Consider the following 71,000-nt stretch of genomic DNA (forward strand, 5'->3'; position numbering starts at 1 on the left):
CTTGTTCATCTTCTTGTTTGCACAGATTGGTGGTGGTGGTGCTCATGTATGGAGGTCAGAGGGCACAGAGCGGGGGAAGTTCTCATGTATGGAGGTCAGAGTGCAACTTGCAGGAGTCAGCTCTCTCCTGGGGACTGAACTCAGGTTGGTGGCAAGTGCTTTATTTAGTTTACTGAGCCTTCTTGCTGGCCCCATTTGTTTATTCCCTCAGCTTCACTTGCCAACATAGAAAGAATTACCTTCTCTTGGTGACTTTCCGTTTTAATACATTTTAAAGAGGTCAAACTTGTCCAGTTTCAAATGTTTCCTTCTCAGAGAGAGGCCATATCCTGGGCCTGTACCTGTGAAGCCAGCCACAGAGGTTCTTAGAGCAGCTACTCACCTCAGGCCCCCTCAGGAAGTTGCTGGCTGTTTATAGAGCCTGGTAGGGGGCCAGGGAGCTTTAGGGATCTCAGCTGTCTCTTGGCAGGAGACCCGGCTGAGAGCTCCAGGCTCCAGAGGAGGCTGGCAGTCTGGTCCCTTTTAGGACAACTGGCTTCTCACCAGGCAAAGGTGGAGCTGCCCACTGAGGCAGATTCGTCTTCCTCCACTACTGAGTGGCTGAGAGAGCGGCCCCAGTGTCCTCAGAAGAAGCTACTATTTTAAAAACATGGTTTAATCTTAACCTCTTAACTTAAAATCTTTGTCTGGGGATAGTTCAGAATGTGCATAGCACAGTAAGTCACAGGGTAGACATGTGATTTATAAATATATAAACAGTGTGTGTGTGTGTGTGTGTGTGTGTGTGTGTGTGTGTGTGTGTGTGTGTGTAATGTACATGCGTAGTTCACAGGGTTGGGAATTGAACTTAGGGCCTCAAACATGCCAGGCAAGACCTCTACAAACTCATCTGTATTCTCAGTCCAAAAAGAAAAATGTTTTCTTTTAGAAATTTTTTATTAACCATTTGTATCCTACTGGTCTACGAGCTGACCATCTAGAAAGCACCTGTATGTCCTTCTCCACAAAAGAACTTTTAAAAGCTTCTTTGGGGAAAACCTAATTTGAAACAGCTTCAAGCAGCCAAAAACTTGCTCATTGGTACAACTAATTAAACCTCTATCAGATAAAAATACACTGACTGCTCTTCCAGAGGTCCTGAGTTCAATTCCCCAGCAACCACACATTGGCTCGCAACCATCTATAACAGGATCCAGCCCACTCTCCCGGTACGTGCCTGAAGACAGCTGCAGTGTACTCAATGAATAAATTTTTTTAAAGTGTATAATGAAATTTTGAAAATAAATCAGTTTGTCGTCTTTGGAGTATGTCAGTGAACCGACTATTTAATCTGAAAATGAGGCTTCTTGGTGTGCAGTGCTGAGGACACTACTGTGGTTTGCATGCGTGTCCTGTACTGGAAATACAATCGTCAAATGTATGTGCTGATGGCACTGGAAGATGAGGAGCCTCTGAGCGGTAACTGGGTCTGATGAGCTCTTAAAGAAGCTAGAGGCCTCAGTAAGATGTCCCTCACTCTGTCTATGTGATGTTCCCTGTGGCAGATGACACAGCCAGCTCCTTGATATCATTCTGCCCCTAGAAGGATGGAGAAGCTTAAAGCAGTAAAGTTGATGCTACGAAGGATTTACTTCTACACAAAGTGGAATGTGGCTCAAGGAGCACCGCCTCGTTGTGACTGGTGACTGCAGTGTGCTGCCCAGGCTTGTTAGAAACCCTGTAACAAAAGGAAGTTCTGCAATAATTGAAGTTTAGGGTTCATGGGAAAGTTCCTCTAATATTTACTCTCCTGGATTGACCTACAATTAGTCTCTGTTCCCGTAACAAAGCGACACAACCCTGACTTTACAGCCAGCTACCAGGGCCATCTCCACATCAGAGAGCATGTCTCCAAGCAGTAGCTCAAGCGCCATTAACTCCTCCCCGGCCGTCAGTCAGGTGGTCGGGGTAAGCCAGTGAAACGCCGCTGGAGCACTTCAGAAATAATTCTGTCAATACCACGTCTGTGTCCATCTCCCATCGGCCCAAGTGGCCAGACTTGTGGTCTCCAGTCTCTGTTTCAAGTGTTCAAAGCGTGACCTAAAAGAGATTTAAGGGTTAGAGCGGGTACGTGGAACACACAAGCTTAAAGTGAATCTACATTCCCGAGATCTTCCACTCAAGGCCAGCTCTTCTGGCATTAGCCAGAGCCAGACATACACTATATTAAAGACATTAGGGAAACTTTGTCACAGCAGCAGAAGGGGATGGGGACAGCTATGAATCCCCACTCCGAAGGGAAATCCCGGAGAGGGTCTCTCTCCCGCACCCCCCCCCCCCGCCCCTGCACACGTGAAACACCAGTCTCTCAAATGAAGTATGACTTCAACATGCAAACCCGAATCAGGTCAAGCACAGAACTCTATCAGCCAGGTTTGGGAAAATGTAAAGGCCTGTGGAATGTGTTCAGAGCACCATGAGGATGCCACAAGTAAAAGCCAACTTTAGAAGACTCGATGGGGAAAATGATGATCTGTTTTCTTAACTGCATTTCAAGGAAAAAGAGGAGGAAGAAAAAAAACCCAACACTTTAAAAGAAACCTAGGAAACATAATCCAAAAGCAAATTACAGACATTTTTTTTAATTCTCATCCAAACAAACCCACTTTATTAAAAACAATGTGAGGAGGTGAGGAGCTGGAGAGATGGCCCAGTGGTTAAGAGCAATGGCTTGCCTCGCAAGGGACTCTAGTTTCCAGCGTCCACTCTGGGTTCACAACCACCTGTAACTCCAACTCTGAGGATACAGCGCCCTCCTCTGGTGGCTGGCACCCCTTCCCCCAACAAACTCTCTGTACAGTCACAAAGCCATACACATAAATACAAATAAAATAAATCTTTAAAAAATTAAGATAAAATAAAAGCTGTGGTCTGAAGCTGAGTAGGCGTTACGAGGACTTTAGGTTGGCATGGCTTTGCGACAGTGTGAGGCTTTTTGTATATGAATATCACACTTATAAGACACTCCCAGGTATCTGCATGGAATGTTACCTTGGCTGGCATTCGCTTCTAGATAATCCATGGGGTAAGGAGACAGAGTCAGATTCATAAAAGAGACACGAGTGTGCCTGAGCTTGTGATTGGTGTAGCAGTGTAATTTTTACATTCTACTTCATGGTTATAATTTGTCTCCTTTAATATGTGTTTGAAATTATCCATAATTGGAGTTTTCAGCAAGAAATAAAAAAAATCAATAAATGGACTAATGCAATTAGCAGACAGTTCTCGTAGGATGAGATACAAATCGCCAAAAATGTTCAACTCCGATAGCCTTCAGAGAAACGCAAGCAAAATCTACTCTGAGATTCCACCTCGCCCCAATCAGGGTAGCAGTCACCGAGAGAATGACAGCCAGTGCTGTCAGGGAGGCTGACGGAAAGGAACCCTAGGTGCTGCGGATGGGGACGTGAACTCGCCTGGCAACCGCAGACTTCAGCACGGAGGTTTCTCTAGAATTAGACCTGCCATGTGACACAGTGACACAGGTGGGCATGTGCCTGAAGGACCGCACGTCGACACACCAGGCACACGGACATCAGCCTTCAGTGTAGCCCTCCCCACAATAACGCAGTTATGGAACTAGCCCGAGAGCCTAGCGACAGAGAAATAGATAAGGATTTGGTATGTATACACCTCAGAATTTTTTCCAGCCATAATGCAGAATAAGTTATGTCACTGGTAGGAAAGTAATACAACTGGAGAGAATAGTGTTAATTAAATGAAGCCAGTCTCAAAAGGACAAATAGTAGCATGTTTTTATCTCCTTTGTGATTCTCGGAGTTTACATAGCTACAGGAAATCACATCAACATATATGACAAGAAAGAAGAAAACAGATCAGTGGGAGGGGGCAGGCGGGAGGGGAGGATCTATGAAAGGGACATGATCAATGTACAGCACATGTGCATTCATATGATGATGTCCTGTGTAACCCAGTGTCATGAACAGTGAACAAATGCAATAGAAAAAAACCCAGCTCTTAAAAACATATAATGGCTAATACACAGTAACTAGCTTCCTAAACCACACGCCAGGAAATACATTCCTCAGAAACAGCAAATTGGAGACTCTGGCGGAATCCAGCACAAAACTAGATTGAACCTCATAGAAACTCTGAGCCTCTGCTGTGGTCTCAGATTTGAGGAAACGTCAAGAGAAGAAAGATGACTCAGCAGGTAAGGCGCTTCCAGAACCCACAGTGGCAGGGAGAACTGATCCCTGAGAGGTGTCCTCTAACCTCCACATGTGCACTATGACATGCACAACCATACTTACACATAAACATGTGAGCACAAGCACACACACACAGAGGCACACACACACAGAGACACACACAGAGACACACACAGAGACACACACAGACACACAGACACAGACACACAGACACATACAGACACACAGATACACAGACATAGACACACAGACACACACACATACAGACACACACAGAGAGACACACACAGACACAGACACACAGACACACACACAGACACACACACACACACACACTAAATAAGAGAGAGGAGGAGCAATAGTCTAGGTCACTGCCTTGTCCAGGACATTTATTTTAGAAAGGAAAATTGGACAGTACTGAGTGCTTTTGGTTAAATACTGTACCGGAATGGCAAACTGCTATGTGCACGACCACCTGACACTTGGTGAGGTCCACTCTCTTTCCACTTCATTTTACTTCTGCAGGACTGGCCAAGGCATCGGTGCTGGAGAACATTTCACTAGGTTCTATCATTTAAAAATGTGTGTGTGTGTGTGTGTGTGTGTGTGTGTGTGTGTGTGTGTGTGTGTACCTGCACAAAGGTAGTAGCTGGCTTCTTTAATAAATGTAGTGTATCGGTGTACTGACCTGGACTCGTGTGCAAACCCGAGGTTGCCTTTAGAAGTCGTCTGTGGCCTTCTACCTGATTGTTAAGACACCATCTCTCACCGAATGGAATTCACCCTTTGGGCTAGACTGGAGGTCAGCGAGCCCCTGAGATCTGCGAGCAGTCCTGGGTTACAGGAACTGCCGCCACACTTTTACACAGGTCCTCAGGATTGCACAGCATCCGTCATGTTACAACTGAGCAATCCTCGTGAGCACATACACCTGAGGACAGTTTGAACCCAGTTTTGTGTAGAAGACACAGGTTCTTGTGCTCACAGACAAGCACTAGGGAATGTGGGAGTGTTAAACACACAGGCTGATTCTTCAAAGAGAGAGATAGCCTATTGTTTCAGCTAGGGTTTCTGTCTTAGTTAGGGTTTCTAATGTTGTGACAAGACACCATGACCATGGCAACTCTTATGAAGAAAAACATTTCATTGGGGCTGGCTCACAGGTTCAGTGGTTTAGTCTATTAACATTATAGCCAGAACATGGCACCATGCAGGCAGACATGGTGCTGGAGAAGGAGCCAAGGGTTCTACATCTGGACTGACAGGCAGAAGGAAAAGAGATGCTGGGCTTGGATAGAGCATTTGAAACTTCAAACCCACCACCAATGACACACTTCCTCAAAGAAGGCTACATCTACTCCAACAAGGTCACCCCTTCTAATAGTGCCACTCCATGGTGACAAGCATTCAAATTATGAGCCTATGGAGACCATTCTTTTATTTTTTTTTTTTAAGGTTTATTTACTTATTTTAGTAAGTACACTGTAGCTATCTTCAGACACACCAGCAGAGGGCATCAGACCCCAGTGCAGATAGTTGTGAGCCACCATGTGGTTGCTGGGATTTGAACTCAGGACCTCTGGAAGACCAGTCAGTGCTCTTAACCACTGAGCCACCTCTCCAGCACCTATGGGGACCATTCTTTTTTTTTTTTTTTTTTTTTTTTTTGGAATAAAGCCAGAATGTTGCAAACTCCAATCTGTTTGTTCCAGTTTTTTTTTTTTTTTTTTTTTATTAACTTGAGTATTTCTTATGTACATTTCGAGTGTTACTCCCTTTCCCGGTTTCCGGGCAAACATCCCCTTCCCTCCCCCCCTTCCTTATGGGTGTCCCCCTCCCCACCCTCCCCCCATTGCCGCCCTCCCTCCAACAGTCTAGTTCACTGGGGTTCAGTCTTAGCAGGACCCAGGGCTTCCCCTTCCACTGGTGCTCTTACTAGGATATTCATTGCTACCTATGAGGTCAGAGTCCAGGGTCAGTCCATGTATAGTCTTTAGGTAGTGGCTTAGTCCCTGGAAGCTCTGGTTGCTTGGCATTGTTGTACATATGTGGTCTCAAGCCCCTTCAAGCTCTTCCAGTTCTTTCTCTGATTCCTTCAACGGGGGTCCCGTTCTCAGTTCAGTGGTTTGCTGCTGGCATTCGCCTCTGTATTTGCTGTATTCTGGCTATGTCTCTCAGGAGCGATCTATATCCGGCTCCTGTCGGTCTGCACTTCTTTGCTTCATCCATCTTGTCTAATTGGGTGGCTGTATATGTATGGGCCACATGTGGGGCAGGCTCTGAATGGGTGTTCCTTCAGTCTCTGTTTTAATCTTTGCCTATCTCTTCCCTGCCAAGGGTATTCTTGTTCCCCTTTTAAAGAAGGAGTGAAGCCTTCACATTTTGATCATCCGTCTTGAGTTTCATTTGTTCTAGGCATCTAGGGTAATTCAAGCATTTGGGCTAATAGCCACTTATCAGTGAGTGCATACCATGTATGTCTTTCTGTGATTGGGTTAGCTCACTCAGGATGATATTTTCCAGTTCCAACCATTTGCCTATTTAATTTCATAAAGTCGTTGTTTTTTGATAGCTGAGTAATATTCCATTGTGTAGATGTACCACATTTTCTGTATCCATTCCTCTGTTGAAGGGCATCTGGGTTCTTTCCAGCTTCTGGCTATTATAAATAAGGCTGGCGATGAACATAGTGGAGCACGTGTTTTTTTATATGTTGGGGCATCTTTTGGGTATATGCCCAAGAGAGGTATAGCTGGATCCTCAGGCGGTTCAATGTTATGGGGACCATTCTTATTCATATCACTACACCTGTTTTCAGGATGGCTGGGAACAGCTGTAGTTAGTAGCCTGTGACCCCTGTGCTATCTGTATGGCCAAGTCACATCTGGATTCCCCAAAGTCCTAATGTTTACCTCAGTCATCTCCATACCCTTATTCTTGAGCACTGTTTCTTAGTGAACCTAGAGAAACCATCTTTATGCAAAAGGTCACATGTACTTTACAAAGAGTTTCAATGCTTAAGCTTTGTTGTACACAGGGGACTGAGTTAATTATCACCGGGCAACTTTTTTTTCCAGATCGTGCTGTGCTTAAATATGAAGTAAATAAACTACCTGGGCTAAAGTCTAAACCAACACAGGCCACTAAGTTGTGTTGAGCTGGATTTCCTCCTCGCCTCACACATGTGGACCCCCTGCAGGCTGTGGTGTTTGTGGAGATTCCCAAAGCTTTATATATTGTTTCCCTTTAATCCTAAACGTTACTGGCTTATGGTAGCTGCTTGTGCTTGTTCAATGAATATTTGTGCTTATATTTTCCTAGGATTTGGTGGGGAAGGACACCACAGCCAGAGCATAGATCAGACACTGAACATCCATGTCAAAGGCCTCATCATGGTCATGGGAGCTGTCATCCCTTTGGTATATTAATATTGTCAATAAAGCATTCCAGTACCTCATGCTGTGAGGACTTTTGGCTACTGTTACAAAGTATCCTAAATCAGTGGCTTATAAAATGAGGGCTTACTGTGTTCTGTTCTAGAAGCTTACAGTTCATACTCAGGGCTGGTTCCCTCTGTGGCCTGTGAAGGAAGGAAATTTGCTCTGTGGGACTGTAGCTGGTCGAGGTTGACTAGCAGTCTTCTGTGTTCCTTGGTGTATGGGAATGTCCTTTCTTCAGAGTCAGGTGGCAAGCTCTCTTGTATGCATCTGTCTCCAAACTTCTTTTTGATAGACACCAGTTATAACTACCCAGTCTAATAACTTTATAGTCCAAGTTTAATTTTTAGTGTTGTGATGAGTTCCCCTGGCAAATGGCAACTTGGGGAGGGGGGAGGTTTTGTTTGTCTCACAATTCCAGGTTTCAATCTGTCACCGAGGGGAAGTCAAGGCAGCAGGAACACGAAGCATCTAGTCACATCACATCCACAGCCAGAAGAAAGAGAATGAATGCACACACACGTCCTTGCTTGTGCTCAGCTCAGCTTCTCTGGCCTTATACTTTAGAAACCCCACTAAAAAGAAACGATATATAAAACTTCGGGGTACCTCCAGAAACACCATAGACAGCAGAGGCTCCACTCTCATGAGGCAAGAAGGAAGTCCACTTCAACACCACTCAGTAGCCAGTAAGTTATTTCAGACATATTTAAACATGGTCTTTTATAGTTCTAGGGAATGGTGTTACCCACAGTGGGCTAGGTTGTTCCACATCAATTAACTTTAGTTAAGATAACTCCCCACAGACATGCCCACAGGACAATCCAATGTAGACAAGACCTCTCTGGGACTCTCCTCCCAGGCGACACTAAGTTGGGTCAAGAAGACAAAACTAAACATCACAATACTCTTAACTGCATTGTGTGTATCAACACGCTGCCTCCCAACACACACGAAGTGGCACACTTAGCCACATGCTAAGACACTGGGTGTTAGGATTTCAGCACACAGATCGGGGAGGGACATGGTTCAGCCACAACACTGATCTCCCTGTCCCTACATAGGGCAGTTACACTAGCTTGGACTCCCAGCTTTCCAGACAGGTTCCTGGGTTACAAGGTCTCAAATCTCCTCGTTTGCCAGTGGCCTCCAAAATAACCCATCCCCCCTTGCTCCTGGCGCTTTCTCAGCACTACTGGGATTAATGACACCTGTTCTGGCTTTAGGTGGCCTAGTTTTGTGGCTGTCACCCTCATATCACTGTGACTGTGCTCTCAGATCTCTCTTCCCTCAAAGCATACTCCTAAAAGCCAAAGGCATTCTCCATGCAAGCATATAAAGTCTTTTGACCAAGTCTTACAGGCTAATTTGTTCCCTGGTGGCTCGCTCCTCTCAGGAATTTCCAGGTTTCCAAAGCCTACAGAGGTAGAAGGTGATGAGGATTCATCCTGCATTGCCCTCCAACTCCTCTCTTAGCACTGGTTAAGTTTTCCTTCTCTCCTTCAAGGCACATTATAATTCTTATTTCAAAATAAACAAGCACCTCAAACTAGTCCTGCGTTTAACACATTTTTCTCTGGGAGTCTTCATCTTGACATTTGAAGAACTTGTAGTTACTGCTGTTTATTGTCCTGTTTTTCTGGGGAGCTGGGGGTGGGGTGGGGTGGGTATACTTCTCAAATGGGAGCTCTGATAGCCTCAGTAGTAGTTAGGATTTCCCACAATTCACATGTAAGGTGTTCAGTGGACCTCAGTTACGTGGGACTTGTGCTCACATCTTCATCATCTCTGCATTTTCAAGTCTGAGACTAAGCCAAGCAAAGACCTTGCTGTACCCGTCCAGATGCGTAAAGCAGACTTCTGACTGGTTTGGTATGGGGTAAATTAGACTAGGCAGCCAACAAATACAAGCTATTATCATTACTATTGTTATATTAAATCCAAGCAGTCCTCTTTCTGTTGAAGGAACAGGGATAACTCCTTTGATCTTATCTGTCTTTTGTTCATGAGCAAAGAGTTTCCTCTTTTCAAACTCATACTGACACGTTCAGGTCAACATCATTATATGGAAAAACTGCGGGTGCTTCACCCAAAGGCTAGAACAGGTCAGCGGAGTATCTTCAGCATTTAGGAGATAAAGGCGTATCATTCAGTTATTACATTTCCTAGTTACTCTCTCTTCAACCTTCGACTGTTCGACATAATACTAGTAGCCCAACAATGTCAACAAATGCAGCTAAGCCTCCATACTAGAACTACCTGTCAGAAACTGCGGCTGGAAGGACGGAGGATTCTTCCTTTGATGGAGGGCCATGTCTTGGAAAGCCTCAGACAGTACCGAGGGCCTCAACTGTAGCAAGGCTGGAGTCCTTGCTGCATGGTAGAAACTACCGCCATTGTTTCTGAGACAGGTTGTGGTGGTTAATCTTTATTGTCAACGAGACTGGGTTCAGAATCACCACGGAAACACATCTTTGTGTGTGTGTCTACAAGGTGTAACTGAAGAGGGAAGGTGGGTGGAGGGGTCCTTGCAAGAGTCATGGCTGGCAGCAAAATGATCTGCTTAGAGGCAAGAAGGAAAACTCAGTTCATCTCAACTTACCCAGGCTGGATCGAACTTCTGGAGTCTGATACCTGGCAGTTATTTTAGACATAGTTGATTTTGGAAAAAAAAGTCTCCTGGTAACAACCATCCGAGTTCCAAGTGCACAATACAGCTTAAGGAGTGACTACATTGAAACTCGTTTCCAAGGCGCATGTGATGTCTACAATGAGCATGGGTTTTATAGCATAAGGTCCTAGGATCTCTGAATGAGACAACATAGAGCTCACAGGTTATAAAGTACATGTGACATTTCCCCAAAGATGGGTTCCATTGACTGAGTCTAGGATAAATGTTCTGGTGGATTCAGGTGAGTTCTGGCTCCTAATATAGCAGAAGTCACCAGGTCCTTAACAGCATCCACTCCCAGCCTGCTGGGTGGAAAGCAGGTATTGGTTTCCTCCACTGAGGAGACAACCCTGCATAATAACATCCCTTTCTCCAGTGCGTAGCAATCAGCGCCCATGCATTCTGCAAGGGAAGACCTACTTAAATACGGGTGGCCCCACTTCATGGGTTCAAATCTTAGACTGCTTACAAAGGAGCATTTCTCTCCCTGGGGTTCCATGGCTACAACATGACCAATCCTATCACACTCTGCTGCCCCGCTATCCCCACCATGAGGGGGGCATTTTCTAAAGCCATGAGTCAAAATAAATCTCCCCTCCCTGAAGATGCTTTCCTGGGTGTTTTTCTCACAGGAGTAAGGTAAGTAAGTAACCAAAATACAGGAGTAGAGGCAAAAATGGGAAACATAAAATCCCCCCCTTCGCGGCTCTTCGGAAGGGCAACAAGGTATAAACAGGAAGGGTGTGGGGTTCTAACAACATGAAAAACTCAAAACAAAACTCTCATTTTCCAAAAGAAAGAAAAAAAATCTTGGGGAAATCACCGCCCCTGACCTCAAGCAGTATTACAGAGCAATAGTGATAAAAAACTGCATAGTATTGGTACAGAGACAGACAGATAGACCAGTGGAACAGAATTGAAGACTCAGAAATGAACCCACACACCTATGGTCACTTGATCTTTGACAAAGGAGCTAAAACTATCGAGTGGAAAGAAGATAGCATTTTCAACAAATGTTGCTGGTTCAAATGGCGGTCAGCATGTAGAAATAAGCAAATTGATCCATTCTGATCGCCCTGTACAAAGCTCAAGTCCAAGTGGATCAAGGACCTCCACATAAAACCAGGTACACTCAAACTAATAGAAGAGAAAGTGGGGAAGAGTCTTGACCACATGGGTACTGGGGAAATTTTCCTGAACAAAACACCAATGGCTTATGCTTTAAGATGAAGAATCAACAAATGGGATCTCATAAAACTGCAAAGCTTCTGTAAGGCACAGGACTCTGTCATTAGGACAAAATGGCAACCAATAGATTGGGAAAAGATCTTTACCAATCCTACATCTGATAGAGAGCTAATATCCAATATATACAAGGAACTCAAGAAGTTAGACTCCAGAGAATAAAATAATCCTAATAAAAATTGAGGTACAAAGCTAAACAAAGAATTCTCAACTGAGGAATATCGAATGGCTGAGAAGCATCTAAAGAAACATTCAACATCCTTAGTCATCAAGGAAATGCAAATCAAAACAACCCTGAGATTCCACCTCACACCAGTCAGAATGACTAAGATAAAAAAACTCAGATGACAACAGATGCTGGCGAGGATGTGGAGAAAGAGAACCAATCCTCCATTGTTGATAGGATTGCAAACTGGTACAACCACTCTGGAAATCAGTCTGGAGGTTCCTCAGAAAATTGGACACAGTACTACCTGAGGACCCAGCTATACCACTCCTGGGCAGGGCATGTATCCAAAAGATGCTCCAACATACAACAATGACACATGCTCCACTATGTTCTCATCAGCCTTATTTATAATAGCCAGAAGCTGGAAACAACCCAAATGTCCCTCAATAGAGGAATGCATACAGAAAATGTAGTACATTTACACAATGGAGTACTACTCAGCTATTAAAAACAATGACTTCATGAAATTCTTAGGCAAATGGATGGAACTAGAAAAAAATCATCCTGAGTAAGGTAACTCAACCACAAAAAAAAAACACATATGGTATGCACTATTGATAAGTGGATATTAGCCCAAAAGATAGGAATAACCAAGATACAATGCACAGACCACACGAAGCTCAAGAAGAAAGACGACCAAAGTGTGGATGCTTCAGTCCTTCTTAGAAGGGGAAACAAAAATATTCACAGGAGGAAATATAGAGACAAAATGTGGAGCAGAGACTGAGGAAAGGCCATCTAGAGACTGCTCCACCTGGGGATCCAGCCCATATACATACAGCCACCAAACTCAGAAAATAGTGCTGATGCCAAGAAGTACATGCTGACAGGAGAATGATATAGCTGTCTCCTGAGAGGCTCTGCCAAAGCATGACAAATACAGAAGGGGATGCTAGCAGCCAACCACTGAACTGAAAACAGGATCCCCATTGGAGGAGTTAGAGAAAGATTGAAGGAGCTGAAGGGGCTTGCAACCCCATAAGAACAGTAATACCAACCAGAGCTCCCAGAGACTAAGTCACCATCCAAAGACTACACATGGACAGACCCATGGCTCCAGCTGCATATGTAGCAGAGGATGGCCCTGTTGGGCTCCAATGGGAGGAGAAACCCTTGGCAAGACCAAGGCTCGACCTCCCATTGTAGTGGAATGTCAGGGCAGGGAGGTGAGAAGGGAGAGAGGTTAAGGAGGGGGAACCCTCATAGAAGAACAGGGAGTGGGATAGGGGGTTTATGGATGGGAAACCGGGAAAGGGGATAACTTTTGAAATGTAAATAAAAAAATATCCAATAAAAAAAGAAAAAGAAATCACACATTTTTTCTACTATGCATAAAGAACGTATAATTCATGCAAAACATTCACGGACATACTGGCAGTTGTTTGTGGTTTGATGTACTGGTTTCAACTCAAACACTGGAGGCTGGATTACCCAGGAGCCTCCTTGAGGCTTTGGAGAACTGCAGGAAGTCGCACCGCTCTGTTAATCATTGCAGCTGAAGCTTGTTTTCCCCGCTGGAGAGCATTTCTTTGTCCAACCGAGTGAGCCTGGGTTTATGACCACAGGGTGTGGCAAGAAGCATGTGACTTTGATCAATTTGTCCCTTTTGAATGAAGGGAGGTTTTGTTTAGTTAAAAGCTGGGAATACTTTATTACTTTTTGTGAATCCTGGCTGCATTTTTTTTTTCTTAAAAGGGGAGGGAACACAAAGAAAAGATTTGTATGAAACAGTGACTGAAACGTTTGTTCGTGAGCTGGAGGAACTGGACAGGGAAGGCTGGAGCACTTTGCAGGCACTGTCTCAAACACTTGGTCTCTTGTCATTTCCCTAGTTTTGACTCAACATTACAGAGCATAAACTCTAAAACCTCCCCTCTAAAAATAAGGCCTCTTTCTGCTTTTTGTTTTTTTATTTTTTCAGAAAAATACGTCCATTTTATTTTTTCGGAAAACAATATTACGTTTTCGAATGTGTGTGTGTGTGTTCTTTTGTGTGTTTGCACATGTATAGAGGTCAAAGGACTGCTGTGTTGGTAGGAGTCAGTTCTCTTCTTCTATCACATCCACTGAGCCCTCCTGCCAGGCTCTGGACATAACGCTGACAGGAAGTGTCTACTGGACATAACGCTGACAGGAAGTGGACTAGGTAACAGTAGACAACACATGGCTCAGCTCCCTGAAGGCTCAACTCCAGTTCCTGGGATTAAATGAAAAAAAAAAAAACAAAACTAATTTCTTTGGTCATCCAGATAATATCTTGATCACTGTCTTTAAAACTACTATGTATGGCACATGTAAGCGAGCTCTCCGGTTCTTTGCCGGACAGTTTTATTGTGTAGTTATCTCAGCATCCATGTTGCCACCATTGCTGTGTAACTTTAAGGTGTTTGGTTCCCAGACCGCCACTCGTAGGTTCAAGACAGCACTGATGCTGTTTCCATGAGCGTGAATGCACTTCAGGCACGAAGACTGGTTATCTGGACAACAAAAACCATTGTAGTAGAGCAAGCGAGCAGCAAGATGAAAACACAGGATTTCAGGCTGGGCTTCGTCCCGCAGCGGTGTCTCACAGAGGTGAGACGCCAAACTCCAGTTCTCACTACAAACTGGCAGCACCTGTTTAACTTCCTGAAGAGGAATTTGGGGAGGAGGAGAGGATGTAACTTGCATACATGCTTAAACGTTCTCTTTGACAGCATTGTGAGGGAGGGCATTGCAGACGCTGTCTGTGACTGTATTGTGGAGAAGGGCCTTGCAGATGCTGGCTGTGACTGTATTGTGGAGAAGGGCATCGCAGACGCTGTCTGTGACTGTATTGTGGAGGAGGGCATTGCAGATGCTGTCTGTGACTGTATTGTGGAGAAGGGTATTGCAGACGCTGTCTGTGACTGTATTGTGGAGAAAGGCATCATAGATGCTGCCTGTGACTGTATTGTGGAGAAGGGCATTGCAGATGCTGTCTGTTACTGTATTGTGGAGAAAGGCCTCGCAGATGCTGTCTGTGACTGTATTGTGGAGAAAGGCATCATAGATGCTGCCTGTGACTGTATTGTGGAGAAGGGTATTGCAGATGCTGTCTGTTACTGTATTATGCTGCATTCATGCTCTACCACCCATTTGTCCAAACATACAGACTGTGTGTCCAAGAGTGGACATAACATGAACCCTGGACTTTGGGGGAGACTGCTGTGTGAACATAGGCTCATCACTGCATAGGTAGCAAGGTACCACTCTGGTAGGGATGTTAGTGGCAGGGATAGTTAAGTGGGAGGTAGGCAGAAATACTGGGAAGATTTATTTCCCTTCTTATTTTTCTGTGACCCTAAAACATTAGGCTATCAGTAGCAATTCCTTGTTTGAGATTCAAGTAACATAGCAGCAGGCCGTTTACTAGTGCAAGACTTCAAGCGTCTTCAAGCCTGTTCGTAACAGCATGCTATGTGTTCTTGAAACAAATTCGAATAAAATCACAACTAATATCCAACCAGAGCCTGCCCACATGGTTCAGCGAAATGTACCAGCTGAACAATATGAATACACACAGTAAATACCACACCCATTGTGGAATCGTTCTTGACCCCAAAGTCGTTCTAGTGTTTTGCACCCAAAAGTTACTGTGGTATTTAGTGGTTAGTCACATATGTCTGTAAACATTGTGAGTTGGGAGACACAAGAAAATGAGGCGTGGGCAGATACCAGGCTGCGTGGGCGACTCTCGTTAGTCCGATAGACCAGTGCTATCTACTATGCACCCCTCAGGTTGTTGGTGGAGTGATTCTTTTGTGTCCAATGTTACATCTTGCCAGCATATCTCAAGGAAGAGCTGTTTCACCCTGGTGGCATGTCCAGATGAGGCCAGCCCTCTGCTGTCAGCTTACCCAGTTCTGGGGGTTCGCCATGTAGGTATGACTTTTGCACAGACCAGCTGACCCTGTCACACAGGTCTCCAGTGCCAACCAAAGTGTCCCTTCCTCTTCCATATCTACTGACACCTGGAGCAACACACTTTGAAGCAGGAAGCTGGAAGTAGGTTTTCTTCCCAACGTATTTTCTTTTTGAATTGGTGGCATGGTTACGGAAAGGATAAAATGTGTGTCTACTTGTGGTGGTTTGAATACGCTTGGCCCATGGGAAGTGGCACTATTAGGAGGTGTGGCCTTGTTGGAGTAGGTGTGGCCTTGTTGGAGGAAGTGTCACTGTGTAGGTGGGCTTTGAGAACTCTTGGTACTCAACCTCCTCCCAGTATGGAAGAAAATCTCTTCCTGACTGCTTTTGGATGAAGATGCAGAACTCTCAGCTCCTCCAGCACCATGTCTGCCTGCACACCACCATGCTTCCGCCATGATGGACTGAACCTCTGAAACTGTAAGCCAGCCCCAACTAAATGTTTTCTTTCTAAGACTTTCCTAGGTCATAGTGTCCCTTCACAGCAATGAAACCCAAACTAAGACACTAGTAGAATACAATTTTCATACCAAGGGCTCAATTTATTAACTTACAATTTTTGACTTTTGAATAACATTCAACTTTCATTTTTTAAAAAATGTTATTGATTCTTTGTGAGTTTTACATCATGTACCTCAGTCCCTCTCATTTCCCCATCCCCTCATATTTATGCTTTGGTCTTGCAACCTTTCCCACTAAAATTAAAAACACATACAAACAAATGAAACAAAGAAACAAAAACATGGGACACATCTCCTCATGGAAGCTGAAGTACATCACAGTGTGGCCCACCATACATCCCTCTGCCACACTGGAAAAAAATGAGTGTGTACGAATGAAAAGACAGTTGGGCCCTTTATTTAAACCATATAGAATTAACTCAAAATGAATCATGGATATAAATATGAGCTAAGACTATAATGTTACTAGAAGAAGACATGGGTGGTTTATGACATTAGATTTGGAAAGCATTTCTTAGGCGACTTCAAAAACAAAGACAAACAATAAAGCAAATTGGATTACATTAAAATTAAATCTTCTGTGTATCAAAGGACACAGTCAGCAGCATGAGAGGATCTTCCGTGGGATGGCAGAAAATATTTGAAAATTGTGTCTCTCTCAAGGGGTTAATATCCAGCTTCCAAATCCACAACCAGAGTCAAGCAACCTGAGCCAGAGCTAAGCAAGAGAATTGAAAGAAATGTTTCTAGAGGAACTGTAGAAATCAGCAGCAAGCCACTGAGTATTTACTTCACAGGGGAATGCAAATCGAGGGCCTAAGGAAATACCATCTCACACATGGAAGAATCTCCGTTATGGAGGAAATCACATGCCCTGGCAGGGAGGCGGGGAAACTGAAGCCTGTGCGCCTGGCTGTCGGGGATATAAAGGGAACACAGCTGCCGTGAAAAGCAGTGTGGCAGCTCCTCAAAAATTAAAAATAGAGTTCTCATATTCCACTCCTGAGGGCACATCCAAGAGGACTGACCGTGGGGAGTCAAAAAAAAAAAATGCATGCCTCCGTGTTCATGCTATGTTAACAACCATTTAGAGACAAACAAACAAACAAAGACACAAGGAAGAGTGAATGAGAAAATAGGACATATGTACATAATGGAATTCAGCCTTTAAAGGGAAGAAAATCGGACGTGTGGCCCAGTACGGATGAACCTTGAGGACTTTACGCTGGATGCAATAAGCAACCACAGGGGGAACAACGCTGCGCTGTTATGTTCGTATCTGCTGCCTGGATTAGTCGGATTTCTAGAGACAGAAGCAGAACCTCGGTTGCTCGGAACAGGAGAGAGTTTGCCGGACTTGGGGTTTCAGTTTTGTAAGATTAAGATAAAGGGCCAGCTATCTACAACAGTGTAAAAGGACTTGCTCCTGAGCCGCACGCTTAAAACTGGGTGCTCCAGCAAACGTCCTGCTATTCCACTGCCCGCATCATGGTGGCCTGCCATCTAGTATTGGCATCTGAGGTTGGCTTGAAACAGGATACAGCCAGAGAGGTCACAGGAGGAGCAGAGATCCTAGGGACCATCTGAGGCCTCTTCAGCGACCCACCATGCAGGAAATATGACCACTGCACTGTTTAAGGACCTGGTCTGGAGCTGTAGCTACTTCATAAAAGACACTGGGTGCCATGCATGCAAACAGGATAATATTCATACACTGCGGAAGCTCTGTACCACGGAGAAGATGTTAAGTAAAGGGAAAACAAAAAATAAACAAAAACAAACAAACAAACAAACAAAAAACCCCACTGCCTTTCACCTTGTTACGATACTTCTGTAAACATAGTCTGATCACCAGAAAGAACTTGATCTATTTAGCTGGTTAGTGTCTATTAATGATAGGCCTTTTGTCTCAGTAAATACTACCCAGTTTCCAGAAACCAATCCTTAAAAGTTTGCTTTGTACAACTGTTGAAGTCTGTCATTACACGGATTTATTTTGGGCACTGGATCCTGGAGCTCCTGCTAATAGCAGTCAACTAAGGTAATTCCAGCTTAATTTGGCCAGTGTTCTAATGGCAGTAAAACTATGTAGCTCGTGAGTCACAGTGACACTGCAGCAGCCACAGTCTCCACGTTTCCTAATCTGCTGAAAATGCTCTTTATTACTTAGAGAAACTAAAGGGATTTGTTTTCAAAATAAATTCTGTAACAGTTAATATCCACACAACAAAATGTGTTTGTTCAGTTCTGGAAACCGGGATTCAATCCTGCTGGGAGGTATTTTATGCTGTGAGTTTGTTTCATGAGTAAATCAGCTTTACTACATATCATTTTGTATTCACAGAGTGCCTTAATCACAGAGAATCTTTAATATTTGGGGGATCTTCTGTCCCATTGACCGCCACAGCAAACCTGTGAATTCACTGGAGCTCACCTCCCCCACTGAAGCTCACCCCCATCCAAAACACCTCATGAGAGAAGAGTCAGTGAAAACTCTCTCTAAAGAAACTTTCAAAGGAGCTGGTGCTAAACCTCAGTGGTTGAAAGCGGGTTTAACACATCTTATGAGACCCTGTGTTGAATCCCCAACACCGTACCAATGATGATGATGGTGGTGGTGGTGATGGTGATGGTGGTGGTGGTGGTGGTGGTGATGGTGGTGGTGGTGGTGGTGGTGGTGGTGGTGGTGGTGGTGGTGGTGGTGGTGGTAGCAGGGTGGTAGTAGGTGGTGATGGTGGTGGTGGTGATGGTGGTGGTGGTGATGGTGGTGGTGGTGGTGGTAGTGGTGGTGGTGGTGGTGGTGGTGGTGGTGATGGGGATGGTGGTGGTGGTGGTGTGTGGTGGTGGTGGTGGTGGTGGTGGTGGTGGTGGTGGTGGTGGTGGTGGTGTGGTGGCAGCATAAGACCCGATAGCTACTGACATAGAAAAATTGACCTGGAATTGACCTGGAAACGTCCTCCCTGCTGGCTAGACTCCACAGTGCCAGAACACACACAGGCTGCCTGGGGACAGACGTCATCGATGGTCTTATTCAGCTGTGAACCCTGTAAGCTACAATGCCCACCTGCCAGGCACCGTGTGCCCTCTGGTACGGTAGTGTCATGAAGATGTGGGGTAAATCGCCTTCTATGGCACCACTGCAGGGAAGCATACCTGGCGCTGTACACTTTATCAAAAGTCGGTGGCTGGGGAGGGCCTCGCTCACAGGAGTCTCCTATCATTTTTTCTTAAATGAGCATGGTGTCCATCTACCTCCTGAATATTATACCCATACATAGTTAAGGGCTATCCCCAGCCTGGGCCAGGACTTTGTTCTGCAATGGGTTATGGCTAATTTAAAGGCTCATGACTGGTCAGAATGCCGAGACCACGGGACTTGAGTGTCGAGCCCTAGGAACATCTACATCATCTTCTCCAAGGCTCAAGGGACACCGTGAAAGAGGGGGGAGAAACCATGTCAGGCTAGAATATAAGGTGGAAGGGCTCTGGGACACCTGTCTTCTGGACACGACATGGCTGTCTTTCCCACGTACTCATGGCAGCCATGGCTACCTGCACAAGATGGAGCCCATCAACATCTCATCATGGGAGAGACATTGATGAGGCCATGCCCCTGCCTGAATTGGAGCCAGCCTGGGCTACAATGGTAAGACTGTCTTTTTTGGGTTTTTAAGCACTATTTTAGAATTAATTACTATTCTAAGGACCTTGTTGTATGTAAATAGTTTGAGGTAATTTTTGTATGATTTTTATTACTCTAAGCCACAGTTTTCTCAGTGATCATTTTTAATGGGGCGATTAAGAAAAGAAAAACAGGGGTTGGGGATTTGGCTCAGTGGTAGAGCGAGTGCAAGGCCCTGGGTTGGGTCCCCAGCTCCAAAAAAAAAAAAAAAAAAAAAAAAAGAAAAAAAAAAAAAAAAACAATTTAAAACTAAGGAGGTTAAAGAAAAGATAATGAAGAACTCGATGTTTAGTGTCATTTTTACTTTACAATTTCCAAATTGTTCAGTTTGTCAGAGCAAAGATTAAAATCAAGATCTGAAGGATAGTTCAGCAGTAGACTGCTTGCCCCCCTACACACAGACACACACACACACAATACAGAGACACACACAGACACACAGGCACACATACACATACACAGACACACACACACACACAGACACACACACACACACAATACACAGACACACAGGCACACACACACATACACAGACACACAGGCACACTTACACATACACAGACACACAGACACACACACATACGCACAGACACACAAAATACACAGACACACACACACATACACAGACACATGCATACGCACACACACGCACACACACATGGCTTGTTGCTATGTATGTACCCATGCTAAATTCTGTACCCATAGGTCTAGGCCTAGGAGTGAATTCTCTGGGTCACCAGCTTTTGTTATGCAAACCTTGTTCCTTATTTTAAAACTACGGTTAAATAAAACTGGCTACAGCCAATTACTGGAGGGATTAGAGGTAGGCGGGTTCTGAGTGACCTGGTTGGGGACTGCAGAAGGAAAGAGAGAGAGAGAGAAGGACCAGGGAGAAGAAGGAAGAAGACACTGTGGGGTAGGTGGATCCTGAGAGTGTGGCCCTGAGGGGCAGCCAGTTGGAGTAGTGTGACCCAGATGGAACACGGCAAGTGATATCTCAGGGTTGTTGGCAGGGAAGTAGATAAATAGCACAGGGGGTTGGTATCTGCCCAGCTCTCCTGCTTTAAGGCTTATTATAAATATAAGGTTTTGTATCTTCTATTTGGATATTAAATGATCAAAGGTGGGGTATTTTTTTTACCACCATTTAATTATTTCCACTACACACACACACACACACACACACACACACACACACACACACACACACAAACACACACACAGATACACATGTACTCAGCATGCATATATACATGTGCTTGGACATGCACACATACAAATGTGTACACATGCATAAATATGCATACACATGTCCTTGTACACACATGTGTATTCTCTGCATATATACATGCACACTGCACATGCACACGCAGACACACACACACACACACACACACACACACTGTACTAAAAGTCACAGTGAGTGGAAGTGCAGTTATAACCATAATGAAGTTCACCACTTAAATCAAATGCATGACGTAAACCATCTTCATTGTTTCTAAGTCAAACATCCCTAAAAGCAAGCACTTACACCAACCACACGAGGCTTAAACCAATACGGTAGAGTTGGAGTTGCAATAATAAGTTTTATGACTATTTATTGCTACAAATATCTTAAAATACATAATCCTACTGAGATGAAGGATTTTTTATTTTTAATTATTTTTTCACTTATGTACATTGGTGTTCTGCTTTGTATGTATGTGTGTGTTAGGTGCCGGATCCCCTGGAACTGGAGTTACAGACAGTTATGAGCTGCAGTGTGTGCTGGGGTTTGAACCCAGGTTCTTTGGAAGAGCAGCCAGGGTTCTTAACCCCTGAGTCCTCTCTCAACCCTGAGCTGAAGACTTTAATTATTTGCTGTTTACTGTTCTAGTTCAGCATGCACCTGGGAGAGCGGGGCCTAAAACTGAGGTGGACTGAAGTCTCTTGCAATAGCCAACTTTATTCCGAGCATCAGACCATCCAAACTCTAAGGATTAAGGAGAATCACATGACTAAGGTGTTCAATCCCAAGCACAAGCCTCATGTGACAAAGCCATTTCCATAGAGGCGTGGGAATGAAAACAGCTGAGGTAAATCACTCTTATCTGCTACACCCGGGAGGAGCAGGAAAACACATCCCGAGAACCACTCTGGGTTTTGAAGAAACTAAGGTCATGAGACTCTTGCTTTCCTGGAGTTTTCTCACAAGCACTCAGAATTCCCCTCACGTGACTCCGTCTTGGACTGCGTTCCAGTAATTCACAATTTAAGTAGATTTCCAGTTTTTCTCAAATCATGAACTAATCCTAATCTGCAATAGATGGATAAATAAATAAGCCTAGTGCATTGCATCTCTATATCTACAAGCTTATATCCTGGAAGCGGGGTACTCAGCGGAGTATTATGAAAATTAATTTCACATGCACGCGTGGTCAGAAGGGTCGGTATCGCAGCGACTGACCCCACAAGGTCGTAAGCGTTCCTCTGTTTTCTGTGCGTCTGCAGAAAGCCATCGACGCGAGAATATTAATTGTAAACAAAATCTAAAGCTAACTCTATTTTTATATGGTTATGATATAAGTGGATTATCAGCCTTTCTTCTGATAGTTCAGAGGTGGGGTCTGAAGGTCACTGTCACAGTAGGGACAGGGTGACAACTCCAGTCATTGGAAGAGGCTAGAGTTAGGGGGAAACTGACCTTAGGTTTCTTTTCTTCAACTACCTAGCATTTGTCAAATACCTACGGCATTTGTCCTTAAACTTAGATTTGATGGACGAAGATTTGATGGCTAACTTAGTTCCAGATGTCCCCACTGGTTACCAGGTCAGGAGACAGCAGAATCCACAGTTTCACTGAGTCTGAACAAGGGGAGGAAGGAAACAATAACCTTTCACCCCTACCTTTCCCACTCCCCCACCCAGCCAAGGGTGTCCTGGGGCAGCTGTGTGGGGTGAGCAGAAGCTCCTTTAGCCCTGACTGGCTCTTGGCCCACATCTCCTGAGGTTTCCTGGAAGCACTGGCCTAGAACACCCCGAGCAGCCTTGGCTTGCTGTATGCAGGCAGCCAGCCAGCCCGGTTTAGCTTCCCAGAGTAACTCGGGATGCCAGAGACCTAGAAGAGCCTCCATAACCCAGGTTACATAAAGGGAGCAGAGCGCTTCTGGACACTGTTCAAGGCGGACCTCCAAGGCGGGAGCAAAAATAACACAGGACCACATAAACCAGGGGAGGGGACGTGACACTAAGAAGGACCTTGTCATGAACACGCCATATGGTGAATGAAACCAGTGCCAGGAAAGTCAAGGGACAAGGCACAGCCCCTCAACATTATCTAGTGGCCCTTCTCCCAACCTGTACTTCTCTACTGTATAATCTTGTCTTTCTTTCTTTTCCTTCCTTTCTTCCCTTTTTTTTAAAGATTTATTTGTTTATTATATATAAGTACACTGTAGCTGTCTTCAGACACACCAGAAGAGTGCATCGGATCTCTTTACAGATGGTTGTGAGCCACCATGTGGTTGAACTCAGGACCTCTGGAAGAATAGTTGGGTGCTCTTAACCACTGAGCCATCTCTCCAGCCCTTTTCTTTCCTTTTTGAAACGAAGTCTCATGCTTTCAAAGCTGGCCTCAGACTCACAAGGGAACCAAGGAAGACTTTGGATTCCTAATCCTGTTGCAGGCATGGGCCACCATGCCCAGTTCATGCAGTGTTGGGTGTTAGGCGAATTCCAGCAACTGAGCCACATTGCAGCAAACTATAAATTACGTGTGCATGGCTCTGACCATCTGTACCTCACAGACTCCATTACGGGAGGAAAGGGTTGCTGTGACTGACAATCTCAGAGAGATCTCAGTCCACCTTAGCAGAGTAAGTGTGCTGGTGGGAGCATGGGGCAGAGGCTCCATCTGGGTCAGCAGCAGGCGGGGGCTTGTTAACAAAGGCAACAGGCAGGAAGAAGAGTATACTAGAGTGAAACAAGAGGTAGCTTTAGCCTTCAAGCCTTGACCAACTGTGGCCTATTTCCGACAGGCAGGACCCACCTCCTAGTTCTCCATAGCCTTAACATACCACCGCAGCTGGGGTGCAGGCTGATGTGTATCCCCAATGATTAACAGGCCATTACTTGTGCTCTCCCTTACTACCCTTCTCCGTCCCTGTAGAGTTTTAATTCCCTGCAGCAATCCCTTAAAGCTCTGTGAACTCCCCATTCTCAGTCTGGCAATCATGACTCCGGGAGACCTATCTCTTCTGCTAACTGTAGGGAGGAGATTATGGGAGAGGCTGCAGTACCTGGGCTGGGAACTCTGGGGAGTAGCTATCCTGCAGAGTAGGAGAATTTGTACTTCACACTGCAGATCGGTATACACTAACTGGGAAGAAGTCAACCACAGACCTCTGGTCTCTCTGGAAGCTTCTGTCTCACTCACAGCTTCTCTTCCACATGCCAGAGCTCCTTCCTTAACGTGCTCAGCCGCAGAGGGATCTGGTGTGGGGCGTGAGGGACATAACACCCACAAGTGGGATCTTGGGGGTAAGGTGAAGCCACAGGCAATTTATAGTTTGGTCCCGAGCTTCCCACCATTGGAGAGAAGAGAGCGACATGCTACTTCCATGACTCGCATGATTCCTGCGATCCTCCTGTGACGTTATTATTTTAGAGATAATCCCAATTACTCTTAGTAATACAGGCAAGGAAATGTTGATTTTGTGTATCTCCAACAGAAAACTTCAGTTGAAGGACATGAAGTAGGAGTAAAATTCTTTCGTGTGTCTTCTATTTGTAACGTTTGAGACAGTTGGCTGGGCTGGGGAGACGGCTCAGGAAAGTGCGGCTTACAAGGGGGCGGTGCTGACTGTTCACCCCAGAGTGGGCTTTAGGAAGCTGGGTCTACTCCAGCAGAAAATGGGCCCAGTGGGTCTTTCTGTGCATTTTGTTTTGATTTTTGTTTTTTGTCTTATTGATTTAACTTTTAAAAGTTTGTCTATTTTGATTTCATTTTGTGTGGGGTTTGTTGTTTTCTTGAGGTTTTTTGGAAAGAGAGGGGAAGAAAGAGGCAGAGAACAGGAAGTCGGGTGGGTAGGGAGGCGGGGAGGACCTGGAAAGGGTTAGGGGATGGTAAAGAATATGATCAAAATATGTTATATGAAAGTATTAATAAATGTATATAATCATAATAAATAAATAAAATTACTATCTACTGGTGATCTCAGAACTGAGGAAGTTAAGACAGAAGGAGTCCTGGAGCTCACTGGCCCTCAGCCTAGCCTGCTTTGGTGAGTTCCAGCCAGTGAGAGACCCTGTCTCAAAAAATACAGTGGACAACATCCTGAAGAACAACACCTGAAGATGACCATTGACCGCCACACACAAGATCAAATACACATGGATAGGCGCACACATACATACACACACACACACATCACATATAAGGATATATACACATACAGACACAACACACACACAGACACACACACACACACAAACACACACACAGAGACATATATACATGCACACACACAGACATACACACACACACATATAAGGACATATACACATACAGACACAACACACATACAGACATACTACATTTTAAAATAAAATAAGGACAATAGGTTGCCTGTGACAATAGCTATGATAGTAGGGTAATAGTTCACAAATTTGGACTAGAAGGAATTGTCTAAGTATTTGTTCACACCATTGCCTGCATTTCTCAAAAAATGTTCTGTGTGGCATTTCTGAAATGAAGACACCAGGTCTCAGTGACTTATCCAGGTGATACAGTTGTGTCCTTGTGTCCCCACTGCTGAACACTGCTTCGGGAGCAACAGCCTAGAGTAAACACAGTAGTTGAGACAGGACTCACAGCACTCCAGCATGGCTTACATCGCCAAGTCTTTCTACGATCTCAGTGCCCTCGGCCTGGATGGGGAGAAGATAGACTTCAACGTTCCGAGGCAGGGCCGTGCTGATTGAGAATGTGGCGTCGCTCTGAGGAACAACTACCCGGGACTACACCCAGCTCAATGAGTTGCAGTACCACTTTCCCAGTGCCTAGTGGTTCTCAGCTGCCCTTGCAACCAGTTTGGACATCAGGAGAACTGTCAGAATGAGGAGGTCCTGAACAGCTTCAAGTCTGTCCGCCCTGGGGGTGGGTTCCAGCCCACCTTCAGTCTTTACCAAAAGTGTGATGTCAATGGGCAGAATCAGCATCCTGTCTTTGCCTACCTGAAAGACAAGCTGCCCTACCCTTATGACGACCCATTCTCCCTCATGATCGATCCCAAGCTCATCATATGGAGTCTGGTGTGCCGCTCAGATGTGTCCTGGAACTTTGAGAAGTTCCTCATAGGGCCAGAAGGGGAGACATCGAGCCTGACATCAAACGTCCCCTCAAAGTTGCCATCTAAATGAGGGCTGCTCAGCCTAGGAATCTCCCAGTGTTTCTCCAAGTAGTCTTCCTCAGGGCTCAATGTACCCTCAGGAGACACTGGGAGACCGAAGCATTTCCTTAATATTGTCCCCTTGCCTTCCTGCCACCCATTTCCTTTAGCTCCCTCAAGGCTCTTGGGGAGGCTCCTGGGGGCTCTAAGTCTGGATGGAGTAGGTGCTAGGCCTTCTTCACTGAATGATAACATCTTCCTAAACCCTTCTGGGGGATGTCTGAGAAGTTGTGAAGGGCCCAGAGCCAGCTTGGTTTAGAGTCCAATAAAGGGTAGGTGTGGCAAAAAAAAAAAAAAAGTAAACACAGGAGTTAATGTCAAGTCCCTGTGACAGAGGAACACCTGACTTCATACTGGAAACTAAAGCATTATATGGACAACTTTGTAGAGAAATTTTAATCCAGCAGCATGGCTGCTCTGATCACATCCTAAGACCTTCTAGGTCTGTGCGATTGGCCTGGAAGGCAGACACACCCTTAGTGCACACTTTTAACCCCTAACAATGAAGGTAAAGTTAGCTTGCAGACCATGTTTGAAAGTAATGTCTACTTGAGAGGGAGACAAAGTGAGGAATCAGAGAAAGATTTGACAGACTAGGATATGCTCAACTCTCACGAGAAGAGGAAAGAGAGGCAACACAAGAGGAAGCATCACAGACAGAAGAAGGAGGGAGGCGGTTTTCCCAGGGGAGTTTTACAGAGACAGGTTGAAGAGAGAACAATCTAGGGACAGGTGAAGGCGTAACAAGTCAGAGAACAAGAAGGATCCAGATGATCAGAACAGATTGCCAGAGTTAGTTTGAAGTCAAGCAGAGAAAGTGAGTCAGAAGCTGAGAGATGCCAGTTTGAATCAGTCAGCTTGGAGAGGAGTTTGAGCCGAAACAGCTGGTTGAACCAGACAGCTAGGGTTCAGAAAGAGCTAGAAAGAGTGAGCTTATTCCGCAGTAAGCCTAGGTTAGATTTTATAAAGGTTAGGAGCCTCCAGGACTAGGCCTAGGTTAGCAGACTGAGGCAGTAAGCCTGAGAGACAACAATTACAAGACATAAAAGTTACATTTACACAACTCTAAGTTTTACATTAAATTCTAATTTTGTGCTTTGCCCTAGTTTACTACAATCTGTATATTGTTAGTTATATATTACATTATAAGCTATATTATAGTATATGGAATGTTATCAGAACAAACCCTCACCTTCAGTTCAGTGATTCCTTTGACAGTGCATGAACTGCAGCTGTTCCTTGTCGAGGCTGTAAATGTGTATGAAGCGAATGAAACAAGACATGTTTTAAGATGTTATGTCCTCTTTTCCCTATAGAGTTCCAACTCTCACCTAGAGCTCAGGGTTTTCTTACTGTCCACAAATAAATAAATAAATAAATAAATAAATAAATAAATAAATAAATAAATAAATAAAATAGAAGCAAATAAATAAAATAGAAGCAGCTGTTGGTTCTAGAAAGTTCATCTTTTAAATGCTTAAAATTAAATCATGCTACTCTATAGAAAATAACTTCCCTTTTCCATCTGCAAGAGAAGCTTTCCCACTCGACGCCTGTTGGAAATTCAAACTGGGAAATAATCGTGTTACTTGGCCACAAGTATTTCCCTTCTCTGTGAGACTGAACGGTGGTATTGGATGAACACCCACAAAGCATCTTAAAGGCTAAGGAAGGATTTTGCTAAAGGCTAAACTCTGAGACAGGTTTATGTGCCCCGTACTGCACTTTCCTTGGGCTTAGCGTCTTTCAGCCTATCTGTGGAGGATGTCCGAGGGCAGGGTTGCTGTTGGGAAACAGAATTAAGCAACTTAGTCGGATTCGTATTTAAGGTGAAGTTTACCTTCCTTAAGAAAGAGCTGTCAGAGGGGGCATCCACCAAGCACCGGAGAAGGAGAAGCTGCTGCAGCAGAAGGTAGGACAGAGGCTCTGGCGGTCCTCACGTGGGCGGTGCAAAACCAACCCTTGGAGAGGAAGTAAGTACACACATCTTACGGTCTACCCTTAGCAAAATGTTGCACATGAAAACAAAATGGCATTTTCATCATAGAAGTTGGTTATGTGTACAAGTTTAATTGAGTCTGTACTAGCAGTATGGCAGCTCGTAAATAATGGTTTAGCTGAATTTGCAAAAAAGGTAAAGATTCAATTCCTTTTTGCCAGATAAACACCGCCTGGCCTTGTTTAAATGCAGTAGGAATAAGAGTTTGTTTGTTAAGTAAGATCAGTTCAAAACTGGTTTATAAGCTTGAGCGTTTTATCACCTTCAGGTAGATAATCTCTTGATGTTACTGCTCTTCATTTACAACCCACTTCTGTTTTGTCAGAGTATGTTATGTGTAATAATGAGATTCATTGTGAAATTCTCGCCTGTACTGCAACCATATTCACCCATTCACCCACTTTCATTCTCCCCCAACCCCCGTGAACCCTTCTTCCCAAACAATGACTCTACTTTCCCGTGTCTTCTGTGTGTGAGGCAACCATTGCTTGGGGTGCTTGCAAGAACATGAATGAGGGGTTATCTCCAGGAGTGTGGCCCTTACGGGAGGCTGTGTTGTTGAAGATTAAGTTCCCCACTCTCATCGATTGCCTACAGAAGCTTGGGGAGGGTGCTTTGTTTCGTTGTGACCGTGTTGTGCTATATGTTCCAGGATAGTCTTGAACTCACCATCTTCCTGCCTCTGTCCCAAAGTTAGAGATTCAGGCATGTGCCACCACACCCATCTTTATATTATTTTGAGGGCCTCCATTACTTTAATTAACTAAAATTTTTAAAATTATGTTGTGTGAAGCATAAACTATCAGATTAGAAATTTTCAGAAAAATCTATGCTGATAATTCTTAATTTATTCTTTAATTAAAATACCTACTATCAAAGCCCATCATGTGAGTTCTTTTATAATTTCATATTAGTATGCACACAAACTTACACACAATGGACTTTGCTTCACAGCACCTAGATTATGTTGAAGCCAAGAAAAATATATATGTAATTTCTACCTGTTTAGTGGTGATAAAGATTTATCTTTTTTCATTATAATAATTGTGGAATTTGACATTTCAAGAAGACACAGTTGTTTCTAATGTCAAAGAGCTTTTCTAGAGTGAAGAGAAGCGGAAGAGAAGGGGAGCCTGCATGCAACCATCTGTCTTCAGCAACACTTCCCAGGGCATGGGAGGTGAGAGGAATTCAAGAGGAATTCAGGAAAGCGCTAAAGCCTGTGCTTGGCAAAGGAGGCCATGCTGAGTGTTTCAGTATTAACTGCCTTTGTTTCTTTCTCTACTCTATGGTAGGATATCAAAGAAAAGATTCATTGTTATTTAAGACCACATTTAAATCTAGTTGTCTTTCAAAGTGGAGTGTTAGTGATATATTTCAAACCAGTGGGGGAAAGATTTCTAGGGGCTGGGGAGACAGCTCAGTCAGTAAAGAGACTCTGTTTAAGCTTGAGGACGTAAGTTTAGAGTTCTAGCACCCACAGAATAAATCATGTAGTGGCACATGCTTGTAACCCCAGCACTGATGGCAGAGACATAAGGGTCCCAGAAGCTCACTGATTAGCTGTATTCGCTTCAATGAAAGACCCTGTCTCAAAAAAATAAGTGGAGAGTAATCAAGAAAAACAGCACCCAAGATCTGCATGCATACACTCACACATGCACACATACTCACACACACACACACACACACACACACGCACACCACTTACCACACACTACACACAAATGCACACATGCATACCTGCACACATGTACATGTGTGCACACACACCATACATTCAACATATACTATACACACCACTCAACACACATGCACACGAGCACCTGTGAGCACACACACACACCACACATTCAACATACACCACACACACACTCATACACACACAACCACTCAATATACACTCAGATCCCACATGTGGGCAAGTCAAACCTCAGAATTTAGTGAACAATAACAGTTCAGACAATAGAATACAATCAAATTGTGGCTGGCCACTGTACAATGGACACCATTCAGTAAGAATCTGCTGATTTAGCAAGGGCTCACTAAGTGCATGTCTTACTACTGCTGCCCTGATCAGTTGAGACAGAATTAGCACTAGCTAAGTCGTGTGTGTGCCTTGGGAGGGGTTTGTTGAGGGTAAGCGTCTGAAGACAGCGATTAAGGCATCTTCATCCTTCTAATGTGCTGGCCATCCAGGATTAGAGCTCCAGGTCAGGGAAATCCACCCAACTGCAGACCTCAGCACAGAGCCCTCTGCTTTGAGATTGCCAGACGTGCTCCACACTGAGACGAACCACCCAGTCTACCGCTTCACTCACGAGGTTCGACTACTGCAGCTGTGTCCCCTGGCTCGGAGTCTGTCAACATATGTGCAGAATAAAAGAGAATTCCCTGGAAATACAAAAGTCAGTGTTGAAAAGAGCATTGGTTGATCAGAGAGATGTGTACCTTCCAAAGTGGTAGTCTGGGGACAACATGGATTTGGATGTTTTATCATTTATCTGGGGAATGAAATGACCCTAGAAACTTTTCCTTGAAAATGCTCTGGTTGTACTTGCTTCATGATGTCATTTGATTTGGGGCAGTGCCAGGATTCCGTGAGACATCATAATGGTGGTTCTATGCCTTTACATCTTCCCCAAAAGTCACAGAATGCAAACCAAGAGTGAACCCTAATGCAAACTGCACTCTTTGTGGGCTCATTGATCATAACAAAGACACATCCAGAACAGAACGGTGACTGTGTTTGACTGTAGGGAGGAGAATGTATAGAACTCTGTGTTCACTCACTTTCTTATGCACCCAAAATTGCTCTAGAAAACCGAATCCACATGTATAATTAACAGTTTGAGGCATACACATGGTAGGAGGAATATCATGAGAGATGACAGGCTTCTCTTTTTGTGTTATTATTGTTGTGGGTGCCTGATGTCGGAGGTGGGGGGCACATGAGTGCTACAGTGCACGTGTGAAAGTCAGCAGGAAACCTTAGGGAGTCGAATACAGAAACACATTAGAAATAACCAATCCAAGCAAACTTTAAAAATAGGGAAACAAAGAGGAAGTGGGTCTGAGGGGGAGGGGAGGTGGGGGGAGCCAGGTGGAGTGGAGGGAGGGGAACTGGGATGTACTGTATGAGGGAACAATCTATTTTCAATTTGTAAAAAACAAACAAATGGCCGAGACCAGTGGTGCATTGCCCATGTACTTGAATTTCCCAGCTGATTGGATTTATATTTGAAAAGGAAATTAAAGAAGCCATAGCATCGTTAAATGCTGTTACATTTTTAGTTTTTAGACCACCCAAGTGAATTTATAGCTATTTTTAAAAATCACACCAAATGACACAGAAGGAAGGGGAAAAATGAAAAAGAAAAATACATCTCTCCACAAAAATCAGAGAATTTCCTGATCTTATTTTTTCTCACCATGGCGGGGATCGCGCCCAGGGCCACAGATGCTGGGGAAATCCTATTCCTTCCTTCTTGTTTTACATTTTTAAAATCAGAATTGGGAGTGAAAGAGAAGAGAAAAATGACCTGTTGTCTGGTGTTGCTTAATATTTAAAATTATTCCAAGGACAACAAATTTAATGAGAAGCTGTAAGGTACCCGGCATCCCTTTAACCACAGGTCCTCTCCGATCACTGGGTGCTGAAGGTAACACACACAGACATGTGTTCATATGCACAGGAACATAATTTGGTGCCTTGTTCTAAGGCAATGGGCCTACATCCACCCTAATTAGATATCGTTTTAGCCATTAGGAAGATTCTCTTCCCTCGTTGTCTGTTTTAATCCTATCAACTATATAGGAATATTTTCCCGAAGACTGAACATGTGGGAGGGTTTGTGCATTTCCACCCCTGGAACTAGGAAGTACGTAAATCGCTTGTGAGAAGGGACTGGCGGCCCTGGGAGACTCCAGGGCTGCTTCTGTGTCCTTATTGCTGTGAGGTGGTGGGCATTACCCTGTGGGCTGCAACAAATCCCAGGGACACACTTATTAAAATGAGTTCTACAGAGAGAATAAGGCACTTCCTTTCTCTGGGGGAGGTTTTGTATAATTGTATATCTGAAAGCTTAGTGTAATTAATCTTTCCGTGTTCTTGAAAGTACCATGAGGTTATCATTATGTTTAAAAAGAATTCAAGTAATTCACAAAAGTGCGGGCACACAGACACGAGTCCAATCCCCAGAAAACACACAAAACCGAAACAGGTATAATAGTGTGTGATTGTGATCTCGGCTCTGGAACAGCAAAGATGGGAGGATCCTGGGGCATCACTGGATCCTGGGCCCCAGGTCCCCAAAACACAAAGCAGACGGCTCTTGAGGAACGACATGCATGTGCTTTACCTAAACGGGTGCACACGCACACACTCATAGGAAAGTGTGTTTTCCAGTGGGTTATTTGTTAATGCACCTGCCTGTTTCTTTTTAGAATTCCACCAGAGTCAAGAAATCTGATGGCAAACCCAATGATGTCGGTGAACTCTTTACTGACAGCAGGACCGCAGAGGGTCTCAATGGTTCCCTCACCATTTGGGCCTCCAATTGGGGACAGGTATGAAAACCATCACTAGAACTTGGGATGATGTTAGCATTCGGTGATGAAGAGCACTGGGGTCACCTCAGTGGACGGTGGTACTTGCTGGTCTCACCTTCAACCGTAAGGCACTGCTTTCCCATGCAAGCTTGTTTGACCCACTAACTCATTAAGGAATCCCATTTACTTGGAACATGACAGGCATTATCAAGGGCAAAACCTGCTAGATTAGACTTCTAAGGCTACCACAATAAAATGCAGAAGACAACATGGTTTAAACAACAGAAATTCCATGCTGAAGAGATGGCTCAGTGGTCAAAAGCACTGGCTGATTTTTCTAGAGGATCAGGTTCAATTCCCAGTACTCATGACAGCTCACAATTGTTGCTAACTCCAGTCCCAGTGGACCAAACACTCTTTTCTGGCCTTCCTAACACTGCACACACATAATGCACAGACATACATCAGGTGAGACGTCCATAAACATATTTTTTAAGTAAAGATAAGATAAAAAGATATTGAGGTACTTAATTCTGGAAACTACAAGTCCAAAATTATGGTCCCACCCATTTCATTTCTGGTGATTCCCACTTCCTGGCTTGTAGATTTTACTTCCTTCCTATGTCCTCACATGGCCTGTCCTGTGTGTACACATCAGGATGTCTTCTGTGTGCATATGTAGGTGTCCTCCATGTGCATATTCAGGTGTCCTCTATGTGCACATGCAGGGTGTCCTCTGTGTGCATATGCAGGGTGCCCTCCATAGTCTGCTCTTCATCTTAAAAGAGAACCAATCCTATCGTATTAAGGTTCTATCTTAACTAAATCTATAACATCTGTATTCCTGGATGGCTTGCAAAAAAAATCATACTTTCAATAGCAGAGAAATTATAAGTATTTTGGTTGCATATTCTGGCAACCTTCTAGCTTCCCTTCTTTAGAATATTTTGACATTCACAGAGAAAATAAAATGCACTAAATGTCCTTGTTCATAGAATTTAAACAACAAAATGTAACCCAGAAAGACCGCTGTAATTTGAAAAATAAACAACTTGCCCTCTGAGGGGGCCAAGCATTTATCTCAGATGGCAAATGCCACTGAAGAATCATTAAATCAGGACGGAGGATCACTAAGATCAGAATGTGTGGTTGGAACATAAGGCCCATTGTAAATATTCTGACCATGGCTTTGACTTGAGTGGGTCATTCGTTCCCTGAGATAGCCCTAAGCTATCTTGGCTGCTGTGGCCTTGCCTCCAAATCTTTCTCACCATGTTTCTCCATAACCAGTGAGACTTCAGTGTATTAGTTCTTTTGTTCTTTAGTATCAATGGAGTCCCAAGTGGCTACTAAAAGCCCAGCACATAAGTGGATTAGTTACTTTTGTGTTGCTGTGTATACCTTACAACCACAATACCTTAAGTGTATTGTAGCCAACACTTTAAAGGGGTCAGGAAGTGTTGGCCCACACTTCCAGAGGATCTGTCCATCACAGCAGGGAAGGTGTACTACAGCAGAATTCACATCATCCTGGGCCAGGAAAGGGCAGATGCTGGTCTTCTGCTCCCTGTCTTCTTTGACTTCATCAGATTGGAATCCCAGCTACATTTTCTGCCCTTAGTAACCCTCTTGAACATGTCAAGAAGTGTGCCTCGATTTTCTAGATGATCCTAAATGCAGCTAACTTAACAGTGAACTTTGATTATCACACTAAGCAATACAAACTTCCTATAATTCCAGCCATTTTCTATCTATTTTATGTCTTTTCCCCCCTCCTAGAGATGCCTTGTCTTCCAGTATAGCTCCAACTGACCCAAGCCAGTTTTGTGTTCCTTCCCAATTTGGATCCTCTGGCCTCCCAAGTGCAAATATGCCAAACCCGCTGCCGGGTCACTTCTACTCAGGTGAGAGCAATGAGCACCTGACCCAGGCTGCGGAGCCCTGTGAGCAGTGGCTGTGTCGAAGGTGCTGGAGAACTGGGTGGTGGTTACACCTGTGCAGTTTGCACACTTGCTTTCCTGGTTGAGCTTCTGGTACAACCATTGTGTGAGCAAGAGTGAGTGGCTTAGCTCTTCCAGGTTCCACTTTAATCGTGAATGAGGGAAGACTCGCAGCATGTGAAGAGCTGAGGGATTTCAAAGAGACTTGGTCTGAGAGTTAACTTCTTGGGGCAGTTTATGACCGGGGATAACAATGTGTTACATGCTTACAAATTGCAGATGAACTTGTGTTAATTATCTTGATTTAACCATTCTTCCAACGTAAGCATGTGTCAAAACATTGCATTGTACCTTAGAAATGAATATGATCAGGACAAGAAAGAACAGACCAATCAAACTCAAGCAAGCACCTTGATTTGCTGAACTACCTTGGGACCACCAGAAATAGGATTTTCAACAGGCCCTTACCTTCCCTTTTCAAGTATAACAGAAAAATGACAGCAGTCACGAGGCTGACAGTTAAAAACTTATAATGAAATGTTATCTGCTGCTGATCTAGAGGTGTTTATTGGGTTCTCAGTAAGCTAAGATCCTTAGCAGCGATGGCATGGTGCCTTTTCCCACATTCCATTCCAGACTAAGGCTTTCTGCAGATTCGGTTTGAATTCTTTTCTTATTTTCAAGTTCATGCTTCTAACTTGTTTTGGGGATGGGATGGTTTTCTCTCCCCTCTCTCAAGGCTGGGGTATTTTACCACCTGAACCCATAAAGGCAGTGACCACAAGGAGTGAGATGTTTGAAAGACATCACGCTGCCAGGTAATTTAACATTATTATTTGGTTTATCTTTTCTTATTCCCTACACCATTTGTTCATATGAGTTTGTTTTACGTAAATGAAATGAATACATATAAATACAACAGATGTATAATAAATTACATAATGGATATGATAAAGAACACATGCCAGGTACACACACACACACACACACACACACACACACACACACACACACACACACCATTCAATCATTTATGGAAAGTCCTTCAGGTACATTACAGAATATATTACAAACATGTCTACAAGCCTTGTAATAGTAAAATGAAGATTAAAAAGCAGGCACTGGGGTCTGGGGATTTAAACATTTAGTAAGAATGCTTGTCACACATTGTGACTTGAGGTCAGATCCACATACAAAGCTGGGTGTGGCCGCACGTGCTTTTAATCCCAGGGATAGAAACACGGATCAGCAACAGAAGGCTTGCTGGGACTTGCTGTCCAGCCAGCCTAGCCAAAAAACAGGTGATCCAAGGGTTGAGCAAAACACCCATCCTGAGGGACTAGGACAGAGAGAAAAAGAGGACGGCACCTATAGCCTCTGCATGCATGTGCACAGGCACACAACACACACAACACACACAGCACACACAGCACACACAGCACACACAGCACACACAGCACCTCCCCATACCCACACCACGAAGAGTGGATAGATCTGCACCGTGAGTAGCTTTCCATTGACCCATAATAAAGGCTGCTGGCTGTGAGTCCTCTGACGTTTCCACTGGCATTTCAGTCTTCGATGGCTTCAGTTCTGCATGAAGACAGGAGTGAAGCTCACCAAGTTCTCTTCAGAGAACCTCACCCAAACCCGGGAAGTCTCATATCATCCCAGCAATGGGTTTCTTCAGCTTTAATGGGCAGCAACAAATAAAAAGCATCCATGATAAACAAATTTCAACCCCAGGGAGAGGGAAGACAGGGCTTACGTTTTCCCACCACAGAACTCTAAGGGTCCAGGTGGTGGCTGATAGGCAAAGTGAGGTAGGAAAGCAAACCTCCTTTCTTTGGCATCCATCTACACACATTGACTCAGACCCACCATGACAAGCACCAATTTAGCTTGAGTCCCACTGACTATCATCACGCTGAGGAATTAAACACCTCTACCAAGTTCAGTGTCTGACAGGAAACTACTTAGAGCTGCATCATCCCCATGCCTGCTAACGCCGCTCTGTGCACAACATGCAACTGTCCAGACACGGGTCTCCTTAGGATACACTTTCCAATCCTCCACTTTCAGGTCCTCTTCCAAAGTCCACTTTCCCAACAGTGTAAGGATCAGAAAAGCTAAACAGGGGCCAGACTAAGGAAGGCAAGGGCCTGTTTAAGTCGTGTTTCTGGGTACTTAGATGGCTCAGGAAATCGAGGTGTTGCAGCTAAGCCTGACAACCTGAGTTTGACCTCTGGCACCCACAAAGTAGAAGGAGAGAACCAGTGTCCTCATGTTGTCATCTGACTTCCACAACACACAATGACATTCATGCACCCACCGCTCCACACGCTGGATAGATACATAGATAGGTAGGTAGGTAGATAAATAGACAGACAGATAGATAGATAGATAGATGATATATAGGTAGATAGATGATAGATAGATAGATAGATAGATAGATAGATAGATAGATGATAGATAGATAGATAGATAGAAAGATAGATAGATAGATAGATAGATGATAGATAGATAGATAGATAGATAGATAGATAGATAGATAGATGATAGATAGATGATAGATAGATGATAGATAGATAGATGATAGATGATAGATAGATAGATAGATAGATAGATAGATAGATAGATAGATAGATAGATAGATAGATAGATGATAGGTAGATAGATGATAGATAGATACATAGATAGATGATAGGTAGATAGATGATAGATACATAGATGATAGATAACTGTAAAACATAGATTTCTAATGATTGTATAATGGTTGTATAAACTATATTATATTGTTTTCAGGGCAGAAATGGAAATGTATTCTCTTTACCAGCAACGTAGAATGGACAGAGTCAATCCCAAAGGACTCTCTGGTCTGGGGATACCACTCTTCTATGGGTCAGGTTGCCTGGGTGGCCCCGCAGGTTTCCAGGGCAGGAGCACACTGCCAGCCAGTGATGTGCATGTGCACAGAAGCACCTTCAGACACCTTCAGGGAAACCCTGTTCTGCTAGCAACTAGACCGCACTTTACAGAGTGCTGGGGCCAGAAGTACCGACTCAGGAGAGGTACCGTTTACCAGAAGCCTCCAGAGACTGACACTGAGAGTTTCAAAAGTCAAGCAGACGAGAAAAGCTCAGGCCAGATGCCCACGGCTCCCTATGAAGAGGAAGAGTATATCAAAGACCCAGAAATTGGGGTAGACAACCAGCAGGAGCCAAGGGTCACTGATGGAAACCCAACTGCGGTCCTCGCCAACCCCCATGGAGAGCTCCAGCCAAACCAGAGAAAACCCTCCTCCATGGAGGCCAAGGCATGGGATGATGGAAAGGGAGAGCCCTCTGAACAGGGCTATGAAGGCTGTGATGAAAAGAATGGAGTTTGCCTGCCAGCCTCCATCCCAGGTATGTGTGGGATCAAGGGCGGGTCCTCATAGCTACAGGGTGACAGCTTCTTCCCCCTGTGGAAGGAAGTGATAGTCATGCCTTGTCCTGGCCTCCAGTCCTCTTTTCAGGCTCTCCGTCTTTCTTCTCACCCCCGTCCTTTAAAATGGACTTGCGTGCTCTTACTATATGTGTGTGGGTACTTTGCCGGCCTGTGTGTAGGGGGATCGGGGGTGTGCAGTGTTTGCAGAGACGAGAAAGAAGCACTGGATCATCTGGAACTGGACTTACAGGTGGTTGTGAGCTGCCGTGTGGGGGCTGGGATTCAAACCCAGGTCCTCTGGAAGATGCAGCCAGTGCTCTTCACTTCCAGGCCATTTCCCCTGTCTCCACCTCCATTTTCTCAATGCCGTTTTCAGTGACTTCTTAGAGTCACTTTATTATATTACGTTTTATAAGTCATATTAGGAACACTAGTCTTGACACTGCTGTATAACAACCACTCAACACAGACTGAAAGCATAAGCATAAGAAAGTATGGAGCTGGAGAGATGGCTCAGTGGTTAAGAGCACTGACTGATCTTCCAGGGGTCCTGAGTTCAATTCCCAGCAACCACATGGTGGCTCACAACCATCTGTAACTGGATGCCCTCTTCTGGTGTGTCTGAAGACAGCCACAATATATTCAAATGTATATAAATAAGTAAGTCTTTTTTAAAAGTATAGAGATTTTAATTACAATTTTAATTTAATTAATTGTGATTTCTTTCGCACAAAGACCCTTTATTTTAAAGTCTAAATTCTATCTCTCCTGTTTCCAGATGTAGAAAAACCAACAAAAGCACAAACTTTCAGTTTTATATATATTATTGTACTTCCGAGAAAATCCCATATTGGATAGCTCCTCAGCACTTGTTTAGAAAAAAATTAAAACACAGACACGTGATGTGGCCCTGATTGTCGTAGTTGCCTTTCTGTGATAAGACAGTATGACCAAAGTAACGAAAAAGAAGAGTCTATTCAGGTTGCAATTCTGGAGGAGCTCAAGGCAGGAACTTGAAAACCCGCCTGCTTGCTGTCACTCGGCATTACCTCCAAGGAGTGAGTTCATTCATAGCTAAAGAAGGATCTGTTTGCCATCTGACAGGAAGGTTTATAATAATTAGCTTTCTTATATGGTTCAAGACCACCTACCTAGGGGATGGTAATGCCCACAATGGGCTGGGCCCTCCCACATCAGTTAACAATCAAGATGGTTCCTCAGCCCCCGACAGACCTGCCAACACACGAATCTGATGTAGGCAATGTTCCCATTGAGTTTCCCTTCTTAGATAATTCCAGGTTGTGTCAACTTGACAGTTAAACTATGGCACTGAAATAGCCACCGTACCAACTGCTTCACCATGAGGTTCTTGGCTCACCTTCAGGTCACGATGGTCTCAGGAGACCACATAACATGGTATTGCAGCATCAGTATGAAAATGAAGTTCACAGAGCCTTTCCATCAGCACTCAGAGATCGTAGAGCAAATCTGGAACCTCTCTGTTCACTTACAGTTACATCGCTGAAGAGACTTTAAGAGAGGGGAAATGAACCACCCATCAGTGAGTCCGAATAACTTCAGCAAGTTCAAAGTTGGCCTATAAATGGCGCGCCCTGTGGTAGCAGATGTTAGTGGGCTCACATAGATAAATGCAAACCTGTGTTCCGAGCTTATCCTTCCGAATGGAAGTTTTATGCCACGTGATAATTTCCTTTTCATGTTAAAGGAACACAGGAGCCAGTTGCACTTCAGGAAAACCGTTCTTTGTCTGATATTCACAAGTGGACGGCGGACGATGTGTATAACTTCATCAGAAGTCTTCCAGGCTGTTCAGACTATGCCCAGGTAATTTCACACATTTGCAAAACTCTGAAAGTTTGGAAGTATTCAATGCACAATGGACTTTGTCAAACGTGCACTTTGCCCTAGACAGCACTGTCCTATGGCACTGTCTCTCACTAAGAGGTGTCTATGACTGGTGGACACAGGTGTCAGAGAAGCCGGGGAAGCCGTTATTAAGTTTTATTTTCTGTCCTGTCTAAATTTATCAGAAAGGTGACTCAGAGGCTAATCCAGAAAGAAGGAGAAACATTTACTACAGCACTTAAATAACAGAAATGTGTACTTCATCCTGAAAAAGACCAAAAGGGACTTGGACACGCCTCAGTCAAGCAAGAGGACTTGAATGAAATTCCCAGAAGTCACACACACACACACACACACACACACACACACACACAGGGCTGGGGAGACAGGGGGAGGAAATGGTGCTCAGTGTATAAAAAGCTTACTGTAAAACTATAAAGGCCTGACCGATGATCCCCAGAACACAAAAACCAGATGCGGTTGTGTGCATCTGTAACCTAGTGTGCCTAAGGACAGACAGGAGATCCACCCCACACACACACACACACACAGAATGTCTTGATGTCTTGAGCCAGCTACCCTAGCATATACATCATCAAACAAGAAGGCCCTGAAAGATAGAAGTCGAGGACATACACTTGAGGTTGTCCTCTGACCTCTACCCATGCATTGCATGGTGTACATATCACATTCACACACATGAATATGTATGCACACACGAACGTGCGATCATGAGCACACACACACACAGACAGACAGACAGACACAACACACACACACACACACACACACACACACACACACGTGAGCACAAACACAGAAACAAAGAACCAGGAATGATGCATACAGCTGTAACCTCAGGCCTTGAGAGGCTGGGGTAAGAAGATTATGAATCTGTGGGCTTCCCCGGCTATATAGTGAGGCCTTGCCTCAACAAACAAACAAAAACCAGCTGCTCTGGCAACAGGATCACATGTGTCTTATACATCATGTGTCCCTTTGTGGACAGACAGACGTCATATCAACATCAACACTTCAGACCTTACTGAAGTGCATTGTTGTATGTCGCCAACAGGGTACCAGTAGCCCAAGAAATTCTACCATTTATCTCTAGAAGTTTCTCACATGCATGTAGGGTGGCCACATTTTGATGTCTTCTCTCTTTGGGCTATGGCAGATGAGATGAATTGCAAGGCCCAGCCGCCCTGCTAAGCACCCATTGCTACTCTCTGAGAAATAACTGTCCAGAAATGAGGAGATCCCAGTGCATTCTGGGTACACAGCCACACACAGTTCTCACAGAGACCTTTGCCAAAAAGTCTCCTCGACTTTTATTCACAACCCCATACTTTGAATGTTTTTTTTCTCAACTTCCTGGCACTGGTCAGCTTTACACCCACGGTCCTCCTCTTTGCCAGCCTCGTGCAAATGAAGTCTTAAAAGCCTGTCTGGTATAGCGCATGCCTGGAATCTCTGCACTGGGAAGCTGAGGCGGAACTGTGAGTTCAAGGCCAGCTCAGCTCCTTAATGAGACACATACCCTCGTCTGAAACAAAGAACAATACCTTGAGAAAACCAAGCCATAGACAGATTTAATTGTTTAAATCATACATATGTTGTCAGTGCTATGCTGCTTCCTACTGTATTCTAATCTGTTCTTGTTATCTTCTCTATGAAAGAAACTTAATCAAACGTAATCAGAGACATAAGGAGCGGCGGTGAGAGGGTTGGGGAGAAGCTGTTCAGGAATGGCCAGGAGACACTACAACAGTTTGCTCTAAGTAAATGGCCAGTTGAAGGAACTTGGCAGATAAATTATTCATCTCTAGTATTTCATATCTGAAATCAATAAAATTACAGGCACATGTATACAACGGACATGGTCTATCTGTACCAATAAGAAGGGCACCTCAGGCCTACGAGGCACAAAGTGCTGTGTTCAATTCCTAGTACCACATAAACACTGGCACGGTGGCACAAGCCTATGATCCCACTGGAGCACAAACGTCAGGGTCATCCTTGACTACATAGCCAGTTTGGGGGCCAGACTGGGCTATATGAGGCCCTGTCTCAAAAGCAAATCAAAAAACAAAAATAAAGAAAAATTAAAATAAAACCAAAAATTCAGGAGCCTTCAGTACCTAAGACGGTCATCTCCACAAAGGGTTGGCCAACATTGCCAGCTGTGGCCAGAAATGGAGCAAATACAAGAACTCAGGACTGAAAGGAAGATGTGTTTGGTACAGCACAGGCACCTACAGACCCGAGGAGACAGGATTAGGAGAATGATGGGGAAGAGAGCCCAGAACTCTTGAGAATGAAGAATGACAGGAAGTGACAGAATGGGCACAAGAGCATCCCACTTGACTTCATCAGTGGAGCTGTGAAGGGAAGGAGAGGAGAGGGCAGGCATGGAGGTGTAATATGATTCCCACCAGCATTTTGCAATGGTAGTGACCCACTTAAATGCTAATGGAGCAACAAAGAGGAGAGGTTGGAGGTTAAAGAAGGGTTCCCACTGAGCCCTGCCACAGGAAGGACGAAGAGCAGACATGCAGAGATCGATCAAGCAATCGATCAAGCGCTCGTCTATGAATCAGGGCAGTGGGACAAGTGTCCAACTTTAGGCCCACTGTTCAGACTTACAGGGGACTGTGCCTACTGTTTCCTTTTCCTTTCTTTCTAAATTAGAAGGTTGTCTGAAATGAACGAGAACCCTTTAAGGTCTAAAGTCTGAGGAGGGTAGAGAAGGTTTGAAGAGAATGCTCGGCGGTGAGCACAGGAGGCTCGTGAGGCAGGCTGCAGGTGGTCGTTACGAGGTTACCCTGCGGATCGGCACGTTTCTTCATATCCACTTCCTCGCCTGTATGAAACCTCTGACCATCAGCAGCCTTCCTAGCCTAGAAGAAGGGCGTCCTAGCACTGAGTAGCATCAGAGCAGGCCCTGCTGGGCAGGGCCAGTGGCCAACTCTTACCCATGCTTTCCCGGCCCTTTCCACTACACATTTACCCCAGAAGACAGAAGGCATGACATCTGCCTGCCTGGGGGATGCTGTTGTCTGGGGTGGCACTGCCAACTGTCCCTTTACTGCAGCATCTTCCCATTTACTGATGTACCCATCATGTACACTCCCCATGCCCCTCATGGCTGCAGAGTCAATAAGACCTGCCTCCCTCGGATAATTACTCCAGGCTGAAGGGAGTTCAGTAAACAGAACTACAGAGCATCCCAAATGTTGTTAAGGACAACAGGGCACTGGAGCCCAGACAAACCAGAAAGGTTTATACAGCTCTGTGTCACCTTCAAGTGGTCCTTTATAAGCAAATAGTCCAACACCAAACCATCTGCATGTAAAACGAAGACTTCGCTACAAGGCTCAGAAGCTAGGCTAAATGAAGACTTCTGTGTTTCTTCAGGTCTTTAAGGACCATGCGATTGATGGAGAAACACTGCCCCTTCTTACAGAACAGCATCTTCGAGGCACCATGGGACTCAAGCTGGGGCCAGCACTGAAAATTCAGTCTCAGGTATGGTGACTGCACACAATTTAGTATATAGCAATGATGAGAAGCCCAAGGGAAGTAGGTTGCACCATGGTGTTGTAATATTAATATATAGATTACTTATTTGGTTCCCATTTAGCTGTCCCCCCTCCGTAATTGGGGCTGTTATAGAAGAGAGGACACCGAGAAGCACCGAGAGTGATGTACAGTTCCCCATGTGACAGGAAGGCCATCATGGCTGTGTGCTGGTGAATGGTTGGCAGCTCTACCTCTCTATAAAGGGAAGCAGTTCCTGCTTTGCGACATTCACGGTGTCAATGACTCCCACTGTAACTGACACGTTCCTAATGTCACTGGACACAGAATTGGGAAGAGACACAGATCCACGCCTCATTTCTGGGGCTTAAGACGTATTGTATCTCTGGTGTAGCGATCCCTTAGAACATAGACCGCAATAAACAATACTGATAAATAATTTAGATTTAAAGCAAGAATCAGTGAGCTCTAAATGTGTATTACTTCCATTTGCAATATTTCTTACTTAATTTTAGGTTTATTTAAGTTTTAATGATGGCTTGTTTTAACAACTAGCTTGCAAATTTCCTCAAAAGAAGAAAAAGAAAGAGGTAATAATTGGTTTTTGAGAGTTGGTCTCTGGATGGCTTCATCACCAGATTACGGCCTCTGGTTCTTCTCCCTGCTTCTCTTCCCAATCCAGAGTTACTCCCACACCAGTGAAGTGCGACTCTTTTATACCTAAGACCATCGTGCCACTTCCCTGCTGCAAACCCTGTAATGGCTCCCCAGGCTCTGCACAGTCAAATGAAAGCGTAGCATTTATGTTCTTGCCAGCACTTCCATCAGCCGGCCTCATCTCGCTCTGCCTGCCAGCTGCACCTCTGGGCTCCTGCTCTCTTGCTCCTGGCGGCTCCTTGAAGGCCGCAGAGCACCCATGCCCTCTGAACGTCCTTCCCCAAAGTCCTCACTTTCTGCTTCCTCATCTTTTGAGGGTTTTATTTGTATGATTTTGTTCTCTTTTCTTTTTGTTATTGTTAGTTTTATGGATTTGTTTTACTTTGAGACAGGGTCTCATTCTGTATCCCAGGCTAGCATCAAAGTTACAGCAAATCTCCTGCCTCAGCCTGCCAAGTGTTGGGGTGACAGGCTAGAGCTACCATGCCTAGTCCTTACCTTCCTCCTTGATCAATTCACCTCACTAAGGCTTGCCCTGCTCACCTTATGTAAAAGTGCACACAGCCCAGCTCCCATGTATAGAGCTTATGCCTCTCCCCCTGCTTTCTTTTCTCCTAATAACACTTCTGAGTCACCATAAATATAATCTATCTGTTCATTATTTGCAGTTTTAATTGTGTTCCCTCTGTCCCCATTAGGATGCAAGTTTCACGAGAGAAGGAATCTTTACTCTTTTGTTGGCTTAGAGTATGCTCCAGGTGTCATAATAGATCAATATATTTCCCCAAAGAATGAGCTGTCCCCAAAGAGTGAGCTGTCCCTAAAGAGTGAGCTGTCCCAAATGACATAAAAAGAGCAGTGCCTAGTTTGCCATCAAATTTACACAAGATGGCACCCATTGGCCAGAGATATGCGCATCAGGACTAGAACTTCAGAATGTCCCTCCACGGCTAAAGAGATGGCTCAGTCAGTAAAGTGTTGCCATACAAGTCTGAGAAACTGAGTTCTGATCCTCAGCAATGAGGGGAAAACAAAAAACTTGGACATAGTGATGGTTCCTATAATCCTAGCTCTGCAAAAGCAGAGGGTCCTGCAACTCACTGGCTACCCATTCTCACCAAATAGAGCAGCTTCAGTGAGAAACAAACAAGAACAGTGAAAAGCAATGGGGAAGACAGTGTGTGGGAGCCTCCGGCCTCCACATGTTCCCCACCACACACTTAAACATGTACACACAAACACACACTGTTAAAAAAAGAATACCCCATCACTATAATTTTTGTCTGTCTAAACGTTAGGATATGGAAATTCTTTAATCTTAATTGTATTAAGTGAATAGGTGTTATTTCTATATGTACATATGTGTACCGTGTGTGTGCCTGGTGTCCATGAGAACCAGAAGAGAGCATCAGATCTCCTGGAACTGGAGTTACGGACACTTGTGAGTTGCTTGTGTGGGTGCTGGGAATCGGATTCGGGTCCTCTAGAAGAGCAATACGTACTCTAAGTCACTGAGCGGTGGGCACCCTTCAACTAGGAAATTAGTCTGCACATCATGGTAGCACCCACATGTAATTCCAGGATTTAGGTTACTGAGACAAAAAAACAGTGAGTTCAAGGCCAGCCTCAAAATAGAAAAGAAGGAGGATGCTTCTACGGCAAACACCTCAACACTTCAATGTCTTCACCAGAGTTCTGTTGCAGGTTTCTTTTTAAACGTTTTGTTTTAGAATAATTTTAGAAGTAGTAGAGTTGCAAAAATACTACAGAACGTTTACCCTGCTCTTTCCAGTGTTAACATAACATCTTATGTAACAGGATACATTGTCAAAGCTAAGCACTAACAGTGACACAAGATGGAACTCTTTTAAGAGATTTCTTTTTTTTAGTGAGGATACTATGTCTCTGGCACTTACAAAGACAGTTCCTGGGTCAGGGTCTGTTTGACTTTTGATTTGCTGTTGCTATTTCTGGGTTCCATGTGAGAATTTTTCCTCCCCGAAAAGCACAGTGTGGAGCTGTTAGGGTTCAATGCTATGTCTAGCAAGACCAGATGGCTGAGGAAGGACCACTTAGTGGTAGCTGCCGATCAAAGAAGACAGGCATGAAGTCCTTGTCACTGGGAATCAATGTAGCAGAGTTGGAAGGCTCCAGTTAACACTTGGGAGTTCAGAGGGCAAACAAACAAGAGATTGCCATTGAATAAGATACGGTTTGGGTGTCCAAGATGGAAACTGAGGGCAACCCCTATCATAGTGGACATGACCAAGAGGAAAGAGCCACCCCATGCTGGACAATGGACCTGAGTTAGAGTGGGATTTGGAGATAGATATCTAGATATCTAGATCTATGGGATGCTATGTTAACACCCACAGCATGGATGTCTTTAGATTTTAAGTCATGCAGATGTAGCCTGGTTTCCATCCAGGGCCAAGATTATCAAGGCAAGGGTAAGGGAACCCCAGAAGAGGAGCCCCCAATGGTTAACGTCAAGGTACCAATGCCCAGAGCAGCTGCCTCATTTGTAGTTCAGGGCTGACCAGATATGCACTAGAGTTGTTTGAAGAATTGTGGCCTGGTCCAGAAGATCTGGTCGGCTTTTGGTGGTGGTGTCTTGGAGAGGAAAGGTGAGATGGAATGGAACTGACACAGGTTTGGTGGTGGTGTCTCGGAGAGGAAAGGTGAGATGGAATGGAACTGACACAGGTTTGGTGGTGGTGTCTCGGAGAGGAAAGGTGAGATGGAATGGAACTGACGCAGGGGCAGAGGAAGCATAGCAGAAGCAGGGAGAAGAGGAAATGTGGAGCCAGCAAATACCCAGGCTTACAGCTGCAAACATCACATGACTCTGAAAGACAGACGAGGCCTACCATATACTAGAAGTGCGACCTCCCGCATCTCTATAGATGTTCCATGTCTGAAATTGCTTCAGCCTCCCCCTCCCCCATGGTTAATGCAGGGTTATCAAAAGAATTCACAGACTTAATCACTATAATTATTTTGTCTTCCAAGGTATCTCAGCATGTGGGAAATATGTTCTGTAAAAAACTTCCTTCACTCCCCTCCCATGCAAGGCAAGCCAGCAGACAGCCAGCAGACACATCCCCTCTTTTGGCTATTGGTTCCTGGAGAGATGGATTGAGCATTCCTGGTTCCCAGGACATAATGAGTCCAGAAAGAGCTGAACAAGACGTTATGAGAAATTAAAAACACTCAAAGACACAGAAGTCCCTCTTGGTTTTCTAGAGTTCCAGACGTTACCAGCCCCGTGCGAGGTCTTCCTGGGACCAGGTGGTGGACAAAGAGAGCGAAACCATGCTCACAGAGTTTTCTTGGAAGGATCTCACCCAACAGGCTTCCTGCCAAGCTGGAGCAAACCAAACACCAAGGTTCTGAAGAACTGCCCTTAGGAGAAAACACGAATGGGGAGGGGAATTTACAAGCATCTCGCAAGCTACAATCTGATGACTCTGTGAGGAAAATTCTGAAGAAATTGAGAGCAGAAGCTGAAAAGGAACTCCTTCTCCTCCCTTCCATCGCCCAACCATCATAGTGACGCAGGTGCTGATGGGAGGAGGCGGGGCAAAACTGAGCACAGACAGCACCTTATCTCCTGCCAGCAACCGCTAGCCTGGAGTAGGCCCGATGAGGGTGAAGTTCGTATTTACCGGTGGGGTAGGGAAAAGTTATCTGTATGTAACAGGTTGGAACTGATGAGAGGAAGGATGATTACGTGGCTGTATGCAGCCCATGAGTCCCAGTCTTCCAACAATACTTCACAGAATGACACTAAGGGACACACACACACACACACACACACACACACACACACACACACACACACACACAATGGCAACAGTTTGATCAGAGGGGACTGGCTGGTGAGCACAGGAAGAAGTCTTAGTTTGAATGTTCTGAATTGCGAACCATGAGAATGTGTGTCTCACTCACAGAACATTCTCCTTTGAAGTAAACAAACCCCAGCAGGAAGCCCTTAAGATAGCCCACAGTCCCACTGTCTAGTGTGCTTGCCCTTGTATACCCCTCCCCTGAGAGCATGCTGGAACAAAGAAACCCACCTTTCTAATGAAGCACACCCTTAGGGCCTGGCAGGAATCACTCCTGTGGCTTCTAACCCATTTCTATGTCAGTTTCCCTCTCAAAGCAGCCCTAGGTAAAGAGCCTCATGTGACTAGCCTTAACAGTGAACACCCCGGAACCTGCCAATAGCCTCCTGTCTTTCTGGTATGTGAAAACACTGTCCACAGCCTAATGCCAGCTCACAAGACCTTGGTCCAGGCTCTCTGCTAGGTCCCTGACCACTGAACTGTTGTCACATGCAAACTTGCTGTTTTCAGTCGCTGCATTTCAGGGTCCTTTCACAGCCATGGAGAATTGAAACATAGATTTAACTTAGTGACGCAGAGAGCGCAGTACTAACTCCACTTTTCATCTGGAAGGTGGACTCCTGAAGCCCTTTCCCCAGAGCTCTCACTTAGTTGTGTTTTGCTAATTTGGTTTTTGTTTTTCCCCCAAGACAACACGTGTTTTGTCTTATATAAAACTTATTTATGCCATGCATGTGTTCATGCAGGCATTGGTGTGGGTTTAGACTTTGAAACTGGAAAGAGCAAATAGAGATTGGAGAATTAAGTTGAGGACTGTGGCCGTGTGTGGTGTGAGTGGAAAGAAGGATCCTGGGAGTGGGAGGACATTGGAGGGGCTCATGGATGGGCAAAGGGGTGGGGGAGAATCAACACAAGTCTCTGCTTGAAAATCTCAGCATCAAAGCTAATTCCTCGTATGATAACTTTTAAACTAATTTGTAAAAGCCTGTCATACCATCAATGCTTGCACATTTCTAGCTTAAGCTGAGAGTCAGCCAGAAAGCAGAAAATCCCCACAAGTTTCACATTTTTATTAATTTTTCCTAAGAAGGCAACAAGCTGGTGGATAACATGTGTCAGGGTTCCGATTAAAAGTAACTCTCAAAATACCTCAGTCTCCTCTCTTTTTGACTCGCCTAATCTTCGGTGTTACAAAACTATCTGGACAGACAACCTACTATGCCCAGGTTTCAGAAGTTCTACAGCATGCCCACTGTGGGTGAGCGGATGCTGTGTTGAGAGGCGAAACCTGACATTTACCTGATCTTCTCGTGTGGTAAAGGGATCCTTCAACCCACATCATAATCTCTTAGCTCATAACTGCTGACTGATTTGAGCAGATGTGTGTCAGTGCTGCTCAGAGGGAGACGCTTTGATATGCCAGCCATAGACTATCACCACAGAAAGCACAGTGCTTAATTTTAGATCAGGCATTTAAAAAAGGAATCAGAAGATGGTAACGGAAGTCCTCCTGGCTCTAAGGACTCTTCACCGAGAGAAGAGCTTGAAATAATTTGCCTGCAAAACAGTCTGCTCTCCACTTAGAGACTATTGGGTTCTTTACATTTTTAAAGAATAGACTCGTGTATTTTATTGTATGCATCCGAACGTTTGGCCTGGATGTACATATGTGCCTGGTGCCCACAGAGGTCAGAAGAGGGAATCAGATCCCCTGGAATGGGAGTTATGGATAGGTGTCAGCTGCCATTCTGGCAACCAACTAACTTCCTGTCCTCTATAAAAGCAGCAAGTACTTCTAACCCCCCCCCCCAGCCACCTCTACAGCCCCGACTGGGATCTAGTTAACAAGGGGGATCCCTACTGGGATCTAGTTAACAAGGGGGATAGTCAGTGACCAGGATGATTTTGATCCCAGTAGGATGGTGAGATGTCACTTACATTATTGTCTTTTTTATTTTATTTTAAACCGTCTTACTATAAAAGCAATACAAATAACAAATGAAATGTGGAGAAGAGCAAAGCCATCCACTTGCTGCCCCGCCATCCTACCGGGACCGTCACTGGTGATCTGATTGTCTACTTTCATGGCCTGGTGTGTCATTCACATCCATGACCACATTAATGCTGTGTCCCTTCTCTTACTGTAGCGTTTCCTCCGTGCTATTCACGGATACCTGCATACAGACTAGAAGTGTGCTGGCCTATTGCTGCAAAGAGGCACCATGACCAATGCAACTCTTATGAAAGGAAGCATTTGATTGGGGGCTGGCTTGCCATTTCAGAGGTTCAGTATATCATCATCATAGCAGGCATGGTGCTGGAGAAGTGGATAAGAGTTCTACAACAGGATCCACAGGCAGCAGGAAAAGGGACAGGAGGTCTGGCTTAAACTTTTGAAACCTCAAAGCCCATCCATCCCCAGTGACACACTTCCTCTGACAAGGCCTCACCTTCTAATCCTTTTTAAATAGTGTCACTCCCTGAGGACTAGGTACTCAAGTACACAAGCCTATGGGGCCATCCTTCTTTAAACCACCACAAGTATCATTCAGAATTTTTTATTTAAGTATTGTATGACATTTTATCTGTCTGTCTGTGTGCTCCTCAAGATGTGTGAGTGAAGGTCAGAGAGCAACTTGCAAGAATCAATCGTCAGGGGCTACAGAGATGGCTCAGTGATTAAGAGCACTGACTGCTCTCTTCCAGAGGTCCTGAGTTCAATTCCTAGCAACCACATGGTGGCTCACAACCGTCTGTAATGAGATCTGATGCCCTCTTCTGGTGTGTCTGAAGACAGCTACAGTGTACTTATACATAACAATAAATAAATCTTTAAAAAGAAAAAGAACCGTCTTCTTTTAACCATGTGATCTTGGCGATCACACTCATGTCAGTCAAGTGGCTGGTGTCTTTACCTGCTAAGCCATCTCACTGGTCCTAGGAAAAAGTTTTAACTCCTTAAAGGCTCCATTATCCTTGATCAAACTCTACTTTGGATAAGCAAATAGTCAAAGATAAATTGCAACTATAGAAAACCTCCTTTTGTTTGAAATCCAATCATAAAAAAAGAATTATTTGATGGACAGGATGTTATCAAATAATTATTATGTTATCAAATAATGTTATCTGTTTGCTCAGAGCAGTCAAGTAAATCCTTTTAAAAGCACGAGAGCTAAATAAGATAGGGTCTTTCCATGCAGGCCAGCCTGGTTCCAAGCTTGCAATCCCTCTCCATCTGTTATGGAGTTATCATGAGTTCTGGGATTATAGGTTCGTGCCATCACTCCCAGCTGTCCTTTCTCAATTGCTGTTTCATCATGAATGTAAGAAAGTTTTGTGTAAAGAGAGTTGTGGTCATTCACTGTACTTGTCCAGCCTCCTCTCTGGAAGACGAGTCCCTCTGTACACAAGTCAACACAAGGTCCAGGTCTTTGATGTCTGCTAATAGTCAGGAAGTGTCACTGTGTCGCTGTGAGTAGCTAATGACACCAACAAAGGGGCTGATGATTCATGAGGACGTCACTGGGTCTCAGTTTTTAATGTTTTTACAGGCTGTGCATACACCTTTAAGAAATCGCTTTCTAATGCATTTAGAGTCTTTGGCTCATTCTTAAGTGACTTTTATTTTGATAGTTTCAATTTTTTAAGTGTACTAAACTGATGGTTAGATTTAATTGATGATTATTTTATTCCTAGCATTAAGAAGATACTCTCATCAAGCATAACAAAGCAAGAGCTTCAAACATCTTTTCACTGCTTAAAAAAAATCTTATTATTTAATCTCAAATTAGCCCTTTGTCCTTGGTAGAAAAGCAGGAAGACAAACTACAATGTATAGGTTTCTGTTTGTTTTCAAATTATTTGAGGGAAATATTATTGATACTTTTTCCCAAAACAGTTCTCAAATTAAGTTAATTGGTCTTGGTATGGGGTGTGATGTATGGGTCTGGGTATGGGGTGTGATGTACTGGTAGAACACTTACTTAGCATCCTCAAGATCCTCAATCGTTGGTACTTAACATGTTTTACTAAAATTAAACGTTCTGTAGTAACTACTTAAATGTGTCCTTTTTAACACATACACAATATCAAGTCTCTTTTCAACACTCTCAAAAAACAACTGGGAAACCATTAGGATTGCTGGCCTCCAATTCCTCTCTGCGGTAGAGACTTAGACCATATGTGTCAGGCTCAGTGTTCAGGCCAAGAACCAAAGAGGAACAAGTGGATGCTACGTGCTACGTTCAAGAAGTCCAGGAGACTCATGTATCATAGCATTTACTATAAGTGGAAATTGTGTGTGTGTGTGTGTGTGTGTGTGTGTGTGTGTGTGTGTGTGTGTTTAGCTAAACCAAATTTAAGGAAAAGAGTATCAGATAAGCCCAAATCCTTTCTTTATCTATTCCAACAGTCCATTCTCAATTGTTTGTTTAATAAATAATAAAATGTATCTAGCACTGTCAGGCACCTTTCTGCACTCCTTCTGAAATTCCTAGGCTTCTACACACTTTTTTCCCCACTCACAGTCAGGTCCTATATAGAGAAATAGCCTGTTTTCACTTCGGAAAAGGTGACAAGTTACAGAAAAGGTGGCAAGGCAGTTGTTTTTAAGACTAAAAACCCTACGTGGCAGCTTATATCCTTCCATCTCCCAACTAAAAGCTCGCCTGGGAAGCGCAAGAGAGGAAGCCTCACACCCTGCTTTCACCGCTGCCCTGGAATCCGTAGCTATCTGTGGGCACTCTGGTCAGGAGGCCTGCCCTCATAGCCACCAGGGATCCTGCTCCATTCTCACAGTCTGCCCCCCATTGAGGAATTACACGTGTGAACCTGAGGGTGTCTACCAGGCACTCATGGGTCTGGTCAGAGAAAGAAGCCTCCAAGTAAAGCAATCTGTGCATCAGATTTGCTGGACGCAAAAACCCCCTGGAAACTTTTCTCTTCAGAATTAGTATCTCCAGCCTTTCTGTACCCTGACCGGAAGCCTCCAAAGCAAAGAGCCAGGAACGAGGGAACCAAATAAAAGAAACACAAAAGAACAGACCCTTGCTAACTTCTGCTCACTGGGGCCACCTGTTGCACCAGCAGAGTCCGGCAGCTATGTTACCTATTCCCTAAGTAATAATAAGTCCCTTAAACTGATCCCAACCATCAACAGGGAAAAAAGAACAGCGAACAGCCTTACCCATAGAGTGCATTGTGTTTTGTCCCCTGCCCTGGCTCATGGACGAAGATGGGGCAGCTTTTGATGGCATGTCTGTGGCTGGCTGGCAGCATGTCATCCATTCTTGGTTTCTGGTACCTCCCTTTCTAGCCATAGTTTCCCAAAGAGTTCTTACAGGTCTCCTAATTTAGAGTACTGGTTCTGTCTGTATTTCCCAAGCAAGCAGATACTGTCCAAAGAGCTTTGCCCAGTGTGATTCTCAGAGTCTTGACTATCTTACTCTGTGGAGGGATGTCTATTGCAATTTAGTCTGTTGCTATGTGTTCCAAGACAAATTGAGTATCCCAAGATCTGCTTGCCCCAAGATGAGTGGTTGGTCTACAGATTCTCATGTCCGCCAATCTTTGCTGTATAAACCTTGCCCACCAATTATCCCTGATTGGTTAACGAGAGTTGCTGACAGCCTATAGCTGGGCAGGAGAGAGGTAGGCAGGACAAGGGTTCCCAGGCTTGGGGTACCAGGTAGGGCATGAGAGAAAGCAAGAGAGAAGAAGATAGAAGAAGAAGGAAAGGGGTTGGGGATTTGGCTCAGTGATAGAGCACTTGCCTAGCAAGCAAGACCCTGGGTTTGGTCCCCAGCTCTGGAAAAAAGAAGGAAGGAGGAGGAGGAGGAGGAGGAGGAGGAGGAGGAGGAGGAGGAGGAGGAGGAGGAGGAGGAGGAGGAGGAGGAGGAGGAGAGAGAAGAAGAAGAAGAAGAAGAAGAAGAAGGAGAAGAAGAAGAAGAAGAAGAAGAAGAAGAAGAAGAAGAAGAAGAAGAAGAAGAAGAAGAAGAAGAAGAAGAAGAAGGAAATAGCCATGGGGTAGGTGGATCATGATCACATGGCCACGAGGGCTGGCCTGGTGGAGTAGTTGTGGTCCAGGCAGAGCATAGCAAGTGGTATCTCAGGGATCACCACGGGGAAGTAGACAAAATAGCACAGAGGGTTGATATCTGCCCGGCTCTGGTGCTTTTAAGATGATTATAAATCTAAAGGTTTCTGTGCCTTTTATCTGAAAACAATATGGTCTGAAGTGGGGTAGAAACCCCTACTAGATCTTTAAAAACAACAAAAGAGTGTAGCAAATGCCTGGAATAGTAGTTACCACACAGATGTCTGTCCCCTTCCTCACGACCACTTAACAGTAGAATGGTTTCATTGCACCTCCATGTTCTAGATTCAGAGTCGGCCCCTTTGTAGAGTTCTATAGGAGTAGGATAGCCGTCCTTTCTTAGCATGGTTCAGCTTTCCTATACTGGCCATCTCAGTCAGTCTTTTACTTACAGCCCCAGCAGCTGGAGAAATGTATGCAAATGAACTTAAGCACACAGGATGCCTTTGCTTCCCACACACTGAGATACACAGCCTATGGACTTTTATTTATCTTAGGGAATAAGGTGGCCTGTCTTTTGTAATTAAATCCAGCCTTCTGCTTCTGTTGACTTGCCTTGGTCTTTGAGTTCTCTGTCTTCTCTTTCTAGGTTTTTCTTTCATGGAGTTATAGTTCTATTTAATTAAGAATCCTTTGCACAGCCAAGTGGTAGTACTGCACACCTTTAATTCCAGGAAATGTGGAAGCCGGAGGCAGGAGAATGTCTGTGAGTTCAAGGCCAGCCTGAGAATCATTAGTGAAACTCTGCTGTGCCTGATAAGAGCCTAGCATAACTGTTTTCTGAGAGGCCTCATCCAGCAGCTGTTGGAAACAGATGTGGAGACCCACAGCCAAACTTAAGCAGAGTTTGAGGAGTCTTGTGAAAGAGTGGGAGAAAGGGTCGAGGGGGCCAGGAGGTCAAGGGCACCATAAGATGATCTACAAAGTCAACTACTCTGGGCACATGGGGGCTCACAGAGACTGAACCATCAACCAAAGAGCATGCATGGGCTGGACCAAGACCTCCTATACATACGTAGCAGATGTACAGCATAGTATCCATATGGGTCCCCTAACTAGTAGAGCAGGGGTGGATTCTGACTCTGTTACCTCCCACTGGACCCCTAACCCCTAGGTGGGCAGCCTTGTCTGGCCTCATTGGGAGAAGATGTGCCTAGTCCTGCAGTGACTTGATGTGTCATGAGGGGTTGGTACTTATGGACATCCTTCCCTTTTCAGAGAAGGGGAAGAGATCATGAGGGACAGGGATTAAAATGGGACTGGGAAGAGAGGAGGGAGGAGGATTCGATTGGGATGTGAAGCAAATAAATAAGTAAACTAAGAAAGAATTAAAGAATCTTTTTACAAGACAGAATTTACTCTTGTGTTTTGAGCCAGAAATCCATTTCCCTCCCAAGCTGGGCTGTGCCTCTAGTACTTTGGAACACGGACTAGAACACCCAGCTTCTCTCTGAACCTTGGAAAATACGGAGACTGCAGAAATCCCTGTCCATGAATATGGGCCAGGCTGACGATTTGCTCAGGGGTCAGCTTGTTCTTTGACATTAGTGTGAGTGAGCTCCCCAGTTCTGTGCAGGGCACAGTGTTTGCTGCAGCCGGTTCAGAGGCTGTGCTGTGAGCTTTCATAATGGGGCTTTGCTCCAGCTCTCGCCTGTGACACGGAGATTATGCTGTTTACAGAAAGCCCCAGGGTGAGGTGAAAAGTACCAGTTGATAACAGTTCTTTGATTTTTCCAAGACTTCAACTGGCGTCCCTGGTAATATCAGCCCTTTCTCTTCAGACTTGTATGCAGGTAGGTCAGCCAATAGATGAGGATCATGATGATGATGGTGGTGGTGGTCGTGGTGATGATGGTGATGGAGGAGGAAGAAGAGGAGGAGGAGGAGGGGTTCCTTCAAAGAAGCAAAAGGCCTTTTACCCACAGTACTTCTTTCTTTATGAGTAAAATGATGACCACTGTTCATTGCTGTGACACTCAAGCTGACACCACTGTCTAACAGTGGCTTGGGGTTCTGTAGTATTTACTCTTCCCTCTGTGGTCGAGTTGACTGTCTGGGCTTTCACAAAACCATTCATTGAATTGAGCAGATAAATAAATATCCAAAGCATAGGAAACAGAATGAATCAGTCAACATTTATTTACTGGTTCACTCAGCTGTGAGGCAGACATCAGGCATTCTGAAGCGAGGTTCTAAACAGAACTAAGACAGGCTTTCAATCCTGTAGGAATATAAAAAGCAGTCACTCTCCAGGCCTGATGGTTGTTCTTGTGCTGAAGACATTAAGATCCAAACATTATTCAATTTCGTTTCCACCAACTCTGACATCCATAGATGCATTCCAAACACTCCCTTGCTTCCGAGAGGATATCCCTTGGCGTTGTTTATTTCCTTCTGTGGTATCGAGACCAAATCCAAGACCTCACACAGGCTAGGCAAATGTTCTACCCCTGCCCGCATCCTAAGAACTTCACCAAATGAATAGTTTAATTGGGTTACTTCTTGTGAGATTTTAGTTACTAGCACCTTAGATCACAAATTAGGGGGTTTATTTTTAATTAGGATAAAGATAATATGAATTTTCTTAAAAACTGACAAACATTGGTACATGGTAGATGCCACAAAATGCAGTAACTTTAAGAAAATTGATCTTTTGAGGTATCAACCTTTTGACTGTTACCCCATTAAGAGGAGCAGTTGTCTTATAAGTTCTTTGTACTTTGTCAAATTATCTTTTAAAAAAAGGAAAAATATTCAATAAGTGGGGCTAAACAGCTGAACAGAGTAAGGTACTCGCTGTATGTCGTAAAGATCATAAAAGTCATTTCTTTAGGCAGCTTATTTAGTATTCCACAGCCCTTTATAAAACAATGTGGTAGATCTAGAGTAGTGAGGAGTGTTGTCCATGGCCCTTCCGTGACCTCTGTCCATCATGTTCACTGCCCATAAAGCTGCTTTCACTACACTTCATCATACAGACCCCCTTTCCCCATATTCCAGTCAGGCTCAGCTGTGGGAACCAACACAAGCTCAAGGAAGGAGAAAGAAGACGGAAGCATTAATTCATTATCTTGCTCTTCATCCTTGATGAAGCTCACAGCTCCAGACAAGGGGTCATCTACCATACTGACAGCTTCACTTCCTGAGTCCTGGGTTCTGATAGGCCAGCTCTTCTCCATGTCCTGTCTAGACCCAGGTCTGAGAAAACTCCCAGCCACAGCTTGATGTTTCCCTTGACTTTGCCAACACCTGGGAAAGCGTGTGCCATTTGAACACTGCTGGAACCCCGCCCTGGATTGCAGCTAGAAAGACTTAGTAATAAATAGTTTATTGAAACGTGTAACAGAAGGATGTAGACATCTGCCTCAGGCTAATATAGTAGTTCAGGCGACCTCCTCAAGGGTATTAGAACGGAAGGAGACTTTATCAGTTAACTGTCACTTTAATGATAGTGTCACTGAGTCTCTATGCCCCTTATTTCAGCATACTCAGGTGTGACCAAAAGAGGCCGATGGCCCTGAGAATGGGTGCTAAGTACTCATTTCTTGCCCAAGAGGTTATAGATCTGACAATTCAGGGTAACTGAAGGTGGTGACAATCTCTTTCATGCACATCCTAGTCATAACCAACTACGGTTTTGTGAAGAATAGATCAGAAGGCCACCAAAAACATGTCAGCCTCAGTCACAAGGATACCTAAGCAGAGTCTATGACAAATATTTAAGTGTGGGTAATTGATTGATTGATAATGAATTTTATTTCTCATATCTGGAAAGCACAGGAGCCTGGGACAGAGGCTCTCATGGTTTTAGGTCTCACAGGGCTCTTTCTTTACTTCCTTCTTGCTGCATCCTCATGAGAACAGCCAGAGAGCACAGGGAACTAAGCAGTTCCCCCAGGAGATCTTAAGGCAATGCCTATCAGCCATGACAAAGCCCTCATGGCCAAGCTGTGTCGAGTTGACAGTCAATATTAACTATACCTCCATTTTCCTTTTTAATGAAACAAAAGCCTATAACACCTCTAGCCATTAAATCTCTGTGCTGTATTTATCTAGCTGCATTTTTATCTATCTCCCTGTATGTATGTATGTATGTATGTATGTATGTATGTATGTATGTATGTATGTATGTATGTATGTATGAAGAATAGACGCAGGGACGTGAATCTTGTGCTACTGTGATAAAGTCTGGTCTGGTTTGCAAGCCCTGATCAGTGAACATCTTGCAGGGAGCCCAGTCTGTGTTTTCCGTACCTACAAACATGTTCTGTTAAGTTGAGAAAATTAAAAGCAGAAAACTCAATAAGGAACAACAGAAAAAATTAATAAAATAGTCCCCTGTGTCTATCGCTTTCCTTGCTTCTAACTCGGCTCTCAGATAATGACTGCAATTTTGCCTAGAGCTCCCTTCCTTGTATTGTGGTTTTACAGTGCTTTATAACGGCTTTACATAGTCACATGCCATTTCTGCAGCACTCCCTGTGTCCTGGGTTATAAGCAGAGAAAAGATCTGGTTTGCTTGTGAGCAAATGACTTTTTCAAAAGAACCCAGTAACTGAACAGAAGCAATCCTGACAGATCTGAATGAGAAAATTCTGGCGCTGGTGCATCTGGGTGGTGAGGGATGTAAACAGATCACCAGTGTCCACTCTCACTGCTGCCTACCAAGCTCTGAGACATTTGAAACCCTGCGCAGAGGCTGTGAGAACATTGAGCACTGAGTGCTTCCCACAACGCGGGTCTTCCACAGAGACCCACCACTGGACACCATGCAGAGAGACTTTGGAGTGAGCACCCAGTCCTAAACAGGGTGCCTTCATCAAGCCCCCTCCTTCAGGGCTCCGGGAGCTATGGGGAAGATGAAGCAGAAAGACTGTAAGGGCCAGAGGAGATGAGTGACTTCAAGGAAATGTCTTCCAGAGACAAGGATGACACACATCTCAATCCACAGAGACTGTGGAAGACGCACAACACCTGAACAGGTCCCAGCCAGATGCGGAGCCAGAACTGAGAGGGGAAGTGGACAAAAGCTGCCACCCCCAACCAAGACACAACCTGTGATTGATACCTGCTGGCAAAGGAAAATCAGTTTTCTCCAACAGAGTCTCACTGGGTGTCTTAACCCCACTCCAGAGGAAGGCCCATGCCTTCACATGCCAACACATGCCTTCACATGCTAACATATGCCTTCACATGCCAACACACTCCAACACAAAATCAACCCAGTAGACTTTCTGTTTCATTTTGCTTTGTGTTTTTCCCCCATGATGATGATTTTGATTTCTTTATCTCTTGGAGTTTTTTTTGGTTTGTTTTTATTTTTTGACAGAGACAGAAAGAAAGAACATAAGTTGGGTTGACAGGCAGGCATTAAGAATCTGGAAGGAATGGGGGGTGGGGAGAAATAGAATAAAATACATTGTATGAAAAAGAATTTTCAATTAAAAATTAATTTTAAAAAACAAAATAAAATAACGTCTCCAGCATGGTATGGAGCAGGCTGATGCGTCTCCTCAGCCCCCTCCATTGAGGGTAGATTGAATTGCTAAATGGACACCAAAGGAGTTGCGATTGGCCAATCCTACTCCCAGGGGCTGGCCCGCTCAGTTACAAGCTCGCCTTTGGAGCACTTGCTATCCCAAATGGCCACTGTAGATGGACTTACTTGTTCCCGTTAAGGGTGGCGGGCCCCATTCTTACTCATTTCTCTAGCCTGGAATATTTTGACCCAATGCTAGGACCACAGTGCCAGGTCCTACAGGAAGTGTCGCCCTTCATTCCTAAGGACAGATGCTGAAATGCCTGACACAGGGTACTTGGGGGTTATTGAGTTCTCAGGTTTGGACACTCAAAGTGTACGAGAGACGCCCTAGATGGGAATGTCAGTGCTGTCATGGGGGAAGCAGCATGCATTAGAGTGATTAGTAAGTCTCACACTGAGGGTGGGGGGCAGAGAACGAGGGGGGGAGATAGAGACAGAGACAGAGAAACAGAGAGACACAGACAGAGACAGACAGAGACAGACAGATAGAGAGACCGAGGCATGGATCCCATGATCCCCTTGACCTAAAGACTTTTCACAAGCTCCATCTCTTAAGGTCCACAACATCTCCTAATGCTACCACCTGGGGAACAAGCCTTTAACATATGGACCTGTGGAGGAAATTTAAACTCCACCAAACATTCTTGATGATGATGGTGAGGAATAGGAGGAGGAGGAAGAAGAGGGTGATGATGACGATGATGGTGATAATGAAGATGAAGATTAACAGATTCTTAATAATTAGCTTTGACTGGAACTTACTATGTAGACCAGACTGGCTTAAAAATGAGATATCTCCCTGCATCTGCCTCCCAAATCCTGGGCTGAAAGTGTGACCCACACCTGTCTGGTAGCACACTTTAAGAATGGAGAAATGATCCAGTGGGCGGAAGTGCCTGTGGTGCAAGTCTGAGGGCCTGAGTTCAGATCCCAAGAAACCACCACATAAAACATCTGTTAATCTCCTGTGATCCCAGCACTCCTACAGGAAGATGAGAAGCAGAGGCACCAACATCCCGGAAGCTTATGACCCAGCTTGTTTCACGCAGACAGTGGAAAGCAATGAGAAGGCTCTGTCCCAAACACAGGAGAAAGCATGGGCTGACACCCAAGATGGCTGTCCTCTGACCTCCACAAGTTGTCATGGTATATATGCTCCTGCATTCATACACAAAGGAGCACACACACACACACACACACACACACACACATATACACGCACATGCACACATACTTATTTGCAGTAAGGACATGATTTTTTTCTAATTTTATCTTATTTTTATATTTGTCTGTGTATAATGTATATGTACATGTGTGTGCCTGTGCATTTGTGTGTGTCATTCACACTCAATATTTAAGTTATGCATAGAGTTGTTAAAATATTAAGAGTTTATCTGAGCACAGAATAACTCATAGATCAGGTCAGAGAGTGATCTTTATAAGCACAAGGTAGAAACATGGCAATGAAAATATATTTAATTGGTTAGATGGGAAGGTCCAGATTCCAGTTAATTGGCGGTTTCTGACTGGTAGCTTCGCACTTCTTGTTATGGTTGCAATGGTCATCAATTTGAATATATGAAAACTTAATATTCCGGAGCCACTCTAGCTTACAGGCACCCCTACCTTTAAAAAGGTTTGCATGGTATTGACATTCAAATCTCAATAGCATTTCATTCTTCCTGCTCAGCTATGTGTAAAAGGCCAGCTATGTTTTGAGTTTCTTTTTATTTTTACTTTTATTTGATTGTTTTTTAATCGATGTCCCTATTTCTGGAAAACAGCTAGAACCTTCAGAAGCTAAAATGTCAGTCTTGGCCGTCATTTGCTTTTCTGGTAGCTGGATTGGGTCTCTGCAACCTCAAGGGCAGTCCACCTCACAGAGGAATACATCAAGACTGAAGCTGTCCCTTGCCTGTGCCTCCCTCTGGTTGCCCGTGGAATGGGGACTGGTCTGGCAACCTGTGCTGTGCTGATAGAGTTGGCCCAGAAGTGTCACCCTGGGGCTAGTCATCAAAACAGCTAATGTTTCCCAGTGAGAAGGACTCGCCCTCCAATGTGCACCAAGTTGCAGTAGCCCAGAGCCTGCTACAAGGTTGTTTGGATCTAAACTACTAAAACATTCACACACAATTCTTTCCACTGAGGGGCATATGAACTGCCAGGGGTCTAGGCTAAGGCAAATGCTTCTTGCTTTCATATCCATGTCCAACATGCTGTTCATAGTCCACACTGAGTGCTGTGGCTTTTTCTTGGAAAGATAAACATTTATTGCACCAATACATTGTGAAATCTATTGTATCAAGAGATCACAGAAATGTGAAGTGAGGCTTCCTATGTTCTCTCTATAAAAACCACACAAGCTCTTTTCCAGACCTCATCCAAAAAGGGGACAAATCCACTCCAGCATAGATGTGACCAAAGAGGATGGTCAAGCTGGGTGAGGTGAGAAACTCGGCCAGGTCAGTTCTCATTCACAAACTACTCCCAAGTGACCATCTCTAGATCAAGCCGACGTGAAGCTTAATAATAAAACAAATGAACAAATACACTTTTCCCCAAGGTAGTATCTCAGACTGTTAAGTGTAAAAAGGTGATAGAAATAGAAAATCACCATTTGACAAACCCCACTGTTATAATTATTTCTGATGATGACTAAAGATACCTGAATTAGTAAAAGAATGACAAAAAGCAGAATATTTCCATAGTTCCAGAGTATCCCCTCATAAGATGCTTTGTCATCTCAAGGAAAAGAACTGAGCAGCTGTAACTCCAGGACAGTGCCAACTCTAAGTGATCAGCTGGGTTGCTACTGACGGGATACACGAAGATAGCCCAATGTCACCTTTGCAATGTCCTTGCCAAAATGTATAATCTGAATTTAATTATAGAGAAACGTCAGAAAATCCAAACTGAGCAACATTCCAGAAAACAACTGCTGGAACCTCTCTAAAGAGTCAATGTCATGAAAGAGAAACTGAGGAAGCATCCCGGGAGACCAAGGGGCCGGGATGAGGACATGCAGCTGAGGAACTGCGGGAAGGGCCTCAGGAGCTCAGCTGATGAGTTTTCAGTGAGGCCCTCGGATCAGTTAGTGAAGCTGCAGTGAGGATGACTTCCAGATTGGAAAGGCTGGAAGCTGTTTGGAGCTATAGGAAGCAGGTTTCCACAGGGAAGGAGCATATGGGAACTCATCACACTGTGTTTGCAACTTTCTAACATTCTAAATAAGGCTGAAAGTATTTCAAGTGGGAACATTGGAAATGATTAAAATTTAATTTTAAAAACTTTCACCTTTAATCCCACTGCTGGGGAGGCAGAGACAGATCTCTGTGACCTGGAAGCCAACTTGGTCAACAGATAGCAAACGTCAAAGTGAGACCCTCAAAAAGGGAGGAAAAGAAGACAGAAAAGAAGGAAAGAGGAAGGAAAAAAGTGCAACTGAATAAAATTCACTTACTACAATATTGCTTTACATAGTTTAAATGCATATTAATTAAGAGAAATACCTTTACTCTTTAAAATATTTTAATTATTTTTGAGATTATAATTATGCCTTTTCTCCCTTTCCTTTGCCTCTCTCCAAAGCCTGCTATATATCCCTTTTGGCTCTCTTTCAAATTCATGGCTTCTCTTTTCATTAATTAAAGTCATATGTTGCCAAGGACCAGCCTAGGCTATGTCTGGGTTCTGAGAGGAAAGGTATCTGGGAGCATTGAAAACAAAAGACTCGAAGTCAAATCATGGGTCCAAGCTGGCAGCCTATGTTCTGCTCAGGATGGCTCCCTGGACAGGTTTCTGTAGATAACTCTTGGCTCTGTGGTCTGCTTGAGATAGCCTTTTAGATTGAGCTCTCCTCTCTCCTCTCCCTCCTCCCTCTCCTCCCTCCTCCCTCTCCTCCTCCTCCCCTCCCTCTCCCTCTCCCTCTCCCTCTCCCTATCCCTGTCCCTCTCCCTCTCCCTCTCCCTCTCCCTCTCCCTCTCCCTCTCTCTATAAAATTCTCTGGTTGAGACACCTAGCTTTCTGCTCAAGATAGCTCTCTCTGGTTGAGACAGCTCTCTCTGCTAGTAAAATTCTAAAAGCTCTCTGAATAGCTCATAGGTTTTCTGACCAAAGTCAGGAAAGCTGCTATGAAAGCAAAAAAAAAAAAAAAAAAATCTAAAACAGCTTTGTTCGCTCTTTGGACATCCTTCTCTGGATAGCTGCTAGAAAACATTCTAAAAGAGCTGTGTCAGCTCTCTAAGTATCCTGTTAGAAAAAATTCTTGAAGAGCTATGTTCACTCTCCAGACGTCTCCAGACAGCTCTCGATAGAGAAAAATCCGGGGGGTGGAGTGAGGGAGGGGAAGGAAGAGAGGGGGAGAGAGAGAGAGAAAGAGAGGGGGAGGGAAGAAAAAGGAAAAAAGGCAAGGAAGCGCTATTGATTTCTGCTAACTGATTTCCTGCAGACCAAAAGCCCAGTTTTTATTCACATATCTATGATCCTTCTTGACCATCCCACAAATCACCATTCCATGACCCCAGCCCTTTAACTCTTAGGAAGAAACTGAAAGCACAAAAACAGACAATAAGATAGCTGGGTGGGACCCCGCCCTGCAATCACCATTCCTACCACACCTGGACCTAAATTTGCTCTGTCCCACTCTGTCTCAGGCTGACTTTGAACTCAGGAATCTGCCTGCATGTGTATCTGACTGTCTTTGTAACTTTCTGACCAGCCGGCCCATAGTGTAGCTGCCTCTGTTTCTTTAGATCTGTGAAGCTCCTTATACAATTCATTCTGAACCCTTACATTTTTTAATAGTTGAGAAATCATATATTTCAAACTCGTGTTTTAGAGTTCTTTTTCACAGCCTTAAGGGCTATCCTGAAGTCCCAACGTTTACCATTTTGCTGAGACATCAGCCACACCTTTGCCTCCCAAATTCATGCTGTCTCTGATGACCATGGAATCATTAACATCAACAAGGAGGACATTCCTTGGAGGGATGGGGAAATATGTACATTATACAAACAAGCCTTATACCCACAGCAGCCATCAACATTCATGGAGGCTCATGCTTGCTTCCCAGGGGCAGGAGCCATGTCATTCTGTCCCTACCAACATCATACCGTACTCAAAATATGTATATACATATATATCCCTAAATATAGAAATTTCTCAGTCTGTATAATGTTACTTTGTATATGTTTTCAGTGTTGACTATTTGGTGTTGGACCATCAGCTGGTGTGCTTTTTCCCTGGAGAAGACTATTTCTCCAGCTCAACCAGTATTCCTTTGTGATCTGTAGTTCTAGGGCTTTCCCGATCTACTTTACCATGCCAGTTGTCATTGTCCTTGCTCAGCTCATGCTTAGGTAGGTGAGATTTTGTGGATATAAACTTCCGATGTTCCTAGGCAACAACGGCCTTTATATCAAACGCCTCCAGCTCTTACAGTCTTTCCCTCTGTCCTAATGATCCCTGAGACTTAGATTCAGGATTGCATCACAGATCCATCCCTGGAGACTGGGTTCCACAATTCTGCATTTTGATTGGCTGTGGTTTCTGTAATGATCTCCATCTGTTGCAAGGAGAGTTTCCTTGATAAAGGGTGAGGCCTGTACTTGTCTGTAGGTATAAGGACAAATATGTATAATGGAGTCAAAGATTTTTCTGGTTTAGTAATGCGATAGTTGTAGGTTCTGCTTCAAGACACATGGCTTCATTAGCCCTATGCAGTTGGCCTGCTTTCTAGTACCAGCCATAATTTTCCTCCTCTTGAATGATTCTTAAGTCCAATTGTTGTAACCAGAAAGTTGCTGCTTACAGCCAAGATGTGCATGCCAGTATTGCACCCTTAGGGTTATTGTGCCATACTGGTCATTGCTGTGGTTCACAAGCATCATAGCTGGGGAGGGCTGTTGGTTGCTTCCCTCCTTTGAAAGTTTGCACTTAGACTGGACAAGCAATCATTTCCTTTGATTAACCACACATTAAAATATACGGAAATTTTAAAAAGCATATTCTGGACTTTCAACATTTATTTGATTATCCAAAACTGAGAGTCAAAATAACAACTATATATGAAAGTATTTTAGCAACCCAGGTCTGTCCTGGTACCAAGTAAATAGAATAGATCATTCTTCAAACAATTAATTCCCAGGAAGAAGGTATATGGGGAGAAACTCTGTCCTTCAGCTGATACAAACATCAAGATCCCAAGTCCCTTTCCTTAAGAATTACAAGAAAATATGAGGCTAGTGAAATGGCTCAGCAGTTAAGAACATTAATTGCTCTTGGGGAGGACCTAAGTTTTGGTTCACAACACCACTGGGTGGCTCACAAGTGCCTATAACTCCAGATCCAGGGGATCTGGTGCCCTCTTCTGACCTCCAGGAGTACATGCACTCACAGCCATACACACAAATACACATAGTAAGAAGTAAAATCTTTAAAAAGAGCTATGTAGCAGTGCACACTCCTTTCACCTGCCTGTTTCCCCTAAGGTATAACATTCAAATGCACCAAGTTTTCATTTACCAGGGGAAGGGGGACCTAGAGGTAATGAATGTATGGGTTCACTGCAAAAACAAAGGAGAAACAGGAAGCAAAAACTTGACATGCATGTACGAATATAAGACACAGAGCTGGAGAGATCATCTTCAAGAGTGAGATTCAACTCCCAGCATCCATATGGTGGCTCACAAGCATCTGTAACTCCATTTTCAGGGGCCCTAATCCTCTCTTCTGGCTTTCCCAGGTCCCAGGGACACGTGGTGCAAAGACATGCGTACAGGCAAAACACCCATACACATACAAATAAATTCTATAAAAGGAATATATGACATTTGGTTTTAACATTTCCCCTCAAGGGAAACACATGAATAACTAATAACTTAATGTGAGGGTAGATTAATAATTACCAATTATAACAGCCTACAGCAAATGTTTTAGGGATAAAGTACTTGTGTGGTTTCCTGTGCTGCTCCTCGTCCGTCATGAGATGACTCTACAGCCAGTGAACACCAGCACCTAGGCAGAAGTCAAGAAATCACGCAGGGACCATGGAAGGTGACAGTGCTACTCTTCACATGACATCCGGGTCTAGATGGGCTGGTTCTCTCCGACCCCACGTCTCCTGAGAACTCTTTACCAGTGGATCCTCTCCTATCCTTCTCCCCACATGACTGCTGATGTTTAGTTTGCACAGAAAAGCTGCTAACCTATGCATAGATTCTGCTAGCGTATGAGGGCCAGTTGGCTTTTCTTTTCAAAGATGCTTTTGTGATTGATGATTTCCAAACCTTGCCTCTTCTCTCAAGTTGCTGAGCAGGAAGTAGCCTGGGAGGGTGGATCTCCAAAGGTCTCCATTCTGAGGTAGGTTTGCACTGGGAGAAGTCAAGCAAAAGTGACTGATTTCTGGGCTCTAGGATTTTAGCACAATGAAGTGTTTCTTTAGCCAAAGAATCTCTTAAGATGGTTCCCTTTAAATTCCATAAAGGGTCACACGGACTATAAAGCCTTGGGCGGTACTGGAAGACTTCCCCACGGAATTATTTCTGTTTTCTAAGAAAAACTTGAGTAAAGTGCCAGAGGCTATTTCCATACTTAGCTGAGCCAGATGACAAGTAGGAAGGGAAAGAAAAATATCAGAAATGCATCGTCATGATGGTGCACATTACAGGAGGATACACAGTGCTCTGTGATTTCCAATGTATCTCTAGGTGGGGACAGTCACCCTAAGAGATGGTGGCTTTGGGTACATGACACATCGTCCTCTGAGAGGCACACAGGGGAAGATGTAAAGCCAGGCTGCCTTCAGACTTCTCGATCCAACTAAATGCACGAGTCAGATATCAGGAGACTACCCACATCGTGAGCAGGGGTCTATTTTTCTTATCTTTGTGGAGAAAGAACAATCTCAAAAGTGCTGGAAACAAACTTCCAGTCCTTGGCTTCCTGGTAGCCGCCCAGTAACACAGCTTCTCCAGTGGCTTGAACTCATGACCCAGCTCAGTCTCTTCCTCAGGGCCTGGCAGTCATCCAAGCAGGCCCAGCCCGCTCCTCCAACCTCTAAATGGTTTTGGAAGTATCTGATTTCTTTAATTACAACTCTCCCTTATTAAATTCATACATTACTTTCTTTTACTGAACCTTGACTAATATGGAATAAAAAGTTAAAAATCAAATCTATACTATAAATTATGTAAATTTATTCCAAACAACAAAACAATTACTATTTCAGCCAAGAGTACAATTTTATGAGTGTTCTGAATCTCAGCATAAACTGTTTGTTACAGTTTTTTCATTAATTAATTCACTTTGTATCTCGTTCAAAGGATCTCCTCTCCTCCTGCTCTCCCCACCACACACAGTTCTTCCCCCTATGCACCCCTCTCACGTAGGTGTCACCCCACCCTGGCACATCAAGTCACTGAAGAACTAGGCGCATCCTCTCCCACTGAGGTCAAACAAGGCAGCCAGCCCGGTTAGGAGAAGGAGATCCATGGGCAGCAACAGACTCAGGAACAGCCTCTACTCCAGTTGTTGGGGGGCCTTCGTGAGGAACAGGCTGCACAGCTGCTACATATGTGCAGGGGTCGGGGGAACAGGTTGGCTCCAGCCCGTGCTTTCTCTCTGGTTGGTGATTCAGTCTCAGAGCCCACAAGGCTCCAGGTTAGTTGACTCTGTAGGTCTAATTGTGGAGTTCCTACCACCTTCGGGCCCCTCAATCCTTCCTCTCAATCTTCCACAAGACTCCCCGAGCTGGGCCTAATGTTTGGCTGTGGGTCTCTGCATCTGTTTCTGTCAGCTGCTGGGTGGAGCTCTCAGATGACAGTTATGCTAGTTATTACAATTTTTCAATAGTATATTTCATTGAATTATTGTTTGTTTTTTGTCATTTTGTTTGTTTGTTTGTTTGTGACAAAGCTTCTGTATGGACCTGACTGTCCTAGAACTCATTATGTAGACTAGGCTGGCCTTGAACTCAGAGATTTACCTGCCTCTGCCTCTTGAGTGCTGAGACTAAAGGCATGCACCACCATGTCTGAATATTATTTTTTATTAGAAATTCAAAGAATTAATTCTTTTTTAATAATTAAAATTTCAAACAAAACTAGGCTTATTATAATTTATATTAATTTTATTTTGACAGCAGTACTAATTCACTACTTTATTAACAACATATTTCAGTTTGGTGGTTTTTTGGTAGGGGTTGTTCTCTTTTGTTTTTATAAACCATCCTGACCAAAAGCAACTTGCGAAGAAAAAGATTTATATTTGCTTACACGTTTCAGTCCCTAATCAAGGAAAGCCAGGGCAGGAACTCAACACAACAAACATGGGGGCAGGAACTGGAGCAAGAGCAGAAGAGGAATCCTACTTATTAACTTACTCAGCGCTCTCTCTCTCTCTCTCTCTCTCTCTCTCTCTCTCTCTCTCTCTCTCTCATGACAGAGTCTCACTGTGTATCTCTGGCTGTCCTGGAACTTATCAGCATGGCCTCTAACTCCCAGAGATCCTCCAACCACTGTCTCTCCAGTGCTGGGGTTAAAGGTGAGAGGTGTGAGCCACCATGCCCTGTCAGCTTGCTTTCTTTTATGTCCCACGACCACCTTCCCACAGTAAGCTGGGCTCTCCCTCATCAAACAGTAATCAAGAAAATGACCCTCCGACACATGCCTACCAGCCAATCTGGTTTTATAATGAGAATCTTTGACAAAACAAAACAAAGTAAAAACAACCCTAGATTTGCAGAATATACCAATCAATCATGAAATGTTAACAGAAATGAGAGTATCACCATTCAGTTCCCAGCATACCCCTCACCCAAAAGGAGGAAAAACCAAACAGCAATTACACTTGGAGATTTTATTTATCATTTTATCAAAAAATGTTAAAATTGTGGAGAATGGCTAAAAAGGGCAAAAAAACAAACAAACAAAACTATGGAGGTAGATACATTTAGCTTTAGATCATCCCTACTAAAAAGAGTTTGTGTAGACTCACCACAGAGCTCCCTGCAACATTAGTTAAATAAGAGATGCTTCCCTTCCCTGTACAGAAGGGAAAGGAGGCACTAGGAAAGCACATGTTTGTCCTGATCTTATAGGTGGATAACAGAAAGGCAGAGAACTCTACCAATGTCTACTTTTTTTGTAATCATCCCAAGTTAAAACACTCCTTATACCGACATGGTATTATTGGGCAACATAGTCTCCATTCCTCATATAGCTAGCTGAACATCCACATATCCTCTTAGACTACTCCACATCAGCACCACATTCTCAACACCAATACCATAGGCAACCTCTTCCAGTCTAATCTTCCCCACATTAGTAAGTTGCAAGTTCATTCTTCTAACCAAGCCAAACATCTTAGCCATATGTTTTACAAAGAGGAGGGTTATTCTAGCATAGGACAGAAAAGCTATTGGATACATCCTATAAGAGTCATTACACTTTAGAGTCACTTAGATTTTCCTCCTCCCCTCATGAACTAGAACCCAAGTGCTTCCCTACGGCATCTGTAGCAACCACACAACGTAAGACCTCACCTCTCATGTTTGGTGCAGTAACCTCTGAACTGGTTTCTTCCTTCGTTCCCTGCATCTGCTCCCATGCTCTACCTTCAATGCAACCAGAATCTTAGAAAAATATAGACCATGCCATCCCTCCACCATAATGCACATAGACAAATGAACTGATAGCCCCGTTTTACTTATACTAAGACCCATATTAAAGCTGTCTTCAAGACCCTGTAAATCTAACTCCATTTCCCTCAACCTTGGTCCCTGACTCCACCCTTCTTTTGGAGCTACTTCAACCACCTGTCTCCTTATTATTGCTCAAATACAACTCCCACTTGTAGACTTCAGAAGTACTGGTCATCCTGTCTGTAGTTACAGTTTCCTTAGGCACTGCCTGGCCTTTCTCTTTCAAGTCTTGATCTGGTCAAAGATACAAAAGAACTGCTCTTTCAGTTAAACTATATTCTCCTTCCACCTGCAAACCATTCTTTCGTGTTTCTGCATTTTTTTGGTAAGGCTTTTAAGAAACTTCACGACTTGCTTCCTGTCTTTATCTGTTCTTCTCTGTAAACTACGAGTTCCATGAGGACAGGGATCGTCTTCCTGAGTAGTTATTATATTCCTCTGTGCCTGGGAAATCACTGCAACAATCCCTTAACAAACAATGAATCTCACCTAAAAACTTGCATTGCAAGCTGGAGTAGCCATTCTA

General features: G+C 44.2%; 1 protein-coding gene and 1 pseudogene across 1 annotated transcript; both read left to right on the forward strand.

Annotated features, from left to right (window-relative positions):
* Nucleotides 1-25,704: 25,704 nt before the first annotated feature.
* On the forward strand, nt 25,705-26,280 carry LOC116895929 (annotated as a pseudogene).
* A 6,499-nt stretch (nt 26,281-32,779) lies between these two features.
* Samd7 (sterile alpha motif domain containing 7) lies at nt 32,780-47,498 on the forward strand. The gene is made up of 7 exons (XM_032896793.1): nt 32,780-32,877; nt 34,639-34,763; nt 35,539-35,617; nt 37,605-38,206; nt 39,955-40,073; nt 43,512-43,622; nt 47,304-47,498. Exons 1-7 carry the CDS (start codon nt 32,780-32,782, stop codon nt 47,496-47,498), a joined length of 1,329 nt encoding a protein of 442 aa, XP_032752684.1.
* Nucleotides 47,499-71,000: the final 23,502 nt, after the last annotated feature.

The sequence above is a fragment of the Rattus rattus genome, chromosome 3 (assembly GCF_011064425.1).
Source record: "Rattus rattus isolate New Zealand chromosome 3, Rrattus_CSIRO_v1, whole genome shotgun sequence".
NCBI classification, from domain to species: Eukaryota; Metazoa; Chordata; class Mammalia; order Rodentia; family Muridae; genus Rattus; species Rattus rattus.

Bases quoted from the DNA above. Each gene is read 5' to 3' on its own strand.
- Samd7 (XM_032896793.1), top strand. From the start codon at position 32,780: ATGGCAAACCCAATGATGTCGGTGAACTCTTTACTGACAGCAGGACCG. The intron at 38,207-39,954 runs GTATGTGTGGGA...TTCATGTTAAAG, and splicing joins CCTGCCAGCCTCCATCCCAG to GAACACAGGAGCCAGTTGCA. The intron at 40,074-43,511 runs GTAATTTCACAC...GTGTTTCTTCAG, and splicing joins GCTGTTCAGACTATGCCCAG to GTCTTTAAGGACCATGCGAT.